Raw genomic sequence first — 71,908 nt, 5'->3', positions numbered from 1 at the left:
AAGCTGAGCTGTTAGTAATCAGTGTTTGGGAAGGAGAACACATAGATCTGACCAGCTTGGATTCTAGAGAGGGCGTAGATGAGACTCCCATTTCCTGAGAGCATCTTGCTCAGACCAAAGCCACGTTAAGTAATCTTTAAAAAGGATTTATTTATTTTGCCAGGCATGGTGGGCACACCTTTAATCCCAGCACCTGCGAGGCAGGTGGATCTCTATGAGTTCCAGTCTAGTGTGATCTACATATGAAGTTTCAGGACAGTCAGAGCTTTATAGTGTAAAGATAGAAGACTTGAGAGCCAGGTAGCCGTGGCACACACCTTTGATCCCAGAACTCAGGAGGCAGAGGCAGTCAGATAGCTGTGAGTTCGAGGTCGGCCTGGTCTACAGAGTTTCAGGACAGCCAGGGATACACAGAGAAACCCTGTCTCCAAAAATCCAAAAAAAAAAAAAAAAAAAAAAAACCCAACCCCCCCCCCAAAAAAAAAACCAAAACCAAAACCAAAAACAAAAAAAACCCACCACCACCACCAACAAAAAAAAAAAAAAAAAACAAAAAAAAACCCAAAAAACAAAAAACAAAAAACAAAAACCCATAAAAACAAACAAACAACCCCCCCCCAAACAAAAACCAGATAAATTATTTCCTTGTATTTATTTCTTTGATGTCACTGTTGGTAACTGAACTTAGGTTGTTTCCCCAAAGTTGAGCAAGCACTGTGACACTGAGCCACAAGTCAGGGAAGCTTGCTTTTTTTCTTTTTTTCTTTTTCTTTTCTTTTTTATTGGATATATTTCTTTATTTACATTTAAAATGTTATTCCCTTTCCCGGTTTCCTGTCCATAAGCCCCCTATCCCTCCCTATCCCCCATAAAGATGTTCCCCCTTACCCCCTAGTCCTCTGCACTGGGGGTTCAACCTTGGTAGGACCAAGGGCTCCCCTTCCACTGGTGCCCAACAATGCTATTCTCTGCTACACAGAGAAACCCTGTCTCCAAAAATCCAAAAAAACAAAACAAAACAAAAAAAACCCCAACCCCCCCCCAAAAAAAACAAAAACAAAAACAAAACAAAAAAAAAACCACCACCACCACCACCACCAAAAAAAAAAAAAAAAACCCATAAAAACAAACAAACAAACAAAAAAACCCCTCAAAAACAAAAACCAGATAAATTATTTCCTTGTATTTATTTCTTTGATGTTGGTAACTGAACTCAGGTTGTTTCCCCAAAGTTGAGCAAGCACTGTGACACTGAGCCACAAGTCAGGGAAGCTTGCTTTTTTTCTTTTTCTTTTCTTTTTTTATTGGATATATTTCTTTATTTACATTTAAAATGTTATTCCCTTTCCTGGTTTCCTGTCCATAAGCCCCCTATCCCCCCTATCCCCCATAAAGATGTTCCCCCTTACCCCCTAGTCCTCTGCACTGGGGGTTCAACCTTGGTAGGACCAAGGGCTTCCCCTTCCACTGGTGCCCAACAATGCTATTCTCTGCTACACATTTCTTAACTGTGTGTCACATTTTGTACTGAGTCTTCATCTTCTATGGCATCAATGACCTTTCCTCAGAATAGAGTTCCTCCCTGCTACAGGTTTGCAGTCATAATCAAGAAATTGAAGCTCCTCTTCTCCTTCTTTGTCTAGCTTGAGCAACAAACCGAGGGGTTCTGGGAATGGACTGAAGGCAATTCAGTTCCTCACAAGGAGATGTCACTAACTGTCACCCAAGCACCTGTTTATCCCAGGGACAATTTGTGAACAGAAGCCAGGTCACCTTCAAGGGGATGCTTTGAGCCCTCTGTGTAGGAGCTTAGGAAAAACTTTGGGTAGAGACCATGGAAACTTCAGTGATCTTGGGGAGCAGAGTGGGGCTCTGAATGGCCCAGCTAGTGGGAGGGTAGCTAGAAAAGGTGACAGTTAGGTAGATGGAAGACTGAGCAGGCTCTTGCCATTCAAGAACTGGTACCCAGCAATGAAAGGCAATGAGGATCCCTGGGCAGCAGGCTGAGTAGAGGCTCATTTCCTGAGATGGTCACCAACCAGTGGAGATCAAATTTCTTCTGGGATGGAGCCCTCAAAGGGCAGTGCTAAGATTCTGTTAGGTTCTCAGCTCCCAAGCAAACTACCACTGAATATATCTGCTCAATAAAGAAAGATGTCCTCAATAGGGCCAGGTTTTCATAGGATGGAGCTGCAGACTGAGTGGGGTCTGAGTCGGGTGGTAGCGTCTGCTGGATGTGAGGGTGGTTTAGTTAGGTTACTACTGCTGTGTGATGAAACGTGGCCAAAGCAATTTGGGCAAGAAAGGGTTTATTTGGCTTGGGTTTTCATATCATTGTTCATCATCAAAGAAAGTCAGGGCAGAAGCCCGGAGGCAGGAGCTGACACAGAGGCTATGGGAGTGCTGCTTACTTGTTTGCTCAACCTGTTTTTTTTTCCCCTTTCTTTTTTTAGAATCTAGGACCAACAGCCCAGGAGCCTAGGGATACAGAGATGACATCATCTCACAAAAGGCTAGGACCTCCCCTATTAATCTCTAATTGAAAATATAACCTGCAGGCTTGCCTGCAGCCTGATCTTACAGAGGCATTTTCTTAATCAAGGTTCCCTCTTCTTAGATGACTTTAACTTGGGCCAAGTTGAAATAAAACTATGCAGCCCAATTTACCCCCTGTCAACTTGACCCACGAGCATGTCACCATCAAGCCACAACCTCTCCGTCTTCATTCATCCTCAAGATCACACACTAAAAAACACAAAGTACTTTAAAAGTCCTGTAGTTTTTACCAATTCAAACACATTAACACTTCAGTTCCTATAGCACCTGTGAGTTAGAGGCAGGTGGAGCTCTATGAGTTCAAGGCCAGCCTGGTCTACAAAATCAGTTCCAGGACAGCCAGGGCTGTTACACAGAGAAATCCTGTTTTGGAAAAAAAAAAAAATTCAGTCCCTTTAAAATATCCAGTCTGTTTCTTAAAAAAAAAAAATTTTTTTTTTCTCTAAATATATCCTGAGCTGGAGAGATGGCTCAGTGGTTTAGAGCACTGACTGCTCTTCCAGAGGTCCTGAGTTCAATTCCCAGCAACCACATGGTGGCTCATAACCATCTGTACTGGGATCTGATGCCTTCTTCTGGTGTGTCTGAAGACGCTACAGTGTACTAATATACGTAAAATAAATAAATCTTAAAAAAGTTATCTCTATCTATCTATCTATCTATCTATCTATCTATCTATCTATCTATCTATTCCAACAGCAGTTTCCCTTCCCTTCTCTCCTTCCAGACCCTCTGTTCCCCTAACCCCCACTTTCTCCTCTTCCACTCCTCTTCCATTTCTCTTTAGAAAAGGGCAGCCCTCCCAACGATATCAAACAGCCATTGCATATCAAGTTGCAGGAAGACTAGGAACCTCCTCTTCTTTCAAGGCTTAGATGAGGCAACCCAGTAAGAGGAAATCGGCCCAAAGGCAGGCAGCAGAGTCAGAGATAACCCCTGTTCCCACTGTAAGGAGTCCCACATGAAGAGCAAGCTACATAACTGTAACATATGTGCAGAGGGACCAGGTCAGTCCTATGCAGGCTCCCTGGTTGGCGGTTCAATCTCTGTGAGCCTGTATAGGTTCAGGTTGGTTGATTTTTGTGGGTTTTCCTGTGGCGATTTGAACCATCTGGCTCTTGTAATCCTTCCTCTCTTCCACAGGATTCCCCAAATTCTACCTAGTGTTTCTGTTTCCATCAGTTGCTGGATGAAGTCTCTCTGATGACAGCTGTGCTAGGTACCAATCTAGGAGCATAGGAGAATACCATTAGAAATCATTTCGCTGATGTTTTCTTCCCCACAATTTGTATTGGTTCTATACTAGGTCTCTGGGCGATCCAGCCTCTGGGTCCTGGCCTTGCAGGCAATGTCAGGGTTTGGCTCCCTCTGGTGGCATGAATCTAAATATCCAGTCTATTTAAAAATTGCATTTTTTTTTTTTTTTTTTTGGTTCTTTTTTTCGGAGCTGGGGATCGAACCCAGGGCCTTGCTCTAGGCAAGCGCTCTACCACTGAGCTAAATCCCCAACCCTGCAAACTTCTTTTAAAAGCTCCAAATCTTTCACCTGCACGCTCCTGTGAAAATCAAAATTAAGTTACAACTTTCTTACAACAAGAGGAAAGAACCATGGCACAGTCATAATCAAACTCCCATTGATGTAAATAATGAACTGTCAGCCTGATTCCCAGCTCTGTAGCAGAACACTGCTGCGGTCTCCCTTTCCTCTCTGACCTCATCCCCAGTGGATCACAAAGGTCTTCTCTAACCTCCCAGCAAATCATCCCAGTATCCTGGCCTCCAACACTAGTAGGCATTCTCTATGCACACAGGAGCTGAGCAGGCCATGGTAACAGGTAAGCTAACTGATGACCTTCACCGATCCTTCTTCTACTCAAAATCCAACTCCCCAATCTCATTCTTAGCTCTGCAACAGATACTAGTCTCCACACTTACCAGGTCCACAGAAAAATTTCTACCAAATTTAGACATAGCTATCACAATCGTTTAAAATCCAAAGAGGAAACAGAAACCAAGGAAGAAAAGACCCAACCTGCAAAGATGAATTCAGAAACCAGCACCTAGACCCATAGTTCTCTCAATCCCAAATGCCTAGATGCCATTTAGCTTCACATCAAATAACAGCCAGGGCAATATGTTTACATCTGAGCCTAGATACGCTATCACAGCAGGCTGTGAATTTTCCAACATAGCTGAAGCCTAAGGAAAAGATGTTGAAACCACCTGTATGAAGGTGATAAGAGATCCCTGAAGAAATTAGCAGTTTGTTGATATTGTTCTTCTTATGGGGTTGAAATCCCCTTCAGCTTCTTCAGTCCTTCCCTAGCTCCCCAATGGAAGCATTGGGGTCTCTGGGCTCAGTCCAATGGTCGACTGTGAGTACATCTGTATTGGTCAGGTGCTGGTAGAACCTCTCAGGGAACAGCCATATATATCAGGCTCCTGTCAGCAAATGCTTCTTGGCATCAGCAATAGTGTGAGGGTTTGGTATCTGCAGGTGGGATGGATTTCTAGGTGGGGTGGTCTCTGAATGACCTTTCATTGAGTCTCTATTACATTTTTTTGCCTCTGTTTTTCCTTTGGACAGGAACATTTCTGGGTTAAAAAATTTGAGCTGCGGGGTTGGGGATTTAGCTCAGTGGTAGAGCGCTTGCCTAGCAAGCACAAGGCCCTGGGTTCGGTCCCCAGCTCTGGAAAAAAAAATTGAGCTGTGTGGGTGGTCCCATCCATCAACTGGGGGCGGTGCCTAGCTTCTGGAGGTGGTCTCTACAGGTTCTATCTCCCCCTTTGTTGGGTATTTTGGCTAAAGTTATTGCAACTGGGTCCTGGGATCCTCTTGCTTCCTTGTACTTTCTAGTGGCAACCCCCACCCTAGTTTCCCATTCCTCACTACTACAGGTTTCTGTTCAATTTTCTGATCCTCTGTACTTCTCTACCATCAACCAAAGAGAATACATGGAGGGAGCCATGACTCCAGATACATATGTAGCAGAGAATGACATTATCTGACATCAATGGGATGGGTGGGAGGCTTGATGTCCTAGTGTAGGGGGATGTTAGAGGAGTCAGTGAGTGGAGGAACACCCTCATAGAAGCAAAGGGGAGGCCGAGAGAGGGGGAATGAGATGGGGGGTTTGTAGAGGGGTAACCAGGAAGGGTTCGGCATCATTTGAGTATAAACAAATAAAATGATTAATAAAAAAACAAAAAGAAAAAAAATACCATTTTAAAGGTTAAAAAAAAGAAGAAATTAACAAGTCCTTGAAGAAACCCAGGAAACACCAACAAACAAAGGAAGGAAAGAAAACTGTTCAAGACCCGAAAAAGGAAATAAAATCAATAGGGAAAACCCAAATTGAGGAAATCCTAGAACTTAGGAATTCAAACAGGAACTACAGAGGCAACCTTCACTAACAGAACAGAAAAGAGGAAAGAGGGAATCTCAGGTGCTGAAGATAGGGATAGAAGCAACGAATACTTCAGTCAGAGGAGATGTTAAATCTACAAAATTCCTGACACAAAACATCTAGGAATCTGTAACACCATGAATAGACCAAACCTAAGACTAATAGGACTAGAGAAAGGAGAAGAATATGAGCTCAAAGGCTAAGAAAATATTTTCAACAAAATCATAGAAGAAAAATTTCCTAATCTAAGGATGAAGATACCCATAAAACTATAAGATGCATACTGAACACCCAAGAGATTAAACCAGAAATAAAGTCACTTGGCACATAATAATTAAAACACTAAACCTCCAGAATCAAAGAAAGAATATTAAAATCTGCAGGTGAAAATATCATGAAACCTAATTGAGTTTCATATGCCTTCTCATCAGTCAGAAGGGCCTGGGTAAATATGCTGCAGACTACAAGAGACCACAGATGCCACCCCAGACTACTTAGCAAAACCTTCAATCACAATAAGATAGTGTATGATAAAGCCAAATTTAAACAGTACCTGCCTATGAATCCTGTCCCACAGAAGGTATTAAAAGGAAAACTAGAACTCAAGGAAGTTAACTACACCCATAAAAACACAGGACATAAACAAGCTCAGAGCAACAAAATCAAAAGAAAGGAAACACACACAGACACACACACACACACACACACACACACACACACACACCCCACCACCACCACCACACCACCACCACCAAAGTAACAGCAATTAATAATCATTGGTCATAATATCTTTCAACATCAATGGACTCAATTCCCCAACAAAAAGGCACAGATTGCCAGAATGGATGGGAAAACAAAATCCACCCTTCTGCTGCATCCAAGAAACACACCTCAACATCTACAACAGTTGGGATTTGAGGATGAAAGGTTGGAAAAAGGTATTCCAGGCAAGTGGACCTAAGCACTAAGCTTGTGTAGTCAGTTTAATATCTAACAGAACAGATTTCAAGTCAAAACTAACTAGAAGAGATAGGGAAGGGTATTACATACTCACATTGGACCTTGGAATTCTTTATTTATTTTTAAGAAGCTATTATACACACACACACACACACACACACACACACACACACACACATATATACACACATACATATATATGTACATATTTAATTTATTTATTCACTTTACACCCCAATCGCAGACCCACCTTTCCTATCAGTACCACCCTCACATGCATCTCTCTCCATACCCCCTTCCCTTCTCCTCAGAGGAAGGGAAACCCCTCATGGGTACCAACCCACCCTGGCACATCAAGTCACAGCAGGACTAAGTGCATCCTCTGTCTCTGACTCTGTTGCTTGCCTTTGGAACCCCTTTCCCTAGCTGGGCTGCCTCGTCTGACATTGCAATTCTTAATATCTATGTGCCAAACACAAGGGCATCCAAGTTTGTAAAAGAAGCAGCACTACAGTTTACATCACATATTGTTCCTCACACAACTGATCGTAGAAGACTTTAATCCCCACTCTTACCAAAAGACAGATCATCAAAACGAAGAATAAACAGGAAATGCTATAGTTAACAGATGTTATAAACTAAATAGACCCACTAGATATCAGTGGAATATTTAATCTAAACACAAAAGAATGTACCTTCTTTTCAGTAGCTCGTAGAACCTTCTCCAAAATCGACCATTTACCTGGATATAAAGCAAGTCTCAAAATATACAAGAAAATGAAAAAACAAAAACAAAAACAAAAACAAAAACAAAACTCCATGCATCTTCTCAGACCACCATAGATTAGAGCTAGACATCAATGACACAAAGAACTGAAAATTTACAAACCCATGGAAACTGAATTGCTCTCCATTGAATGAACAAATGTGTAATGAGATGTATAGTAGAGCCTTTATGTCTGGCTCTAAATGAAATGTGTAGGAAAGCCTTTGTGTCTGTCTTTGAGTGAAATGTTTCAGTAAAGCCTTTGCTATATTTGGGTCAAACAGTAGAGGCTGAGAAATTGTTATGAGACTGTTTGAACCTTGAAGAAATTGTTATGGACTGTTTGAACCTGGAAGGTCTGCATTTGGTGCTACGTGAGTGCTTGTAGCTGCACCAATTTTGGTCTTAAGACTAGATTATGCCTACCCGTGCTCTCCATTGAATGAACAAATTTGTGTGGGTTGACTGCTTTCTCAGGCAGCAAGGGTAAGATAATTTGGTAGCTGGAACCTTTCCCAGCCCTAATTAGCCTTGTATGATGCTTAACTAAAGTAACCGGAGTGAGCTAGCCAGGTGTCAATCTTCTCTGAGAGGCTGTACCCTTCTGCTCCTTTGGAAAATGAAGACTTAGCTTCTTGGTGAGCTTCTCTGTCTACTGCAGCACATATGACCAACATCAAGCAATAAGAATGGGTCAAGACAGAGATAAAGAAAGAAATGAAAGACTTTCTATAGTTGAATGGAAATGCACACAAAGCATAACTAAACTTATGGGACACAGTGAAGGTGGTTTTCAGAGGTAAGTTCATAGTACTAAGTGCCCACAACAAAAGAGTGGAGAAATCTCATTTTAGTAACGTAACAGCACACCTGAAAGCTCTAGGGAAAAAAAAGAAGCAATCACACCCTAGAGGAGTAGACAAGAAATAATCAAACTCAGGGCTGAAAGCAATAAAAAAGGAAAAAAGAGACCCAACAAAACCAAGAGTAAATTCTTTGAGAAAACCAACAAGATAAACATACTCAAAATTAATGAAAAGGGAGAGAGAGAGAGAGAGAGAGAGAGAGAGAGAGAGAGAGAGAGAGAGAATCCAAATTAAAAAAAATCAGACATGGGTTGGGGATTTAGCTCAGTGGTAGAGCCCTTGCCTAGGAAGCGCAAGGCCCTGGGTTCGGTCCCCAGCTCCGAAAAAAAAGAACCACAAAAAAAAAAAAAAAATCAGACATGAAAAGTGGGGGTGCATAAAAACAGACATTGAGGAAATCTAGAGAATCATTATGAAAAACCTGTACTTGGGAATCCTACCGGTTTCTGCCTGTGCCCAGAGCTGAAAGCCAATCACCAGACTTGATCACACACCTGAGAGCAGAGGTGAGCTCAACTCTTCTGCTCTGGGTGATCCGCATGGACACACAAAACAAGGAGCAGTCTGGGACAGGACCCTTCTGGTTTCTGCCTGAGCCTGCAGCTGACCCAGTCCCTCAGCTCTCTCTACCCAAATCTTGTGGGGGAAGAGAGTTGGACTCTCAGAAGTGCAGACAATCCTGAGAGGTCAGGGGAGACCACCACTTCTGCTCATATTCCTGGCCCAGGAGGAACTCACCTAGAGACTTTTGGACACAAGAACCTAGGAGCAGTCAGGGACAGGATCCTTCTGGTCTCTGCCTGCTCCCAGAGCTGACCCTGTGACACAGCTTTCTGTATCCAGATCCCTCTGGGAGAAAGCCAGTCTCCAGGAGTGCTGACACTTAGGCGTACTATAGGGTCAAGCCACTCTCAGAGACAGCAAGATCAGCTAACACCAGATACACTCAGATGGCAAGAGGCAAGTGCAGGAATCTAAGGAACAGAAACTAAGACTACTTGGCATCATCAGAGCCCACTTCTCCTACCAAAGCAAGTACTGGATTCCCAACAAACCAGAAAAAGCAAGATTTGGATTTAAAAATCACATCTTATGGTGATGATAGAGGACTTTAAGAAGGATATAAATAACTTCCTTAAAGAAATATAGGACAACACAGGTAAACAAGTAGAAGCCCTTAAAGAGGAAAGATAAAAATGCCTTAAAGAATTATAGGAAAACACAACCAAACAGGTGAAGGAATTGAAAAAAAGATCCAGGGTCTAAAAATAGAAATAGAAACAATAAAGAAAGCACAAAGGGAGACAACCATGGAGATAGAAAACCTAGGAAAGAGATCAGGAGTCATATACACAAGTATCACCAACAGAATACGAGAGATAGATTAGAGAATCTCAGGGGCAGAAGATACCATAGAAAGCATTGACAGGACTATCAAAGAAAATGCAAAAGACAAAAAAAAAGCTCCCAATCCAAAATATCCAGGAAATCCAGGACACAATGAGGAGATCAAACCAAAGGATAATAGATATAGAAGAGAGTGAAGATTCCTAACATAATGGGCCAGTGAATATCTTCAAGAAAATTATAGAAGAAAACTTCCCTAACCTAAAGAAAGAGATGTCCATAAACATAAAAGAAATCTACAGAACTCCAAATAGATTGGACCAGAGAAAAACTCAGTCACATAAAAGTTAAAAACAAAACAAAGAAAGAATATTAAAAACAGAAATGGAAAAAGGTCAAGTTACATATAAAGGCAGACCTATCAGAATTACACCAGACTTCTCACCAAGACTATGAAAGCCAGAAGATCCTGGGCAGATGTCACACAGACCCTAACAGAACACAAATGCCAGCCCAGGCTCCTCTATCCAGCAAAATTCTCAATTAACATAGATGGAGAAACCAAGATATTCCATGACAAAACCAAATTTACACAATATCTTTCTACAAATCCAGTCCTACAAAGGATAATAGACAGAAAACTCCAACACAAAAGGAAACGATATCATAGAAAAAGGAAGAAAGTAGTCCTCTTGTAACAAACCCAAAAAAGAGCCACACAAACATAATTTCACCTCTAACAACAAAAATAATAGGAAACAACAATCACTCTTCCTTAGTATCTCTTAACATCAATGGACTCAATTCCCCAATAAAAAGACATAGACCAACAGACTGTACACATAAACAGGACCCAGCATTTTGCTGCATACATGAAATGTCCCTTAGTGACAGAGACAGACACTACATAAAAGTAAAGGGCTGGGAAAAATTTTTTCCAAGCAAATGGTCCCAAGAAACAAGCTGGAGTAGCCAGATAAGGACGGACACTTCATATCCATCAAAGAAAAAAATCATCCAAGGTGAACTCTCAATCCTAAATATCTATGCTCCAAATGCAAGGGCATTCTTTTTTTTTTTTTTTTTTTTTTTGGTTCTTTTTTTCGGAGCTGGGGACCGAACCCAGGGCCTTGCGCTTCCTAGGTAAGCGCTCTACCACTGAGCTAAATCCCCAGCCGCAAGGGCATTCTTAAAAGAAACCTTAATAAAGCTCAAAGCACACATTGCACCTCACAAGTAGTGGGAGACTTCAACACTCCACTCTCAGAAATAGACAGACCATGAAAACAGAAACTAAATAGGACATAAAAAAACTAACAAAAGTTATGAACCAATTGGATTTAACATATATCTGTAGAATATTTTATCCTAAAACAAAAGAATATACCTTCCTCATGGTACCTTCTCCAAAATTGTCCATATTATTCTATACAAAACAGGCCTCAATAGATACAAAAAAAAAAAAAAAAAAAAAGAAAAAAGAAAAAAAAAAAAGAGAAACGGTTCCATGCATCCTATCAGATCACCAAGGACTAAGGCTGGTTTTCAATAAAAACAAAAATGACAGAAAGCCCACATACATGTGGAAGTTGAACAACGCTCTACTCAATGATAACTTGGTCAAGGAAGAAATAAAGAAAGAAATTAAAGACTTTTTAGAATTTAATGAAAATGAAAGCACAGCATACCCAAACTTATGGGACACAATGAAAGTAGTGCTAAGAGGAAAACTCATAGCTCTGAGTGCCTGCAAAAAGAAACTGGAGAGAGCATACTTGACAGCACACCTGAAAGCTCTAGAAGAAAAAGAAGCAAATACACCCAGGAAGAGTAGAAGGCAGGAAATAATCAAACTCAGGGCTGAAATCATCCAAGTAGAAACAAAAAGAACTATATGAAAAAAATCAACAAAACCAGGAGCTGGTTCTTGGAGAAAATCAACAAGATAGATAAACCCTTAGCCAGAGTAACCAGAGGGCACAAAGATAGTTCCCAAATTAACAAAATCAGAAATGAAAGGGAGATATAATAACAGAATCCGAGGAAATTAAAAAAAAACCATCAGATCCTACTACAAAAGCTTATATTCAACAAAACTGGAAAATCTGGAGGAAATGGACAATTTTCTAGACAGATACCAGGTATCAAAGTTAAATCAGGATCAAATAATAAACCATCTAAACAACCCCATAACTACTCCTAAAGAAATAGAAGCAGTTATTAAAAATCTCCCAAGCGAAAAGATCTTTACCAATCCTACAACAGATAGAGGCCTTATATCCAAAATATACAAAGAACTCAAGAAGTTAGACCGCAGGGAAACAAATAACCCTATTAAAAAATGGGGTTCAGAGCTAAACAAAGAATTCACAGCTGAGGAATGCCGAATGGCTGAGAAACACCTAAAGAAATGTTCAACATCTTTAGTCATAAGGGAAATGCAAATCAAAACAACCCTGAGATTTCACCTCACACCAGTGAGAATGGCTAAGATCAAAAACTCAGGGGACAACAGATGCTGGCGAGGATGTGGAGAAAGAGGAACACTCCTCCATTGTTGGTGGGATTGCAAACTGGTACAACCATTCTGGAAATCAGTCTGGAGGATCCTCAGAAAATTGGACATTGAACTGCCTGAGGATCCAGCTATACCTCTCTTGGGCATATACCCAAAAGATGCCCCAACATATAAAAAAGACACGTGCTCCACTATGTTCATTGCAGCCTTATTTATAATAGCCAGAAGCTGGAAAGAACCCAGATGCCCTTCAACAGAGGAATGGATACAGAAAATGTGGTACATCTACACAATGGAATATTACTCAGCTATCAAAAACAACGAGTTTATGAAATTCGTAGGCAAATGGTTGGAACTGGAAAACATCATCCTGAGTGAGCTAACCCAATCACAGAAAGACATACATGGTATGCACTCATTGATAAGTGGCTATTAGCCCAAATGCTTGAATTACCCTAGATGCCTAGAACAAATGAAACTCAAGACGGATGATCAAAATGTGAATGCTTCACTCCTTCTTTAAAAGGGGAACAAGAATACCCTTGGCAGGGAAGAGAGAGGCAAAGATTAAAACAGAGACTGAAGGAACACCCATTCAGAGCCTGCCCCACATGTGGCCCATACATATACAGCCACCCAATTAGACAAGATGGATGAAGCAAAGAAGTGCAGACCGACAGGAGCCGGATGTAGATCGCTCCTGAGAGACACAGCCAGAATACAGCAAATACAGAGGCGAATGCCAGCAGCAAACCACTGAACTGAGAATAGGACCCCCGTTGAAGGAATCAGAGAAAGAACTGGAAGAGCTTGAAGGGGCTCGAGACCCCATATGTACAACAATGCCAAGCAACCAGAGCTTCCAGGGACTAAGCCACTACCTAAAGACTATACATGGACTGACCCTGGACTCTGACCTCATAGGTAGCAATGAATATCCTAGTAAGAGCACCAGTGGAAGGGGAAGCCCTGGGTCCTGCTAAGACTGAACCCCCAGTGAACTAGACTGGTGGGGGGAGGGCGGCAATGGGGGGAGGGTTGGGAGGGGAACACCCATAAGGAAGGGGAGGGGGAGGGGGATGTTTGCCCAGATACTGGGAAAGGGAATAACACTCGAAATGTATATAAGAAATACTCAAGTTAATAAAAAAAAAAAAAGTCTCCCAAGCAAAAAAAAAAAAAAAAAAAAAAAAAAAAAAAAAAAAAAAAGGACCACATGGGTTTAGTGGAGAATTCTATCAGACCTTCATAGAAGACCTAATACCAATACTGTCCAAACTATTCCACAAAGTAGAAACAGGAACATTACCCAATTCCTTCTATGAAGCCACCACAATTATTATACATAAACCACACAAAGACCCAATAAAGAAAGAGAATTTCAGACCAATTTCCCTTATAAATTTTGATGCAAAAATAATGAATAAAATTTTCTTGTAAATTGAATCCATGAACACATGAAAATGATCATCCATCATGACCAAGTAGGCTTCATCCCAGGGATGCAGGGATGGTTCAATATATGGAAATCCATCAATGTAATCCACTATATAAACAAACTCAAGGGGAAAAAAACACACACGATCATTTTATTAGATGCTGAGAAAGCATTTGACAAAATTCAACACCCCTTCATGTTAAACGTCCTGGAATATCAGGAATTCAAGGATCCATACCTACACATAGTAAAAGCCGTATACAGGAAACCAGTAGTCAACATCAAACTTAATGTAAAGAAGCTTGAAGCAATCCCACTAAAATCAGGTAGTAGAAAAGGCTGTTCACTCTAACTATTCAGTATAGTACTGGAAGTCCTAGCCAGAACAATCAGACAACAAAAGGAGGTGAAAGGGATACAAATTGGGAGGGAAGAAGTAAAAAATATCACTATTTGCAGATGATATAATAGTATACTTAAGTGACCTCCAAAGTTCCACTAGAGAAACACTAAGGCTGATAAACAACTTCAGCAAAGTGACTGGGTATAAAATTAACTCAAACACTTCAATTGCCTTCCTCTAGCCAAAGGATAAACAGGCTGAGAAAGAAATTAGGGAAATGACACCCTTCACAATAGTCACAGATAACATAAAATACTCTATGACTCTAACCAAGCAAGTGAAAGATCTGTATGACAAGAACTTCAAGTCTCTGAAGAAATTGAAGAAGGCCTCAGAAGATGGAAAGACCTTCCATGCTCATGGATTGGCAGGAGTAATACAGTAAAAATGGCCATTTTGCCAAAAGCAATTTACAGATTCAATGCAATCCCCATCAAAATTCCAACTCAACTCTTCATAGAGTTAGAAAGAGCAATTTGCAAATTCATTCGGAATGACAAAAAACCCAGGATAGTGAAAACTATCCTCAATAATAAAAGAACTAGATAGAACTAGAAAATATCATCCTGAGTGAGGTAACCTAATTACAGCAAAACACACATGGTATGCACTCCCTAATAAGTGGATATACTCCCAAAAGCTCGAATTCCCCAGATGCAATCCACAGACCACATGAAGCTCAAGAAGAAGAATGACCAAAATGGCCATTCAGAGCCTGCCCAACATGTGGCGCATGCATATATATATATATATATATATTTATATATATATACATGTGTGTGTATGTGTGTGTATATGTATATATATACATATATATATGTATGTATATATATATATATATATATATATATATATATATATATATACAGTCACCAGAACTAGATAACATTGATGAAGCTAAGAAGTGCATGCTGACAGGAACTGGGTATAGATCTCTCCTGAGAGACACAACCAGAGCATGTCAAATAAAGAGGCAAACCCTAGCAGCAAACCACTGAACTGAGAATGGGACCCCTGTGGGAGGAATTAGAGAAAGGATTGAAAGAGCTGAAGGGGCTAACAACCCCATAAGAACAACAATACCAACCAACCAGAGCTTCCAGGGACTACAGCACTGCCCAAAGACAATACATGGACTGACCCGTGGCTCCAACTGCATACGTAGCAGAGGATAGCCTTGTTGGGCACCAGTGGAAGGAGACGCCCTTGGTCCTTCTAAGGTTGGACCCCCAGTGCAGGGGAACTTTGAGGTGGGGTGTGGTAAGGGGGTTGGATGTGGGGGAAGGGGAAGGGGAGGGGGAGGGGATAGGACCTTATGGACAGGAAGCTGGGAAATAGAAAAATATTTGAAATGTAAATAAAGAAATATATCCAATAAAAAATAAAATAAAGAGGAAAAAAAAGGAACAAAGATTAATATAAACCTTTGTATGGAAAAACAAAACCCCAGGAGTGATAAAGAAATTATGTACAATAAAAATATTTGAAGGTATCAGCATTCCTGATCACAACCTCTACTACAGAGACATATCAATAAAAAAAATTAAAAGGAAAGAAAAAAACACGTTGCTCACCTAAAAACACACACTTACAACAATGGAATCAAATTGAAGACTCATAAGTAAATCCACACAACTGGACACTGAACACTGGATTTTTGATAAAGAAACCAAAACTATACAATGGAAAATAGAACTTTTAACAAATGGTACTAGTCTAACTGGATGTCTGAATGAAAAGGAGTCTGAATAGATCCATATCTATCACACTACACAAGAATGAAGTCCAAGTGGTTCAAAGACCTTAACCAAAAACTGCACACACTAAACTTAATGAACAGAAAGTGGGGAATGACCATGAACACTTTGAAACAGGAGACAAATTCCTGAAAAAAAAAAAAAAAACAAACCCAACCCAATAGCCCAGGCACTGAGATCAACAATTAATAAATAGGGCCTCATGAAACTGAACAAGTGGGCTGCAGAGATGGCTCAGTGGTTAAGAGCACTGACTGCTCTTCCAGAGGTCCTGAGTTCACTTTCCAGCAACCACATGGTGGCTCACAACCATCTGTAATGGGATCTGATGCCCTGTTCTGCTGTGTGAGCTACAGTGTACTCATACAAATAAAATAAACAAACTTTTAACAACAACAACAACAACAACAACAACAAAAATCTTGTTCTATAAAAAAAAAAAAAGAAACTGAACAAGTGGGGTTGGGGATTTAGCTCAGCGGTAGAGCGCTTGCCTAGCAAGCACAAGGCCCTGGGTTCGGTCCTCAGCTCCGAAAAAAAAAAAAAAAAAAAAAAAAAAAAAAAAAAAAAAAAAAAAGAAACCGAACAAGTATTTCCTGTAAAGCAAAGAACACCATCAAGAGAACAAAACAGCAGCCTACAGAATGAGAAAAGATTTTTCACCAACTCCACACCCAACAGAGGGCTAATATCAAAACTAGAAAAGAACCCAAGAAGCTAGACATAACAAACTAAATAACCCAGTTTTCAAAATGAGGTACAGAGCTAAACAGAGAACTCTCAACAGAGAAAACTCTAATGAGTGAGAATCACTTAAAGAAACGTTCAGCATCCTTTAGTCATCAGGGTAGTGTAAATTGAAATGACTCTGAGATTCCTCAGGTTACTAAGGTCAAAAACTCAAGCTGGAGAAAGAACACTCCTCCATTGCTGGTGGGAGTGCAAACATGTAAAACCACCATGGAAATCAGTTTGGCAGATTCACAGACAATTGAGAATAGACCTACCAGAAGATCCAGCTATACCACTCATGCACATACACCCAAAAGATTCTCCACCATACCCAAAGATTCTTCCTCAACTATGTTCATAGCAGTTTTATTCATAATAGCCAGAAACTGGAAGCAAGTGAGATGTCCCTGGACCAAAGAATGGATAAAGAAAATGTAGTACATTTACACAGTACAGAATTATTCAGGAATTAAAAACAAGAACGTGTTGTTTAGTCAAATGAATGGAACTAGAAAATATCACCCCGAGTGAGGTAACTCAGACCAAAAAGGAAAAAATAATATGTACTCACTAATAAGTAGATATTAGGCAAAAACTAAAGGATAACCATGCTACAATCCACAGCCCAAAGAAGTTAAGCAATAAGAAACGCTAAAGGGGAGATGATTGACCATCACTGAGGAGCAGAAAGAGAATAGACATCTTGGGTGGAGAGGGAGAATAGAGTGTATGGGGGAAAGTGGGGATTGAAACAGTAGGGATCAGGTAAAGGGGACAGACAGAGGGAGTACCAGGAAAGATGACTGAAATAGACTGTGCATATCTGGGAGAAGCTAGAAACCAAGGGCAATAGACACTTCCAGGAAGTTATCAGGGTGACCCTAGCTAGCATTCCTAGCAATAGGAGATATGGAAACAGAAACCTACATTCCCTGTAATCAGGAAAGACTTGCAATGGAAAGAGTGGGATAATAACCCAGCCACAAAAGTTTTCACCTACAAATTGCATTGCCTACAAGATTGCAGGATGAGTACAGGTTGAGGGAATGGTCAACGAATGACTGCTTCAGCTTGAGGTCCGTGACAAGAAGAGGGAGCCACACCGGCACTGTTGATCATATTCTGCGGTACTTGCAACCAGGAGCCTAGCATATCTGTCATCAGAGAGGTTTGCCTCACAGGTGATGGAAACAAACGCAGTAGCACACAAACATTGAGCAGACATCGGGAAATTCTGTGGAAAAGGGAGAGGAAGGATTGAAAAAGCCGGAGCGGTCAAGGATACCAAAAGGAAAGCTAAAGAGTCAACTAAACTGGATCCATTGGGGGCTCATAGAGATTGTACCACTAACAAGAAGGCATGCATGGAATTAACCTAGGAACCCTGAACATATCAAACAGTTGTGTATCTGTGGAACTCCTAAATGGGGAGCAGGGGCTGGCTATTGACTACATTGTCTGCTTTTGGAGCCCTTTCCCCTAAATGTGCTGGTTCATGTAATCTCAATGGAAGATGATGTACAGGAGGATATCTGTGAGGTCCTGCTCAGCCTGGTCTTCAAGAACACGTTTGGGGGGGTTGGGGATTTAGCTCAGTGGTAGAGCGCTTGCCTAGCAAGCACAAGGCCTTGGGTTCGGTTCTCAGCTCCAAAAGAAAAAAAAAAAAAAAGAACACCTTTGGGCAGCCAGCAATATATAGACTGACTTGGTCTCAAAAAAGCAAGGAAGGAAGCAAACAGGCAAGCAAACAAACCTTCAACATTCTTAGCCTTCAGAACAATGCAAACTAAATCTACTTTGAAATCCTGGTCCGAATGGACAAGATAATTAAATTCAACAAGAACTTATGCCCATGGGAAAAGAGGAATACATGCTCACTGTTGGTGGGTATATCCAAGCCACCCTCACCATCTTATCTAGAGAGGATCCTTACTGACCAATCACCCTGGATATCAGCAGGCTCTCCCATCTTGCCAAGATCCTTCCTGGTGGTTCTGGTAAATGACAGCTAGAGAATCATCTGTGGTTCACAAGATACCGGTTCAGTAGATGACACCTTTGCTTTACTGTGATACATGATGCTGGTCAGCTGGGGCTGAGAAATTATCAGTAATCAAGAAAAAAAAAAACCAGTGGGGGCTGAAGAGATGGTTCATGGTTACCAGTGCCAGCTGATTTTCCAGAAGACCTAGGTTTCAATTCCAAGCACCCACATGGCAGTTCAAAAAATGTCTATAACTCCTGTTGCAGGCATCTGATATCCTCATACAGACAAACAGACGTGCGAGCAAAACACCAATGCATATAACATGAAAAATAAAACATTATTGACCTGTTGGGGGGAGAAGTACAGCACAGAAGAAGACACTGCAGGGCCTCCAGGGCCAGACCTGTGGCCACAGGCTAGCATTGACACGGGCCCAAAGTCCTCAGACATGTTTCTCATAATCCAGTGCTCCAAGACCACCATCTTCACGGACTCCAAGGAGTCCAGCACTGTGTTCAAGCAGAAGCACATTGTCAAGGGCAGCCTCAAGCTGCAGGAGGAGCAGAGGCTGTGCAAGGAGAACCAACTCCTTCATGACAGGAAAACTCTGGGCGAATGTGGCATCACTGGTCAGAGAGCAGGGCCACAGGCCCCAGCCATAGTGTGTCTGGCCTTCCAAGCAGATGATGTCTTCGAAGCTCTGCACATTGAACCTTTCTCCAGCCTTCCACAGCTTCCAGATGTGACGAGGTCACAGGATTCTGGCGGCCAATGAGCAAGTTGTAATTTGGCTGTGTACAATAAAATAAAGAAATCATTTAAAAAAAAAAACCCCAAAATCCTAGCATAATTGAGGGTGAATGTTCTGGAAACAGACAGCAGCTGTGTTCAAGACTTGCCCAAGTTTGTACCTCATGCTGGCAGCTGAACTTGGTTATATGAGTGCAGTGAGCTTTAGTTTGTGCACCTGGCCATTTAAAGGATCACCAATTGGTAGTCTACTGACCCTTTAATAATTCTTGGGGCTGGGGATTTAGCTCAGTGGTAGAGCGCTTACCTAGGAAGCGCAAGGCCCTGGGTTCGGTCCCCAGCTCCGAAAAAAAAAAGAACCAAAAAAAAAAAATAATTCTTAGCTCTAGAAACTGAAGGAATGGCCATTCATAGCCTGCCCCTCCTGGCAATCCAGCCCTTATACGTACAGCCACCAAACCCAGACAATATTGCTGATACCAAGATGTGCATGCTGACAGGAACCTGAAATAGCTGTCTCATGAGAGGCTCTGCCAAAGCATGACAAATACAGAGGAGAATGCTAGCAGCAAACCATTGAACCAAGAACAGAGTCCTTGTAGGAGGACTTAGAGAAAGGATTGAAAGAGCTGAAGGGGCTTACAGCCCCATAAGAACAACAATACCAACCAACCAGAGCTCCCGGGAACTAAACCACTGCCCAAAGAGTACACATGGACAGACTCATGGCTCTAGCTGCATATGTAGCAGAGGATGGCCTTGTTGGGCACCAATGGGAGGAAATGTCCTTGGTCCTGCCAAGGCTGGCCGCCCCCCCAACCAGATCCGTGCAGGGGAATGTCAAGGGGAGTGAGAAGGGCATGATGGTTGGGGAGGGGGAACACTCTCATAGAAGCAGGGAGGGGGAGGGATTAGGGGGATGTTGGCCCAGAAACCCGGAAGGGGAATAACAATTGAAATGTAAATAAGAAATACTCAAGTTAATAAAGATGGAGAAAAAAAGAAATTCATTTGGAATAAAAAAAAATACAGCATAGTGACAACTATATGCAAAAATAAAAGAACTTCTGAGGAAATCACCACCACTGACCGCAAGATGTATCACAGAGCAATAGTGAGAAAACTGCATGGTTTGGTACAGAGAAAGGCAGGTAGATCAATGGAATAGAATTGAAGACCCAGAAATGAAACAAAACACCTATGGTCACTTGATCTTGGAGAAGGGATCTAAAACCATCCAGTGGGAAAAAGACAGCATTTTCAACAAATGGTTCTGATTCAACTGGTGGTCAGCATGTAGAAGAATGCAAATTGATCCATTCTTATCTCATTGTACAATGCTTAAATTGAAGAGTCTCAAAGCACTCCCCATAAAAGCAGACACACCGAAACTAATACAGGAAAATATGGGGAAGAAACTTGAACACACAGGCACAGGAGAAATTTTCCTGAACAGAATACCAATGCCTTATTATCCAAGACTAAGGATCAACAAATGAGACCTGATAAAGTTGCACAGATTCTGTAAGGAAAGAACGCTGTCAATAGGACAAAATGGCCACCAACAGATTGGGAAAAGTTCTTTAACAATCCTATATCCAATAGAGTGCTAATATCAAATATATTCAAAGAACCTAAGACGTTAGATGCCAGAGATCCAAATAATCCTTTAAAAAAAGGGAACAGAACTAAACAAAGAATTCTTAACTGAGAAATATAAATGGCCAAGAAGCACCTAAAGAATGTTCAATATCCTTAATCTTCAGGAAAATGCAAATCAAAACAACCCTGAGATACCACCTCACACCTTTCTGAATGGCTAAGATAAAAAACTCAGGTGACAACAGATGCTGTCAAGGATATGGGGAGAGAAGAGCACTCCTCCACTGTTGGTGGGATTGCAAACTGGTACAAGCACTCTGGAAATCTGTTTGCAGTTTCCTCAGAAAATTGGATATTGTGCTAGCTACCTGAGGAACCAGCTATACCACTCCTAAGCATATACCCAAATGATGCTCCAACCAATCAGGGATAAGATCCTTCCAGTTTCTGCTTGCACCCAGAGTTGAAAGCCAGTCGCCAGGAATGCTGACACACATAAGAGAAGAGGTGAGATTGAGATCACCACTTGCTCTGAGGTAACTGCCTGGAACTCTTTCTCTGTACACAGGAACTGAGGAGCAGTTTGAGACAAGATTCTTCCAGTTTCTGCCTGCCACCAGAGCAGGCACCATCTCTCTCTCTCTTTTTTTTTTTTCTTTTTTCTTTTTTTCGGAGCTGGGGACCGAACCCAGGGCCTTGTGCTTGCTAGGCAAGCGCTCTTCCGCTGAGCTAAATCCCTAACCCCAGGCACCATCTCTCTATACCAAGATGTGCCTGGTAGAAAGTCAGTCTCCATGAATGCTGACACACAGGTTAACAGGAGGGTCAAGCCACTGTCAGATACAGCAAACCAGCTAACACCAGAGAAAACCAAAAGTCAAGAAGCAAGCACAGGTACTTAAGCAACAGAAACCAAGACTACATGGCATCATCAGAGCCCACTTCTCCCATCAAAGCAAATACTAGATATCCTAACACACTGGAAAAGCAAGATTTGGATTTAAAGTCACATCTCAAGATGATGATAGATGACTTTACAAAGGCCATAAATAACTCCCTAAAAGAAATACAGGATAACACAGATAAACAAGTAGAAGCCCTTAAAGAGGAAACACAAAAAGATGTCTTAAAGAATTACAGGAAAACACAACCAAACAGGTGAAGGAATAGAAAAAAACAATCCAGGATCTAAAAATAAAAATAGAAACAATAAAGAAATCCCAAAGGGAGACAACACTGGAGATAGAAAACCTAAGAAAGAGATCAGGAGTCATAGACCCAAGAATCACCAACAGAATACAAGAGATACAAGAGAGTCACAGGGGCAGAAGATACCATAGAAAACAATGACACAGTAGTCAAAGAAAAAGTAACATGCAAAAAGCTCCTAACCCCAAACATCCAGGAAATCCAGGACACAATGAGGAGATCAAACCTAAGGATAATAAGTATAGAAGAGAGTGAAGACTCCCAACTTAAAGGGCCAGTAAATATTTTCGTCAAAATTCTAGAAGGAAACTTCCCTAACCTACAGAAAGACATGCCCATAAACATACAAGAAGCCTACAGAACTCCAAAATAGACTGGACCAGAAAAGAAACTCCTTCTGTCACATAATAATCAAAACACCAAATGCACAAAACAAAGAAAGAATATTAAAAGCAATAAGGGAAAAGGTCAAGTAACATGTAAAGGCAGACCTATCAGAATTACACCAGACTTCTCACCAGAGACTATGAAAGCCAGAAGTTCTTGGGCAGATGTCATACAGACCCTAAGTGAATACAAATGCTTGCTCAGGTTACTGTATCCAGCAAAACTCTCAATTAACATAGATGGAGAAACCAAGATATTCCATGACAAAACCAAATTTACACAATATCTTTCCACAAATCCAGCCCTACAAAAGATAATAGATGGAAAACTCCAAAACAAGAAGGGAAAATACACCCTAGAAACAGCAAGAAAAGGGGTTGGGGATTTAGCTCAGTGGTAGAGCGCTTGCCTAGGAAGCGCAAGGCTCTGGGTTCGGTCCCCAGCCCCGAAAAAAAAGAAAAAAAAAAAAAAGAAAAAAGAAACATCAAGAAAGTAATCTTCTTGCAAAAAAACCCAAACAAACAAAAAACAAAAACAAAAAAGAGAGATCCATGCAAACATAATTCTACCTCTAAGAACAAAAATATAGGAAACAACAATAATTGGTTCCTATTATCTCTCAGCATCAATGAACTCAACTTACCAAAATGAACTACTGTATGACTGATTACTTTGCGTGGCATAGTCTCTCTTCATATCACTGGCTACTCTGGAAGAGTCAAACTCACATAGATACTCTTGCCTCTGCCTTGCAAGGGCTTGGGATAAAGGCATGTGGCACAACACTTGGATGAAATTTTTAAATCGATTTGGGAATAAAGACGAGGCTTCCCTGGATATTAGTGTGCTTCAGTCATAATTCATGGCATTAAAGGTGAGTCCTTCCACACCCAGCTTAATTCATTTTTTACAAGTTCATTTAGATTTTTTATGCAGTTTTCTGTATGTGGGCCTTGTGTGTGTGGGTGCTCAAGTCTAGAAAAGGTTTTTAGAGCCATTGTATCTGGAGTTACAGCCATATATGGAGTTACAGCCATATACGGAGTTCCAGACCAATTAGCAACCAAATTCCAGGATTCAAGATCAACAAACAATCTTTTCTTTTGTTGTCTCCATGAGTGTTTACATGCACATGTGTAAGTACAACATAAACATGCCTGGGGCTCTAAATCCAGAAGGAGGACTAAGATGCCAAAGGACTAGAATTCCAAATGCATGGTTGTGAGCCACCGAGTGGGAGCTGGGAACTAAACCAGTGTTTCCTAGTAAAGAAACTCTTGCTCTGTCGGCTGGAGCTACCGCTCCATCCCCACAATAAGCAATTCTCAGTTAAATCCAGCTCTAGTCCAAGAATGCTTAGAGTTTTGATGTTTTGCAGTGGGATGTAGTAGAATAGATCACATTAACGTTTACTCAAGCTAGGTATTGTGGTACATGCCTTTAGCCCAACACTTGTAAGACCAAACCAGGCAGATGTCTTGTGAGTTTCAGACCAGCCTTGACTACAGAACAAGTTAAAGGACAACCAGGCCTGTTACAGAAAAAAGACTGTCTCAAAGGAAGAGATGAAATAAATTAGTTATGAAAATTTGATAGTAACATAATCATTTGGCATACACTTTTAAATAAACACAAAGAATGTTGGAAAAGAAGGGCAAAACCAGCCCTCTTGACTGCTCTCAGAGACTGGGTCACCAATCAAAGTGCAGACATGGGTTCAACTTGGGCTCCCGGAACATATGTAGCAGATATGCACCTCAGTCTTCATGTGGGTCCCCAAGTAACTGGAGAGGAAGCTATTGGCTATCTCTGGAGCCATTCCCCTATCTAGGATGCCATGTTTTGCCTCACTGGGAGAGGATGCACCTAATCATGCAGAGACTTGATGATGCATTGGGGTGAGGGTATACCCATGGAGGGAACTCTATAGAGAACAAGGGGAAGAGGGATAGCAGAGGGACTGTGAGGAGGGGCTGAGAGGGAGATAGTGATCAGAAAATAAAATGAATATATTCATAAATGTAAAATATTGCCTAGACAAAGATGAAGCAGAAACTGAGGCAATGGCCAATCAATTATCATCCTAAATTGAAAACCAGCCTATGGGCAAGAACCAATCCATGACACTATTAATGATACTCTGTTATGTTTGCACATAGGAGTCTAGCATAACCACTGAACTGAGAATGGGACCCCTGTTGAAGGAATCAGAGAAAGGACTGGAAGAGCTTGAAGGGGCTTGAGACCCCATATGAACAACAATGTCAACCAACCAGAGCTTCCAGGGACCAAGCCACTACCCAAAGACTATACATGGACTGACCCTGGGCTCCAACTGCATAGGTAGCAATGAATAGACTAGTAAGAGCACCAGTGGAAGGGGAAGCCCTTGGTCCTGCCAAGACTGAACCCACAGTGAACGTGATTGTTGGGGGGAGGGTGGTAATGGAGGGAGGATGGGGAGGGGAACACCCATTTGTGTTTCTTAAAGAAAATGCAGGGGTTGGGGATTTAGCTCAGTGGTAGAGCGCTTGCCTAGCAAGCGCAAGGCCCTGGGTTCGGTCCCCAGCTCCGGAAAAAAAAATGCAGCATATTTTGTGAGTGATCACATTGGAAATACTTTCTGTACAGAATATGCAGCCAATAGGTTCTGTTCATTCTCTCCCATTAGAAGGCACCTTTTAGTTCTTTGTTACTATCCTTTTTTTTTAACCATTTCACCCTCCCTTTCTCTGTTTCTTTTTCTTCCTTCCTTTCTTCCTCCTCTTTCTCTCTTTCTCTCTCCCTCTCTTTCTTTCTTTCTCTCTTTCTTTCTTTCTGTGAATCTGTCTTTCTGTCTGAATCCAACGTGGTCTATGCACATAGCCTTTACACTCCTGAATCACACTATATAAATCAAACTGGCCTTCAAATTTTAGAGATCCTTCACCTTTGTCTCTTGAGTACCTGGATTAAGGTATAGGAAACCACTACCAGCTTGGTTTACACTGTATACAGGCCAAAGGTTTCTGGTTGAGGAGGCTTGATCCTAGGAGAATCTGAAAGGGATGGTAGGCATTTTGCCTGACTCCATGGAAACCAGGCTCATCACTACCCTGCAGCCCTCCATAGGTTTGTGGCCATCAGTCACGTAAATGGCCATGACCCACGCCCCTTCACAGGTAGAGGATGTGGCCACAGGTCATGTAGACCCACACATCTTCATTATATTGATGTACCTAAAGACCTGAAGACTTAGCCAATGAATTTTTCTTCGCAGACACTCCTCCCTGCAGAAGGAATTTAATCTCAGGCCCACTCTGAGAAGTGGGGTTCAGTTTTACTCATCCACTTTCTGCCATGACAATAAATGCCTTAAGACCACAGATTGTCTCTTTACATCGGGATCTGCCATCAGGACCTGTAGAAAGTGCCTTTTCCTACAGAGCTGCCATTTATTCTCCCGAAGAAACCCTCCCTGTGCTCCCAGCCACCTCCACCATCAAACCAGGCACCTCCAGTCCAGCCAAAGATTACCCTCATGAAAGCTGCCAGAGCTGCCCCTATTTTCCCTTTGGCCCAAGGTTAGATCCAGCCCCTGGTATCTCTACTCCATTCTCAGTTCTTCTCCGGCATCCCAGCAGCGCGTGGATGCACATGAGCCTGACAACCTGATGGCCCTGGCCTCCTTGCTGGCCCCAGGAACCCCTGGACCAGCTTCAGGTATGTCCCACTCTCAGACTGTGCTTCTGAAACCTGGGAGAGGTGTCCCACAGCTTCCCTACTTTGGTCAATTTCCTGCCTCTTGCCTCCTTGAGCAGCCCAAGTCCTCTGACAGAGTGGATGTAAGACCACAACATTATTGTACATTAAGTGCCCATGAAGTCCGGGAGAGTGCGGGTGATCTATTCCTGCATTGGAGGTCCAGGAAGTTGGCAGACACAGAACTGGGAAATTGGGGACTGCACAGGGTGCTTCATAAAAAGCTCATTGGAACTGAGCTGTCATGCACTGAAGATTTTAATTTTCTTGATGGTGTAGAACATTGTAAGGACATTTGGAATTTGATTAGAATCACTTTATTCATTCAAAGATAAAATATAAATTGTGCGAAGGACATTAGAGTATCTCATGAAATGATAATGGAAGGTCATAGTGAAGACAGTTGTATTAACTCACCTTGAAACTCAACACTCAGAAGCATGAAATTAGGAGAAGCTGTGGCAGGACAATGGAGGCTATGTAAAGATTTCGCTCCGTGTATTTATAGGCTGTTATTAATGTTCTTAAGGGATGGATACTGGGCTTTGTATGTTTAGGTGGGCAATTATGTCTTATCAATTGCATCTAAGGTTATTGTGTTGTGTGTTCTTTTATGTGATGATTTGAGTGTAGCCAATTGTGCGGCGGCAGGAGACAGTGGGCTGCCGAGGAGTTGGGATGTGTTTCCGCCAAGATATTTAGCAGATCTCTTGCGGCACCACAGTGCCAGACCTAGCAAGGTAAAAGACAACTATACCTTTTTTTATTTTTTATATTTTACAACAACAGATGGCGAACCAATGTATGGGCAAGAATCCAGTAGTAATCCTAAGAGTTGAGAGAAAGTTTTTATTTTCTAAGTAAGAGGAGGCCAGCGCCATGTTAAGTCATGTGGTCTCTTAAGGGCGGTGAATTTAACAAAGAAACAGGGAAGTATCCTGGGCTGGCAGGCTGTCGGTCCCAGGCTGTGTGATAAGTAATGGCAGCTCAGAGAGTTAGAGATTAAAAGCTGCTTTTTAAAGAAAATCTTTTAGAAAGTCTTTCAGGATACTCATATTCTTTTTAATGTGGGCTCCACGGGAATTTTGGGTTGAAATCCTAGTTAGACAAGCTACTTCTTAATTACAGGTATTATTAAAAGGTGATTAAGTTTGTTTTTAGAAAGAAGAGTAAAGAGATTACCTGAATCAGGTGGGGATTTTCATCCATGGTTCAGAACTTAGATGGGGAAAAATTAGTCACTACCTCCAAGTAGAGAGTTGTGATGAAATGTCTGTAACACCAGGGAGAGTGAATGCAGACATATATTATAGAAGTTATTAAGGTTAATGAAAAATCTGTGGCTCTGTGTAGAAAGCTTAACAGATGGATATATTTTGGATTAAAGTCCTGAGTTTTAAGTTACTTATTGGTTTTAGAATTGATAGAAGGTGTTTAAGTTTGTTTTAAGGAGAGTAAAGAGATTACCTGAATCACGTGGAGAATTTCATCCATGGTTCAGAACTTAGATAGGGAAAAATTGGTCACTACCTCCAAGTAGAGAGTTGTGATAAATGTCTGTAAAACCAGGGAGAGTGAATGCAGACATGTATTATAGAAGTTATTAAGGTTAAAGAAAAATCTGTGGTTCCGGGTAGAAAGCTTAACAGATGGATATATTTTGGGCTAAAGTCCTGTGTTGATATGTTGCTTATTGATATTGGAATTGAAAGAAGGTATTTGGTTTGTTTTATGAATTACCCGCTAAAGGTCATATGGCTCGTTGATGCCGGCTAGCAAAGGTTTGTGGTTATTTTTTATATCTACCACAACAGGAAGTTCAGATTCTCTTAACATGGGCTACACAGAAATTTTGGGTTAATTTCCTGATATCATAGAGTACAAAAGCCTATCAGGCTCATTGTTTAGCTTACTTCCTTTTTAAAAAATTGTTTAATTTTCATAATGGGTGTGACGTTGAGTTTCATGGTTATATTATTACTCTGGGAGAGAATGCAAGATATAAGCTTTTCTGGTTACAGACAAAGGAACACAGTATTTTTGGAGAAAGATTTTGTCTTTGTGTTTTTAAAAAGTGTGATTAGGCTCTTGAAACCTTACAGAGTCATACCGATCAGATTTGATAGAGGTAGACTGCCCAAAAAAATTAATGCAGGAGAATCAAACAAAAAGAGAGTTTGATTCTAAACTTTGGTCTTGAGAGTTGTATTTTACAGAGTGTGCCTACTTGGATTCCTGGTCTCAAGGACTTTCAGCTGGGTCCAGTCAGGACACATTGGCTACAGCATTTGCTTCATTCTTCCTACCCCCTACCCCGAAGGATATTTCAATGCCCATATTCAGCTTGAAGAAGTTATAGAGTAGTCGTCACCCCAATTCCCCGGACTTTGGGGGGCTGAAAGTAGTTATTCTAAAGTTGTTTTTATGTGGAATTTAGAAATGGTTGTAATTTAACAGGGAAGAATGAGCTAGATTGAGTTATACAGTCATAATCTCATTTGTTAACTAAGCTAAAATCATATCTTTGCTTTGATATAGAATTTATTTGTTAAAAGTTTAAAAGTACAAGGTTTAGAGCCAGTCCTTCTATTGATGTCATTACAAACTTCTGAATTGATTACACATGTGAGTTAAGGGCCAAATAGCAGACATATTGCTGACTTTGTGAGATTACTTTCAAGATATTATTAAGATATAAAGAAAACAGTAGGGATTGTCTTATATAGGTAGATAGTTTTCAAAAATGTCAGAAATCCCCAAAATTTGAGATTAAAGTTATTTATCTTTTGTTGAGACATGTCTGCTCCTAACAGTTCCCCTTTGGAGGATTTAACGAAGAATTTGAACATCTCTACCTCCAAATGAGGCAATACTTTGTGGCTAGGCAGCCACTAGACAAAACTGCCTGTTTCATCTGCAGACTAATACTGTCCAGAAAAGGACTAATTATGCAGAATAGTTGACTGATAAACTCTGCCAAGACAGGTGATCAGCCCTTCAAAATCTGCATTTCAAGAGTCTGTCAGTTGATTTTGGGCTAGAAGGATGAAGACTTGCACTCACATGTTGCTAACAGGGGACTGTGCTAGTGGAGATTTGTCTCTACAACCTCTCAGTTCTAGAAGCCATGTTAGGCTTCCTATGTGTATAGATATTTGGTCATTCTCAGATTTCTGATGGGGTTGAAGACTGATTATAGTCTCATAGCCTATCAGGCTGTTTACCTCTGAATATACATATTTTATTAGATAGCTCTCAGATAGTGTACAAGCTAGCCAAGATATAATATAGATTTTAAGCCTTTCTTAAGCTGGAATGGATAACTAAATGTTCTGTTTAACTGATATAGTATCGGACTGGGTGTTAGATATATTTTATGCTTTTAATTACAAAATAATAATAGCTGTGCTCGGCTTATATTTGAGAGAAAAGTTTTTTTTTTAAATTAGACAAAAAGGGTGAAATGTGGGATGATATCACTGGTGAGGCAGGTACAAGATAGAAGGAGGCCTGTCATTGGATGAGAAGGAAGGATGGGCGGGAGAAAAGTTTGAAGGAAGAGGAGGAGACTGGAACAAAGAGAGGAAGAGAGGAGGAGGAGAGGCTGAGAAGCTGTGGCAGGACAATGGAGGCTGACGTAAAGATCTTGCTCTGTGTATTTACAGGTTGTTATCAATGTTCTTAAGGGATGGATGGTACTGGGCTTTATATGTTTAGGGGCAATTATATCTTATCAATTGAATCTAAGGTTAAAAAAAAAAGAAGCGTGAAGTTAGCCAATATGTTATGGGCATCCTGGACAACTTGAGATCTCCTATACCTAAATACTGTTGATAGTCTGAACTGCAGCCTCAAGCCATGCTGGTGTCACCAGAGCACTGAGGCCATATAGAGGTGAATGGCCTATGCTTCTCCCTTAGCCCATGTCAGTGTCTATGATTCTGGAGACCTCTGAGAACCCCATCAGAAGCAGATACTGCTCCTAGGCTCTGTGTTCTTGGTGTGCTTTTGCAGGAAACACTGTGAAAATTCATAATTCATTCTTTCACTATGTGAAGAGCAAGAAGAATTCTATTGGTGTGATATTGATGACTGAAGATGCAGGGTAACACTGAGGGATATGCAAGGCTTTTGTCATAACAGCATTCACATGCCAACTCCCCCCACCTCCCAAGAAAGTAGCATACTATTACCGTCATGAAGAAATTTAAGACAATTGTTACATGAGATAGAATGCTGAAGTGTACCACTCCCCAGTTGGTGGCTCATGGCAGGGGTCCAGGAGGGGAAGAGATATATTCTATATATGGAGCAGTCCAGGAAGAGTTTTCTCCAGTGAGAATATAGATAACACAACATTAATCTGGTTTATTTTTATTTTTTTTTACTCTTTGGGGGGCAGGGTGATTAAAAGGTGGGTGGACATGGAATGACAGTGCTTGTGATCAGGTGGTATCTGCTTTTAAAAATGTGAGAGAATCTATACAAATGATTTGTTATGGCTGTATATATGGTATATACTGAAAATATATAATACTACATTAACTGAGAAACTTGCAAAAAAATCTCCCTTGAAAATTTTCCACATCAGGTGTTCAAACAATCAGTCTCGAAATTTCATCCATGAATTTTGGTAGATGGTGACAGGAGTGTCCTAAACCTCGGGATCAGCAGTTCTTAAATGATATCCCAGGGGTGAGTAGTACTTAGTTAAGTCAGGCTGGGACATTTGGTCTAAGGCAGCATCCAACTCAATGAAATGTTCAAGGAAGAGCTGGTCTTGGATGGCAGTCTGGTCTTGAACATCTTCTGTGAGTGTGTGTTGAGCATTGGATTCCCGGCTATCATAGCTGTGCTGGTCTGTGGAGTTTGGGCTAAGACTGGATGTGGGCTGCATCTGGTTGTGCAGATCTTGTAACAAACTGAAAACTGATCTACAATACTACCTCCTGTTGCTAGACCTTTGACAGCCTGTATATACATCAGGATTGCACATAAGAGACTCTCATTTGTCTGAGCAATGGAAAAGATTTATTTAGGGTCTGAGATCATACTAAGGGTGAGAGGAAGAGAAAAGCTAACATGAGATGTTCCATTCCATTGGAAAATATGGATTCTGAGTCTGGGGAACTACTTGATGGGCTGCTGCTCCACGGAGAATGAGAACTGAGAACATACTGTCTGTTGAACAGGATATCCTCAAAGACAGAGATTAGTAGAAAGACAGTGCCTTGAAGACTGGGAAGCTTAGCAGAGGAATCCTGACCTGGCATTGTCATTTATACCATAGCCTTCTTCCTCTGCTTCCTGGGCTTCCTAGACCTCGTATTCCTTAGGTAGATCTCACAGGCCTGGTCAATGCTGGAGAAGATGGCCATTTGGTCAATGGAATTACTCGAGGGGCTGAGTTCAGGAAGAGGGCTCACAACTGATGGAGTCTGACACATGGAGAAGGTGGATTCTGCATTATGGGTAATATTTGAAAGTTCAAGTAGATGGGGAGAGTTTAAGCCTGAGGGTCTCTCACACATAGAATCATCACTAGCTGACACGTCAAGAGGGGAAAGAACATTTGGAAGGCCAGACCTATCACAAGATAAGAGTCCTGGTTTCCTGGGCACTTTGGTACATTTCTGATTCTGATGCTCCTTGATAACATGGCTCTTGCTAAAACACCCCTCTTCCAAGGGCTGATCAATGAGGAAGAATTTGGATTCCTGGTGAGGAGAGTTCTTTGATGGTCTAAACTGAGGAGGACAGCTGACATCCATGTGGCTCTGGCACACAGAATCTGTACTCGTAGCAGAAAGTGGAACTTCACCAGCTTTGGGGTAGGTAGGCCTAGAGTGACGTCCACTTCCAATCTTCCCAGGAGGTTGTTGACACTTTTTCTTCTGTCTTTCTCTGGCTCGTCTATTCTTAAAATAGATCTAGAGACAAAGGAAAGGAGAGCTGATAAGAGGTCAGTTGTCTCCTTCCGGTCTGAGCAGACTTTGGGCAGTGGCTCTGCACCCAGTTCCACATCACTCAGAGAAAGCTGAACTCTCAGGTGCTCTGAAACATCCAGAATCACAGGATCATATATTACAGAGGAAGCTGGAGTCCCAGGAGATCAGACACAATCAGGAGCTCTGACACAGACAAGTTCACAGGTGAGGTTACAACATCTTTCCCAACACCCAGTATAACTGGGATCCTCACAGGAACCAGGGAAACACAAACCCCTGATCAGACAGAGGCATAGGTTCTTTCAAGCCACTGTTCCTGGAGCAGTGCCAAGACCCTGGCCACCCACCCACTACTGCAACATACTGAGAAAGCTTGACTACCAGGGACTCTGACACAACAGAATTTCAGGAACTTGGTCACACAGGATTCCAGGATCCCAGAGGCAGATTGACTTCACAGGAGCTCTGACACACCCAAGATATCAGGATCACAGGATAACTGGATCACAGAATCACAGAAACAAAGAGGCAGTTGTACTCTGAGGGGTTCTGACACAAGCAGGATTAGACAAAGGAGAGACTGCAATCAGAGACAGCAAGAGCAGGTAGCAATAGAGATAACCAGATGGCCAGAGGTAGTCAGGAGAACAGAAGCAACAGAAACCAAGGCTACTTGGTATCATTAGAACCCAGTTCTCCCAGTACAGTAAGTCCTGGATGATTGGTTATGCTGGGAAAACAAGATTCGGACTTAAAAATCACATGTCATGAGGATGATAGATGATTTTCGGAAGTACATAAATGAATCCCTTAAAGAACTACAGGAGAACACAGGTTAAATAAGTAGAAGCAGTTACAAAAGAAACAAAAAAAATCCCTTTAAAATGATAAGAAAACACAACAACGCAGGTGAAGGAATTGAACAAAACAATCCAGGATCTAAAAGTGGAAATATAAACAATAAAGAAATGACAATGGGAGACAACCCTAGAGATAGAAAACCTAGGAAAGAGATCAGGAATCATATACACAAGCATCACCAACAAAATAGAAAAGATAGAAGAGAGAATCTCAGGTGCAGAAGATACCATTAAAAATACTAACAACAGTCACCAAAAATGCAAAATGCAAAAGATCCTAACCAAAAACATCCAGGAAATCCAGAACACAATGAGAAGACCAAACTTGAGAAAAAGGTAAAGACAAGAGCAAAGTTTCCCAACTTAAAGGGCCAGTCTTCAACAAAATTATAGAGGAAAACTTTCCTAACCTAAAGAAAGAGATGCCCATGAACAACAAGATACCTTTGGACTCCAAATACTGGACCAGAAAAGTAACTCTTTCTGGCACATGATAATCAAAACACCAAATGCACAAAACAAGGAAAGAATATTCAACACAGTAAGGGAAATAGGGTAAGTAACATACATATGCAGACCTATCAGAATTACAACAGACTTCTCAACAGAGACAGTGAAAGCCAGAATATCCTGGGCAGAGGTCAGACAGACCCAAGAGAACACAAATGCCAGCCAAGGCTACTATATCCAGCAAAACTCTCAATTCCATATGTGGAGAAACAAAGATATTCCACAAGAGAACCAAATTCATACAATATATTTCCACAAATCTAGACCTACAAAGGATAATAAATGGAAAACTCATCATCCTGAGTGAGGTAACCCAATCACAGACAAACACACATGGTATGCACTCACTGATAAGTGGATATTAGCCCAAATGCTCAAATTACACAAGATGCAATGCATGGACCAAAGAAACTCAAGAAAGATGACCAAAAAGCAGATGCTTCACTACTTTTTTAAAGGAGAACAAAAATATCCATAGGAGGTGATAGGGAGGCAAAGTTTAGAGCAGAGACTGAAGGAATGGCCATTAGGGCCTGCCCTACATGTGAGATATGTATGTGTGTGTGTATACACACACACACACACACACACACACACACACACACACACACACACACAAAATACACAGCCACCAAAACTAGGTAAGATGGATGAAGCTAAGAGCAGGTTAGCATGTAGAAGAATGCAAATTGATCCCATTCTTATCACACTGTACAAAGCTTAAGTCCAAGTGGATCAAGGACCTCTACAGAAAACAAGATACACTCAAACTAATAAAATAAAATGTGGGGAAGAGTCTCGAACATATGGACACGGGGTAAAATTTCCTCAACAGAACACCAATGGCTTATGCTCTAAGATCAAGAATCAACAAATGGGACTTCATTAAATTGCAAAACCTCTGTAAGGCAAAGGACACTATTATTAGGACAAAACAGCAACCAATAGATTGGGAAAAAATCTTTACCAATCCTACATCTGATAGAGGGCTCATATCCAAAATATAAAAAGAACTCAAGCAGTTAGACTCCAGAGAGCCAAATAACCCCAATAAAAATGGGTTACAGAGTTAAACGGATCATTCTCAGCTGAAGGAATATTGAATGGCCAAAAAGCACCTAAAGAAATTTTCAACATCCTTAGTCGTCAGGGAAATGCACATCAAAACAACCCTGAGATTCCACCTCACACAAGTGAGAATGGCTAAGCTAAAGCTAAGGCTAGCAAGGATCTGGAGAAAGAGGAACACTTCTCTATTGTTGGTGGGATTGCAACTTGATCCAACCACTCTGGAATTCAGTCTGGCATTTCCTCAGAAAACTGGACATAGTGCTACCTATTGACCCAGCTAAACCACTTCAGGGCATATACCCAAAAGACGTTCCAACATAAAATAGAAACACATGCTTCTCTATTGTTTATAATAGCCAGAAGCTGGAAAGAACCAGATATCCTTTAACAGAGGAATGGATACAAAAATGTGGTACATTTACCCAAGGGAGTACTACACAGCTATTAAAACTAATGACTTCATGAAATTCTTAGGCAAATGGATGGAACTAGAGAGATATGCCCAGTCACAAAAGAACACACATGGTATGCACTCACTGATAACTGGATATTATCCCAAAAGCTTGTTATCCAACATACAATCCACAGACCACGTGAAGGTCAAGGAGGACAACCACAGTGTGGATTCTTCTGACTTTCTTAAAAAGGTGGAACAAAAATATTCATAGGAGGAGATGTGGAGACAAAGTTTGGAGCAGAGACTGAAGGAATGGCCATTCAGGGACTGCCCCACCAGTGAATCCAGCCCATGTTTTTTTATTTTTATTTTTATTTTTATTTTTATTTTTTTATTCTTTTTTTTATTAACTTGAGTAATTCTTATTTACATTTTGAATGTTATTCCCTTTCCCAGTTTCCCGGCCAACATCCCCCAAACCCTCCCCCTCCCCTTCTTTATGGGTGTTCCCCTCCCCATCCTTCCCCCATTGCCGCCCTCCCCCCAACAATCTAGTTCACTGGGGGTTCAGTCTTAGCAGGACCCAGGGCTTCCCCTTCCACTGGTGCTTATACTAGGATATTCATTGCTACCTATGAGGTCAGAGTCCAGGGTCAGTCCATGCATAGTCTTTAGGTAGTGGCTTAGTCCCTGGAAGCTCTGGTTGGTTGGCATTGTTGTTCATATGGGGTCTCAAGCCCCTTCAAGCTCTTCCAGTCCTTTCTCTGATTCCTTCAATGGGGATCCTGTTCTCAGTTCAGTGGTTTGCTGCTGGCATTCCCCTCTGTATTTGCTGTATTCTGGCTGTGTCTCTCAGGAGAGATCTACATCCAGGCCCCTGTCGGCCTGCACTTCTTTGCTTCATCCATCTTGTCTAATTGGGTGGCTGTATATGTATCAGTCACATGTGGGGCAGGCTCTGAATGCCAGCCCAATTTTTTATACAGCCACCAAACCTGGAGAATATTGATGAATCCAAGAAGTGCATGCTGAAAGGAGCCTGATATAGCTGTCGCCTGAGAGGTTCAACCAGAGTGTAACAAATACAGAGGAGAATGCAAGCAGCAAACCATTGAACTAAGAAAAGAGTCCCTGTAGGAGGACATAGAGAAAGGATTGAAGGAGCTGGAGGGGCTTGCAACCCCAAAAGAACAACAATACAAACCAACCAGAACTCCCAGGGACTAAACCACTACCCAAAGAGTACACATGAACAGAACCATGGCTCCAGCTGCATATGTAGCAGAGGATGGCCTTGTTGGGCACTAACGGGAGAAGCCTGTGGTCCTGCCAAAGCTGGATCCCCTAGTGTAGGGAAATGTCAGGGTACAAAGACAGGAAGGTTGTGTGCTTTGGGAGGGGGAACACCCTTAGAAAAGGAGGAGGGAGGATCAGATTGGGGACCTATGGAAACCAGGAACGGAAATAACATTTGAAATGTAAATAAAAATAGCAATAAAAATAAATTACATATTGCTAAGAAAAAAAGAAAGACAATATGATCTTGAGTGAGGTAACCAAATCTTCTCTCTCTCTCTCTCTCTCTCTCTCTCTCTCTCTCTCTCTCTTCCTCTCTCTCTCTCTCTCTCTCTCTCTCTCTTTCTCTCTCTCTCTCTCTCTCTCTCTCTCTCTCTCTCTCTCTCACACACACACACACACACACAAACCCACGTGGTATGCACTCACTGATAAGTGGATATTAACCCAAAAGCTCAGAACACCCAAGAAACAATTTAGAGACCACCTGAAGGCCAAGAAGAAGAAAGACCAAACTGTGGATGTTTCAGTCCGAAGAAGGAGAAACTATAAAATATGCACTGGAGGAAATTCTAGACAAAGTGTGGAACAAGACAGAAGGAATGGCCATTCAGAGACTATCACACCTGAGGATCAACCCCACACACAGTCACCAAACCCAGACACTGTTGGAGATGCCAAGAAATGCATGCTGACTGGAGCCTGAGATAACCATCTCCTGAGTGGCTCTGCAAGAAACTTACTGAAGCGGATGGGCATGATTTCAGCCAACCGGTGAACTGAGCCCTGGGACCCTAATGGAGGAGTTAGAGAAAGGACTGAAGGAACTAAATGGTTTGCCACCCCATAGAAAGGACAACAATATCAACCACCAGACACCTCAGTGCTCCCAGGGACTAAACCACCAACTAAAGAGTATACATGAAGAAACCAATGGCTACAGCCACATACATAGTAGAGGATGGCCTTGTCAGTCATCAATAGGAGAAGAGACCCTTGGTCCTGTGAAGGCTCAGTGCCCCAGTGTAGGGGAATGCCAGCAGGGAGGGAGGAGGGAGTGGCAAAGGCGGTGGGAGAAAAACCACAGAAGCAGGGTGCCAGATGGGAGAAGGGGTTTCAAGAACAGGAACCACAAAAGGGGAAAACATTTGAAAACTAAATAAAGAAAATATCCAATAGAAGAAAAGCAAGAGGTTGTTTGTACCCTCTGGGTCTCTAGTATGGAGATGCTGGGTGAAAACCCTGGGCTTTGGTTTGTACCCACCATCCATCAGAGAACTCTAAGGAACCTGAGCACGAAAGCATAAAGGCAGGAAGAGCTGGACTTGAAAACCACAGAAAAAGGAAATATCTATATGGAGTCATAAATTTTGAGGCTGGCAATGACCACTAAGATTCAGTGACAGTGTGGTACCAGTACGGCTCCCCCATGCACCAGAATTGTGCACTGAGGTTAAGGAAGATTTGAATCCAGTTTTTACCACCTTTCTCCAACCTGGAACTGGGGCAAAGAACTCAAAGCTATTGACAGGCACAAAAATGCAACAGTCAGGAAGTGTACAAGTGACCCATGTTGAGTGGCTATCTGAATTGTAGAGAGGGAAACACAAGAGAGGCCATACCTTGATCTGTTTCTCATTTAGCCCAAGACTTTGAGCCAGTGACCTGCATTGTTCCCGGCTCACGAAATTGTTCGCATTATAATGGTCTTGCAGGGATAGCTTTTGCTTTTCGGAGAGCACATTTCGTGTCTTGCTCTCCATTCCTGGATCATCAGGAGAATCTGGTGACACTGAAGGTACCTGAGAAGCCATGAGACCTTGTTGACTTGCTAGATCCGCGGCACCTGGAGAATTGGAGGATTTGTTACTTGAAAGAACAGAGTCTCCTGCCATCATTTGTAGATTGGATGGTCATTAGAACCCTTGGAAAACTAGAGATCTCTAGATTTCCTGGAAATTTTATCCTTGTGCCAGACTTGGTTGAACAAGAGAACCTGAGACTAGTCAGGAGGGTGGGGGAGAAAGGGAGGGAGAGACAGAGACAGAGACAGAGACAGAGAGATCTCAGAACTCTAGAGGTTTATCTTCTTCACTCAGGCATCCCGTCAAAGGCCTCTTCCTTAGTCAACTACACAAAACATAGTAGCTGGGCCAGCAACATGGTGTCTCAGCAGCCGAATTCCTCTGACTTCTGTGAGCCCTGCATGCCTATGGTTCCCAGTGCTGATATCTATGGGGGAAAACTTCAACTGCTCCTGCCTTTTTTTCAGGACCATCTATCCAACTCTCTGGGAATTTGGGGGACATCAACCTCCAAACACATAAGCCAGCTGCAGAATGCTTCCAAAAGCTCTTCATCTGCTAGCTCCCTCTGTCCTCCATGAGTGTAGCCACCCACAACATATCCATCATATACAAATTATACTCAGGACACCCACTCACCTGGCAAACAGTAGGTTGTTTTACCTTGATGGGTCTCCTCTCTGTGTTTGACTAGTTCTTCAGGAACCGGGCCTTAAATATCTTCTCCAGGCAGGATACTCAAAGCTCCACCCACTCTTTGGCTCCTCCCTCACTGCCGAACCTGCAATTCCTAAGATGAACCCTCCCTTTAAACACTCCTCCCAGACACTCCTTGTCTAATTGATTGAATCACAATTGTTTAGTTTTTTCCATTGATTTTTTGAGTCAGGGTCTGTCATTGCAGGAAGCTCTTTTCTTCCCAAGCCTATAAGTCATCCTGTTCTACCCAGAAAAACAATTCCTGGCTGTTTAGGGGGGAAACTCATGTAAAATATGTCATCAGTCTCACATGATGTTTACCTTTATTCAATGGACTCAGGAGACAAACCAGGTGCATCATTCTAGTGCATCATTCTAAGTTCAAGGCTAGCCTCAACTACAAAACACTTTACAGGACAGATGGAGCTCCACAGAAAAACCATCTTCCAGATTATAAATGTACATTTATATATATGAATATGTATAGAATCATATTGTTCCCCCAACACAAGCTCTTACACACATCTGTAATCTTAATATTCAAGATCTTTCTCTTACATAAACAATTTCAAAAGTAAGTTGAAAATGATATAAATACCACAAACCACACTTTCAAACCAACAAGTGCCCACCTGACTGTATGGCCTACATGAGTTTTTTATTGTTCTACCTTCTGTACAACAACTTCTAAGTGAACTCAGTAAAACTCATACTTTACCTATGCACTTTATATGTGTGATCTCTATAAGACTTTTTAAAGAAACTGGTGTTGGATTTTGTCAAAGTCTTTTTCAGCATTTAATGAGAAAATCATGTGATTTTTTACATTCAGCTTGTTGACATGGTGGATTGCATTTGGTGAATTTTCATATGTTCAAGCAGCTCCCTGCTTCCCTTGGATGAAGATTGCTTGATCATGGTAGATGATTTCTTTAACATGTTCTTTGATTCGGTGTTTGAGTATTTTGCGGAGTATTTTTGCATCTATGTCCATGAGGGAAATTGTTCTGAAACTTTCTTTCTTGAAACTTTCTAGGGGAAATCAGGGTGACTGTTATCTCATAGAATGAGTTTGACAATGTTCATTTTGTGTTTTGTGCAATAGTTTGAAGAGTATCGATACCAGCTCTTCTTTGAAAATCTGATAGAATTCTGTGCTTAAACCACCTAGACCACAGATTTTTTTACATTAGGAGGCTGTTAATGGCTGCTTCTGTTTTTTTTTTTTTTGTGGGGGGTTATAAGACTATTTAGATAGTTTACATTGTCTTGAGTTACCTTTGTCAAGTGGAATCTGTCCAGAAAATCATCCATTTCATTTAGATTTTTCAATTTTGTGGTAGAGGCTTTTGAAGTAAGATCTAATGTTTCTTTGAATTTCCTCTGGGTCCATTTTTATGGCTCCCATTTCATTACTTTTTTAAAAAGACTTATTCATTTGTTTCTCTTATGTAAGTGCATTGTATACCGTCATTGTCTTCAGACACACCAGGAGAGAGGGTCACATCCCATTATAGGTGGTTGTGAGCCAGCATATGTGTGCTGGGAATTGAAATCAGGACGTCAGAAAGAGCAGTCAATGCTCTTAACCACTGAGCCATCTTTCCAGTGCACCGGTTTCATTTCTGATCCTGTTAATTTGAACGCTGTCTCTCTGCCTTTTAGTTACATTGGCTAGGGGGTTGTGTATCTTGCTGACTTTTCTCAAAGAACCAGCTCTTGATGATTCTTTGTATTGATCTCTTTGGTTCTAATTGAACAAATTCAGCCATGAGTTTGATTATTTTCTGCTGTCTACTCCTCCCTGGCATGTTTGCTTCTTTTTACTCCAGGGCCCTCAAATGAACACATTATTTGCTAATATTAGAACTGTGTAATTTCTTCTTCTTTTTTTTTCTTTTTTTCTTTTTCTTTCTTTTTTTTTTTTTCGGAGCTGGGGACTGAACCCAGGGCCTTGCGCTTGCTAGGCAAGCGCTCTACCACTGAGCTAAATCCCCAACCCAGAACTGTGTAATTTCTTAATGAGGGCACTTCGTGCTGGCACTGTTTTTATACTGTCCCGTAAGTTTGGGTATGCTTTACACTCATTTTCATCGAACTCTATAAAGTCTTTAATTTATTTCTATATTCCCTGACCCAAGGATCATTGAGTAGAGACTTGTTAAATTTTTATGACTATGCAGGCTTACGGTTGTTTCTGTTGTTGTTGAAGTCCAGCTTTAATCCATGGAAGTCTGATAGGATACAAGGAGTTATTTCAATTTTCTTCTATTCATCAAGGCTTGCTTTGTGACAGAGTACACATGGTAAATTTTGGAGACAGTTCCTTGAAGGATTGAGAAGAAGGTGTAGGGGGTTGGGGATTTAGCTCAGTGGTAGAGCGCTTGCCTAGCAAGCACAAGGCCCTGGGTTCGGTCCCCAGCTCCGGGAAAAAAAAAAAAAAGAGAGAAGAAGGTGTATTCTTTTGTGTTTGGGTAAAGTGTTTTATACATGTATCAGGTCTATTTGATTCATAACCTCTGTTAGTTTCATCATTTCTGTTTAGCTTCTGTCTGGATGACATTTTCTTTGGTGAATATGGGGTATTGAAGTCTCACACTATTATTGTGTGGTGTGCAGTGTGAGAGGTCTGAGTTGAAACTCTTCCAGGACCTCGTGAATGGGACTCTTGGAGGCAGTGATCGATGTAAAATCCAGAAGAGTTTAATCTGACATGTCAGGGTCCTCCCACTTTAAGGAGAGGCAACAGGAACAGACTCTGACAGGGAGCTCTATACCTTACCAATAATTGGGGTAGAATTCAAACAATTGGGGCAGAATTTGCACAATGGTAACTAGGCAGAGTACTATGGGTATTGGTGGAACAAAACAACTTTCAGATTGGACTCAGTATAGTGTTTTAAACTTTCCCAAGGGGGGTCACTTGGAAGCCACAGGTAGCTTTGTGTGACAGTTTGGCTTGCAGCTGTTCCAGGAACTAAACCAGGTTTTTTCTTCCTGGAAGGTGGGGGTCTTTGTGCTAGGAGGTTTGAGGTGTGAATTTTCACACTGGTAGGGTAACAGAAAAGAACTGGCCACTGTGAGAACCATCTGCAGTCCTGTTCAGAACACGATCGAGGGTGTTACACTAGGCTTCTGTTACAAGATGAGGTCTGTGGATGCTCACTTCCCGATCAACATTGTTATTCAGGAGAACAGGTTTTTGGTTGAAACCTGTAATTTTGTTCGGTGAAAAATACATGGGCAAGGTTTAGATGAGGACAGGTGTTCCTTGTTCTGTTTTTCAAGCTCAGAAGGATGAATTAATTGTTGAAGAAAAGAACAATGAGCTTGTTTCAAATTTAGTGGCTGTGATTCAGTCAGCTGCAACAGTTAAAAACAAGGATATCAGGAAGTTTTTAAGATGGCATCTGTGTGTCTGAGAAAGGAACCCTGCACCAGGCTGATGAAGGAGACCTCAGTTTCCTAGAGGAACCTGAACCTGGTCATAAGCACAATTTGGGCTCTTTGGGGAGCCTCAAACTCAGCAGGAAACCCCTGGGCTGCTGCAGATTGCCCTAACCTCTCTCTGTTTGTCCTTTACTCACAGGACCTGCACTTACCTATCTCTCCAAAGTTGAAGCTTAGTTTTCCTCCTATTCTTTGAACCCTTCCACTCTGCAGACCTGCAAATCCATTATGCTTATTCACACTTTTGTGCCACTCAGTTTTCAGCCTTACCCTATCTGGACCTATTCTTGTGGATTTATTTACCCCTGTTTATTGTCTTTTGTTTCTGTTTTGAAACAAGTCTTTCTATTATTCTAGCCTGCTCTGAAGATGACCTTGGCTCAGAATTCTGAGTCCTGATTAAAGGTATGAGTCCCCACAATGTTCAAGATTTAATCATTGTTCCAGAGCAATTATAGGGTGACAGGTTTGTGTAGAAAGTGAAAAGTAAGGGAAAATTAGCCTTTCCCTCATGAGGCTCCAGCCCAGAAGATATTGAGGCTACACCTGTCAGTCATTATCTCAGGAAATGAATTTCTACTCATTCTGCTTCCAGGGTTCCTGACCATTCCTTCCTCTTAGTAAGCAACCATTCTTAGAGGGCAATAGCCTGTTCAGTCTTCAACTGCCTTGTTTGCTCCCTTATTCAACCACATTCCTCTCCCTGGGCCGTCCAAAATTTCTATGTGGCCTCTCAAACGCTCTCTATATGCTATGGTATCTACCTAGATTCCCAAAGTCTCCTGCACCGAGCTCAAGCTTTTGCTGGTTGGTGCCTGGAATTCTGCCCCTAGTTAGCCTTGTCACTAAGCTAAATGGTATTAAGAAAAAATTGCTGTCTCGAACTGGGCGGCCTCATCTGTGAACAACGCAGCAATGGCCAAGATTAAGGCTCAGGATCTGCGCCGCAGGAAGAAGGAGGAGCTGTTGAAACTACTGGGTTATCTGAAGGTGGAACTGTCCCAGCTTCGCGTGGCCAAAGTGACAGGCGGCAGCGCGTCCCAGCTCTCCAAGATACGAGTCGTATGCAAATCCATCGCCGGTGTCCTCACTGTCATTAATCAGACTCAAAAGGAAAACCTCAGGAAATTCTACAAGGGAAAGAAGTACAAGACCCTGGACCTGTGACCCTAGAAGACGAGAGCCATGCGCCGCTGGCTCACCAAGCATGAAGAGAAGCTGAAGACCAAGGAGCAGCAGCGGAAGTAGCAGCTGTACCCACTGCACAAGTACGCAGCCAAGGCCTGAGACGACAACAATGACAATAAAGTCCAAAACTGGAAAAAAAGAAAAGAAAAAAAATTGCTGATAATGGTGATGTGGTTTTGTGAGAGTATAAACTAGTTTTTGTATGTTTGTTTATTTGTTTCATTAAGATCTGCTATCTACATTATGAGGTATTGGATATTTTATGTGTTTACATTTCAAATGTTATCCCCTTTCCTCCATTTTCCATACCCTTCTGTCTCCCCCTGCTTCTATGTAGATGTTCCCACTCCCAGCCATCCACTCCCACCTCAACACTCTGGCATTCCCCTACACTGGGGAAACAAGCTTTTACAGGACCAAGGGCTTCTCCTATTGATGCCAGACAATGCCACCCTCTGCTATATATGCAACTGGAGCCATGGATCCCTCCATGTGTACTCATCAGTTGACCGTTTAGTACCTGGGAGCTTAAGAGGGATCTGGTTAGTTGATATTGTTGCTCTGCCTATGGGGTTGCAAACCCCTTCAGCTCCTTTAGGTGTCAAACATTGGAACATGGGTATCTGAATATCTGTTGTCTGTACATGGGATATGATCCTCTAGCTGGGCTTCGAACTTCTCTGGCCTCAATGTCTGGAGACTTTGAAGTGCCAGGGTGAGGGGATATCCAGAGGGGCCCAGCTGCTCTGCAAGGAAGGAGACAAGGGATTGGGGAAGAACTGTGGGAGGGGGTGACCTGAAGCAGGCAGTAGACACGATATAAAGTGAATAAGTTAAAAATTATCTTAAATAAAGAAGAAGAAGAAAATGCTGATTCTTTTTTGTGTATAAATGAACTGTTTTAATCACTACTCAGTTTGCTTCCCAGTGGTCCAGCCACTCTGACCTGCAGGAATACAGAACCTCCAACTGGTCTCTTACTTGTCCTCAAAAACTGTTAGCAAAGACCTCAGATTACTGAGTCAAATCCTGGGAAACTTTCTTCACATGGACATGAGATTAAAATGTATCACAAAATCAAATGCAATTTCCACAAAATAGGGCCTTGTGGATCATTGTCAGAGTATTGATCTTGAAGAAATAAAGTTTTATAGATATGAGAAACAAAGTTGTAAAAGCAAGATGTAAAATACATCTGGTGGTCAGGATGCCTATGACAAACTTGTGACCTTCCTGAGAGATACATCTGACATCATGATGCCCAGTGATATGATAAAGTTTTGGTGATCAAGATTCTGACTAAGCCAATTAAGACAAAAGAAAACAACAACAACAACAACAACAACAACAACAACAACAACAACAACAACAACTGTTCTTGGAAAGACCCCCCACTACCGCTCTCTGTGGTAAATTCCAAGAATAACCACAAGATGTCATCCTGACCCTGCCTGACCACCCAGTTCACCCCTCCTCTAAGGGACTTGAAAATTTAGCCCTTTCCCAGTGATTCACCAAGGCCAGGTGTAGGGCTGGATGAGAAAGTGTCTAACTAAGCCAAGAACAGCCCCTTGAGCAGGCCAGCCAATACCTGACCAGATCCTTTGTCCTGGTGAACCACCAGTGAGAATGGGCCAGCTAACCCTGTTGGTGAAGTCTGCCATGTGTAACGAATGAAAGTTGTGTGCTTTTTGGATGTGCAACCCCACGTACGAGGATTAAAAACCTTACACCCTCATGCTATTGCAGCGGTCACTTTGTCAATCTGTGCTCTGTGGGTTGCACTCCTGAGGTAAGGCCACTATGGGGTCTTATAACAATCTATATTTGTGTGAGATATGGAAACAAAACACAATATTTAGTGGGAAAAAAGAAATAGGTTGAAAATTGTTATGAATTGTTTTATTTTTTTATTTTTATTTTTTTCATCTTTATTAAATTGGGTATATCTTTTTCTTTTTTTTAAATTACATTTCTTTTTATTTCTCTGTTTCTATTAACTTGGGTATTTCTTATTTACATTTCAATTGTTATTAACTTTCCCAGTTTCCAGGCCAACATCCCTCTAACCCTTCCTACTCCCCTTGTATGTGGGTGTTCGCCTCCCCATCCTCCCCCCATTACCGCCCTCCCCTCAACAATCACATTCACTGGGGGTTCAGTCTTAGCAGGACCCAGGGCTTCCCCTTCCACTGGTGCTCTTACTAGGATATTCATTGCTACCTATGAGGTCAGAGTCCAGACTCAGTCCATGTATAGTCTTTAGGTAGTGGCTTAGTCCCTGGAAGCTCTGGTTGGTTGGCATTGTTGTTCATATGGGGTCTCGAGCCCCTTCAAGCTCTTCCAGTCCTTTCTCTGATTCCTTCAACGGGGGTCCCATTCTCAGTTCAGTGGTTTAATGATGGCATTCGCCTATGTATTTGCCATTTTCTGGCTGTGTCTCTCATAAGAGATCTACATCCGGTTCCTGTCAGCCTGCACTTCTTTGCTTCATCCATCGTATCTAGTTTGGTGGCTGTATATGTATGGGTCACATGTGGGGCAGGCTCTGAATGGGTGTTCCTTCTGTCTCTGTTTTAATCTTTGCCTCTCTATTCCCTGCCAAGGGTATTCTTATTCCCCTTTTAAAGAAGGAGTGAAGCATTTGCATTTTGGTCATCTTTCTTGAGTTTCATGTGTTCTGTGCATCTAGGGTAATTCGAGCATTTGGGCTAATATCTACATATTAATGAGTTCATACTATGTGTGTTTTTCTGTGATTGGGTGACATTTTCCAGTTCCATCCATTTGCCTATGAATTCCATAAAGTCATTGTTTTTGATAGCAGAGTAGTATTCCATTGTGTAGATGTACCACATTTTCGAATTGTTTTCTTTTATGTATGAATTTGGTTCTTATCTTACCAGGGTCTACGTGTGAGTATTAGAAAGGAACATTTCTAAACTGGTTTTGCCTTCCCATTGTATGGGTCATGTACATAAACCTCAATCAGGGTTGATGACAAGGTGTTTGGTTGTGCTATCACCCCTGCCTCAGACTTTTTTAAAGATTTATTTATTTTATTTAAATGAGTACACTATAACTGTCTTCAGACACACCAGAAGAAGGCATCAGATCCCATGACAGATGGTTGTGAGCCACCATGTGGTTGTTGGGATTTGAACTCAGGATGTCTCAAAGAGCAGTCAGTGCTCTTAACCACTAATCCATCTCTCCAGTCTTTCAGATTTTTTATTTTCTAGCTGATCTCACACTCACTGTGAGACTGAAATTGAATGAATTTCTCATCCCACTGCGTAATAAATGTTGTGATTAGAGTCCAACATCACTTGAGTGAGCCTTTCCTGTTCCCTTTAGTACTTGATGGTGGCATTCTGCCCTTAATGCATATTTACTTGGTTTACTTTTGGAAAGTATGTTTCCTCAGCTCACATTTTATCCTACTTGCATTTAGTGCCACCATACTGGTGTCTCTGTCTCTTGCTCTGTCTGTATCTAAATCTGTTTGTCTCTATTTGTCTCTCTCTTTGTTTCTTTCCTTCTCTGTCTCTAAATCTGTCTGTTTCTGTTTTTCTCTGCCTTTTTTTCTGTGCCTGTCTCTCTCTGCCTATCTTTTCTTACTTTTTTCAGGGAAGTTTCTCTGGGTAACACGGACTGTTCTGGAACTTCCTTTATAGACCAAAGCTGGTCTCAAACTCAGGCAGATCTGCTTCTGCCTCCCTAGTGCTGGGAACAAAGGCCTGAGCCAACACTTTCCAGGCTTTACTCAGCTTCCTTAGCCTCTACCAAGACATTGGTACTGCAATTGCCCTTGGTATGCACCAAAGAGACAAGAAAGCATTACACTATGGTAGACTTGACAAATGCATTTTCTATTGAAAAGTGTCTCATCAATACTTTTGTTTCAGGTAGGACCTGGTGTGTCTTAAACTGTCCTTGAACTTGCTGTATAGTTATCTATGATCCTAATGAGCTGTCATTGCCAACATGTCCCACCACACAGTAGACTTGGTAGTGAAGATGGTGCCCACTATTCCCACTGAACTCCAACACAACATTTTGTTTTGGATGACTTGCTGAAGAAACCCCATTGAAGGGATCAGGACACATAAACACCCACCCAAGTTTTTGACTCAGAAATTGTCCTCATAGAAATGCAGGGACAAAGACTTGGCAGAGGTTAAGGGAATGGACAACCAATAAGCATTCCATAGGTAAGCACCGATTCCTAACACTGCCAATGATACTCTGTTATGCTCGCAGACAGAAGCCTAGCATACCTGTTCTCTGAGAGGCACCACTTAGCAGTCGATACAGAGGCAGGGACCCAGACCCAAACACTGGACACAGCTCTGGTATTCTTCTGCAAGAGTTGGGGGGAAAGATCGATGGCCTCATAGGGGACAGGAACTTCACAGGAAGACCTACAGAGTCAACTAACCTGAACACTTGCAGACTTCCAGAGTCTGAGCCACAAACCCAGAGCTATCGTGGGCTAGACCTAGACCCCTGCACATATGTAGCAGATGGGGACCTTGGTCTTTATGCAGGTCTCCAAACAAATACAGGGGAAACTGTCCCTCAATCTATTTTCTGTCTGTGGATCCCATTCCACTAGCTGGGCTGCCTTACCTGGCCTCAGGGGGAGAGGATGTGCCTAGTCCAGCAGAATTTTGATGTGCCAGGGGGAGGTGATACCAGATAGGCTTCCCCATTCCCAGAGGAAAATGGAAGGGAGGGATGATTTAAATAATTATTAATCTGTAAAACTGGGGAGAGCTCACTACTTAGGAGCAACAGCAGACCTTGCAGAGGATCTGAGTTCATTTCTTTTTTTTTTTTTTTTTTTTTTTTTTTTTTTTTTTTTATTAACTTGAGTATTTCTTATATACATTTCGAGTGTTATTCCCTTTCCCGGTTTCCGGGCAAACATCCCCCTCCCCCCTCCCCTTCCTTATGGGTGTTCCCCTCCCAACCCTCCCCCCATTGCCGCCCTCCCCCCATAGACTAGTTCACTGTGGGTTCAGTCTTAGCAGGACCCAGGGCTTCCCCTTCCACTGGTGCTCTTACTAGGATATTCATTGCTACCTATGGGGTCAGAGTCCAGGGTCAGTCCATGTATAGTCTTTAGGTAGTGGCTTAGTCCCTGGAAGCTCTGGTTGCTTGGCATTGTTGTACTTTTGGGGTCTCGAGCCCCTTCAAGCTCTTCCAGTTCTTTCTCTGATTCCTTCAATAGGGGACCTATTCTCAGTTCAGTGGTTTGCTGCTGGCATTCGCCTCTATATTTGCTGTATTCTGGCTGTGTCTCTCAGGAGCGATCTACATCCGGCTCCTGTCGGTCTGCACTTCTTTGCTTCATCCATCTTGTCTAATTGGGTGGCTGTATATGTATGGGCCACATGTGGGGCAGGCTCTGAATGGGTGTTCCTTCAGTCTCTGTTTTAATCTTTGCCTCTCCCTTCCCTGCCAAGGGTATTCTTTTTCCTCATTTAAAGAAGGAGTGAAGCATTCACATTTTGATCATCCGTCTTGAGTTTCGTTTGTTCTAGGGATCTAGGGTAATTCAAGCATTTGGGCTAATAGCCACTTATCAATGAGTGCATACCATGTATGTCTTTCTGTGATTGGGTTAGCTCACTCAGGATGATATTTTCCAGTTCCAACCATTTGCCTACGAATTTCATAAACTCGTTGTTTTTGATAGCTGAGTAATATTCCATTGTGTAGATGTACCACATTTTCTGTATCCATTCCTCTGTTGAAGGGCATCTGGGTTCTTTCCAGCTTCTGGCTATTATAAATAAGGCTGCGATGAACATAGTGGAGCACGTGTCTCTTTTATATGTTGAGGCATCTTTTGGGTATATGCCCAAGAGAGGTATAGCTGGATCCTCAGGCAGTTCAATGTCCAATTTTCTGAGGAACCTCCAGACTGATTTCCAGAATGGTTTTACCAGTCTGCAATCCCACCAACAATGGAGGAGTGTTCCTCTTTCTCCACATCCTCGCCAGCATCTGCTGTCACCTGAGTTTTTGATCTTAGCCAATCGCACTGGTGTGAGGTGAAATCTCAGGGTTGTTTTGATTTGCATTTCCCTTATGACTAAAGATGTTGAACATTTCTTTAGGTGTTTCTCAGCCATTCGGCATTCCTCAGCTGTGAATTCTTTGTTTAGCTCTGAACCCCATTTTTTAATAGGGTTATTTGTTTCCCTGCGGTCTAACTTCTTGAGTTCTTTGTATATTTTGGAAATAAGGCCTCTATCTGTTGTAGGATTGGTAAAGATCTTTTCCCAATCTGTTGGTTGCCGTTTTGTCCTAACCTCAGTGTCCTTTGCCTTACAGAAGCTTTGCAGTTTTATGAGATCCCATTTGTCGATTCTTGATCTTAGAGCATAAGCCATTGGTGTTTTGTTCAGGAAATTTTTTCCAGTGCCCATGTGTTCCAGATGCTTCCCTAGTTTTTCTTCTATTAGTTTGAGTGTGTCTGGTTTGATGTGGAGGTCCTTGATCCACTTGGACTTAAGCTTTGTACAGGGTGATAAGGATGGATCGATCTGCATTCTTCTACATGTTGCCCTCCAGTTGAACCAGCACCATTTGCTGAAAATACTATCTTTTTTCCATTGGATGGTTTTGGCTCCTTTGTCAAAAATCAAGTGACCATAGGTGTGTGGGTTCATTTCTGGGTCTTCAATTCTATTCCATTGGTCTATCTGTCTGTCTCTGTACCAATACCATGCAGTTTTTATCACTATTGCTCTGTAATACTGCTTGAGTTCAGGGAGAGTGATTCCCCCTGAAGTCCTTTTATTGTTGAGGATAGCTTTAGCTATCCTGGGTTTTTTGTTATTCCAGATGAATTTGCAAATTGTTCTGTCTAACTCTTTGAAGAATTGGATTGGTATTTTGATGGGGATTGCATTGAATCTGTAGATTGCTTTTGGTAAAATGGCCATTTTTACCATATTAATCCTGCCAATCCATGAGCATGGGAGATCTTTCCATCTTCTGAGGTCTTCTTCAATTTCTTTCCTCAGTGTCTTGAAATTCTTATTGTACAGATCTTTTACTTGCTTGGTTAAAGTCACACCGAGGTACTTTATATTATTTGGGTCTATTATGAAGGGTGTCGTTTCCCTAATTTCTTTCTCGGCTTGTTTCTCTTTTGTATAGAGGAAGGCAACTGATTTATTTGAGTTAATTTTATACCCAGCCACTTTGCTGAAGTTGTTTATCAGCTTTAGTAGTTCTCTGGTGGAACTTTTGGGATCACTTAAATATACTATCATGTCATCTGCAAATAGTGATATTTTGACCTCTTCTTTTCCGATCTGTATCCCTTTGATCTCCTTTTGTTGTCTGATTGCTCTGGCTAGAACTTCAAGAACTATATTGAATAAGTAGGGAGAGAGTGGGCAGCCTTGTCTAGTCCCTGATTTTAGTGGGATTGCTTCAAGTTTCTCTCCATTTAGTTTAATGTTAGCAACTGGTTTGCTGTATATGGCTTTTACTATGTTTAGGTATGGGCCTTGAATTCCTATTCTTTCCAGGACTTTTATCATGAAGGGGTGTTGAATTTTGTCAAATGCTTTCTCAGCATCTAATGAAATGATCATGTGGTTCTGTTCTTTCAGTTTGTTTATATAATGGATCACGTTGATGGTTTTCCGTATATTAAACCATCCCTGCATGCCTGGGATGAAGCCTACTTGATCATGGTGGATGATTGTTTTGATGTGCTCTTGAATTCGGTTTGCCAGAATTTTATTGAGTATTTTTGCGTCGATATTCATAAGGGAAATTGGTCTGAAGTTCTCTTTCTTTGTTGTGTCTTTGTGTGGTTTAGGTATAAGAGTAATTGTGGCTTCGTAGAAGGAATTCGGTAGGGCTCCATCTGTTTCAATTTTGTGGAATAGTTTGGATAATATTGGTATGAGGTCTTCTATGAAGGTTTGATAGAATTCTGCACTAAACCCGTCTGGACCTGGGCTCTTTTTGGTTGGGAGACCTTTAATGACTGCTTCTATTTCCTTAGGAGTTATGGGGTTGTTTAACTGGTTTATCTGTTCCTGATTTAACTTCGATACCTGGTATCTGTCTAGGAAATTGTCCATTTCCTGAAGATTTTCAAATTTTGTTGAATATAGGTTTTTATAGTAAGATCTGATGATTTTTTGAATTTCCTCCGAATCTGTAGTTATGTCTCCCTTTTCATTTCTGATTTTGTTAATTTGGACACACTCTCTGTGTCCTCTCGTTAGTCTGGCTAAGGGTTTATCTATCTTGTTGATTTTCTCAAAGAACCAACTTTTGGTTCTGTTGATTCTTTCTATGGTCCTTTTTGTTTCTACTTGGTTGATTTCAGCTCTGAGTTTGATTATTTCCTGCCTTCTACTCCTCCTGGGTGTATTTGCTTCTTTTTGTTCTAGAGCTTTTAGGTGTGCTGTCAAGCTGCTGACATATGCTCTTTCCTGTTTCTTTCTGCAGGCACTCAGCGCTATGAGTTTTCCTCTTAGCACAGCTTTCATTGTGTCCCATAAGTTTGAGTATGTTGTATCTTCATTTTCATTAAATTCTAAAAAGTTTTTAATTTCTTTCTTTATTTCTTCCTTGACCAGGTTATCATTGAGTAGAGCATTGTTCAATTTCCACGTATATGTGGGCATTCTTCCCTTATTGTTATTGAAGACCAGTTTTAGGCCGTGGTGGTCCGATAGCACGCATGGGATTATTTCTATCTTTCTGTACCTGTTGAGGCCCGTTTTTTGACCAATTATATGGTCAATTTTGGAGAAAGTACCATGAGGAGCTGAGAAGAAGGTATATCCTTTTGCTTTAGGATAGAATGTTCTATAAATATCCGTTAAGTCCATTTGGCTCATGACTTCTCTTAGTCTGTCTACATCACTGTTTAATTTCTGTTTCCCTGATCTGTCCATTGATGAGAGTGGGGTGTTGAAATCTCCCACTATTATTGTGTGAGGTGCAATGTGTGTTTTGAGCTTTAGTAAGGTTTCTTTTACATATGTAGGTGCCCTTGTATTTGGGGCATAGATATTTAGGATTGAGAGTTCATCTTGGTGGATTTTTCCTTTGATGAATATGAAGTGTCCTTCCTTATCTTTTTTGATGACTTTTAATTGAAAATTGATTTTATTTGATATTAGAATGGCTACTCCAGCTTGCTTCTTCTGACCATTTGCTTGGAAAGTTGTTTTCCAGCCTTTCACTCTGAGGTAGTGTCTGTCTTTGTCTCTGAGGTGTGTTTCCTGTAGGCAGCAGAATGCAGGGTCCTCGTTGCGTATCCAGTTTGTTAATCTATGTCTTTTTATTGGGGAGTTGAGGCCATTGATATTGAGAGATATTAAGGAATAGTGATTATTGCTTCCCGTTATATTCATATTTGATGTGAGGTTATGTTTGTGTGCTTTCATTCTCTTTGTTTTGTTGCCAAGACGATTAGTTTCTTGCTTCTTCTAGGGTATAGCTTGCCTCCTTATGTTGGGCTTTACCATTTATTATCCTTTGTAGTGCTGGATTTGTAGAAAGATATTGTGTAAATTTGGTTTTGTCATGGAATATCTTGGTTTCTCCATCAATGTTAATTGAGAGTTTTGCTGGATACAGTAATCTGGGCTGGCATTTGTGTTCTCTTAGGGTCTGTATAACATCAGTCCAGGATCTTCTGGCCTTCATAGTTTCTGGCGAGAAGTCTGGTGTGATTCTGATAGGTCTCCCTTTATATGTTACTTGACCTTTTTCCCTTACTGCTTTTAATATTCTTTCTTTATTTTGTGCGTTTGGTGTTTTGACAATTATGTGACGGGAGGTGTTTCTTTTCTGGTCCAATCTATTTGGAGTTCTGTAGGCTTCCTGTATGTCTATGGGTATCTCTTTTTTTAGGTTAGGGAAGTTTTCTTCTATGATTTTGTTGAAGATATTTACTGGTCCTTTGAGCTGGGAGTCTTCACTCTCTTCTATACCTATTATCCTTAGGTTTGATCTTCTCATTGAGTCCTGGATTTCCTGTATGTTTTGGACCAGTAGCTTTTTCCGCTTTACATTATCTTTGACAGTTGAGTCAATGATTTCTATGGAATCTTCTGCTCCTGAGATTCTCTCTTCCATCTCTTGTATTCTGTTGGTGAAGCTTGTATCTACAGCTCCTTGTCTCTTCTTTTGGTTTTCTATATCCAGGGTTGTTTCCATGTGTTCTTTCTTGATTGCTTCTATTTCCATTTTTAATTCCTTCAACTGTTTGATTGTGTTTTCCTGGAATTCTTTCAGGGATTTTTGCGATTCCTCTCTGTAGGCTTTTACTTGTTTATTAATGTTTTCCTGTGCTTCCCTAAGTGTGTTCAGGTCTTTCCTGAAGTCCTCCAGCATCATGATCAAATATGATTTTGAAACTAGATCTTGCTTTTCTGGTGTGTTTGGATATTCCATGTTTGTTTTGGTGGGAGAATTGGGCTCCGATGATGGCATGTAGTCTTGGTTTCTGTTGCTTGGGTTCCTGCGCTTGCCTCTCGCCATCAGATTATCTCTAGTGTTACTTTGTTCTGCTATTTCTGGCAGTGGCTAGACTGTCTTATAAGCCTGTGTGTCAGGAGTGCTGTATACCTGTTTTCCTCTCTTTCAGTCAGTTATGGGGACAGAGTGTTCTGCTTTCGGGCGTGTAGTTTTTCCTCTCTACAGGTCTTCAGCTGTTCCTGTGGGCCTGTGTCTTGAGTTCACCAGGCAGCTTTCTTGCAGCAGAAAATTTGGTCTTACCTGTGGTCCCGAGGCTCAGGTTTGCTCGTGGGGTGCTGTTCAGGGGCTCTCTGCAGCGGCAGCAACCAGGAAGACCTGTGCCGCCCCTTCCGGGAGCTTCAGTGCACCAGGGTTCCAGATGGTCTTTGGCTTTTTCCTCTGGCGTCCGAGATGTGTGTGCAGGGAGCAGTCTCTTCTGGTTTCCCAGGCCTGTCTGCCTCTCTGAAGGTTTAGCTCTCCCTCCCACGGGATTTGGGTGCAGAGAACTGTTTATCCGGTCTGTTTCCTTCAGGGTCCGGCGGTGTCTCCGGCAGGGGTCCTGCCGCTCCTGGGCCCTCCCCCACGGGAGCCCAGAGGCCTTATACAGTTTCCTCTTGGGCCAGGGATGTGGGCAGGGGTGAGCAGTGTTGGTGGTCTCTTCCGCTCTGCAGCCTCAGGAGTGCCCACCTGACCAGGCGGTTGGGTCTCTCTCTCACCGGGTCTGGGAGCAGAGAGCTGCTGCGGGCCGGGATCCTCGGGTGTGGGACTTCCGGTAAACACAGAACGTGCCCGGTTCTAGAGAAATTCTGCTTCCGTGTGTCCCAAGCTCACCAGGCAGCTTTCTTGCAGCAGAAAATTTGGTCTTACCTGTGGTCCCGAGGCTCAAGTTCGCTCGTGGGGTGCTGCCCAGGGGCTCTCTGCAGCGGCAGCAACCAGGAAGACCTGTGCCGCCCCTTCCGGGAGCTTCAGTGCACCAGGGTTCCAGATGGTCTTTGGCTTTTTCCTCTGGCGTCCGAGATGTGTGTGCAGGGAGCAGTCTCTTCTGGTTTCCCAGGCCTGTCTGCCTCTCTGAAGGTTTAGCTCTCCCTCCCACGGGATTTGGGTGCAGAGAACTGTTTATCCGGTCTGTTTCCTTCAGGGTCCGGCGGTGTCTGTGGCAGGGGTCCTGCCGCTCCTGGGCCCTCCCCCACAGGAGCCCAGAGGCCTTATACAGTTTCCTCTTGGGCCAGGGATGTGGGCAGGGGTGAGCAGTGTTGGTGGTCTCTTCCGCTCTGCAGCCTCAGGAGTGCCCACCTGACCAGGCGGTTGGGTCTCTCTCTCACCGGGTCTGGGAGCAGAGAGCTGCTGCGGGCCGGGATCCGCGGGTGTGGGACTTCCGGTAAACACAGAACGTGCCCGGTTCTAGAGAAATTCTGCTTCCGTGTGTCCCAAGCTCACCAGGCAGCTTTCTTGCAGCAGAAAATTTGGTCTTACCTGTGGTCCCGAGGCTCAAGTTCGCTCGTGGGGTGCTGCCCAGGGGCTCCTGAGTTCATTTCCAAACACATTCATAAGACCTCCACGGTTTATAGTTTTACTGCAGGAGATCCTACACTCCTTTCTGCCTCCAAGGCCAAAAATGTTGTATACATGCATTTCAAGCATTCACGAGTATAAATATTAGGGGGGAAAGACTGGCAAAAACATTTTTTAATTTTTCAGTAAAATTTTTATTTAAAGAACTTAAAATCCAACAATTAGTAATTAGTATTTAAATTCTTAAAAATAATTCCACTATAGAAAACACAGTGACATAAAACTACTACACGTAGGCCAGCTTAAAATTTCCCAAAATAAATTGATTAAGGGTGTATACGAATATACCCATTCCTTGCTATAAAGGCCTACATAAGTCAAGGGGGGAGAGGTGTTTCATGGGGAAGGAGTGCATCCCCAAGAGTACCAATCCTCTGACTTGTCAAAGTCTTCAAGTATCCTTTGCCAGAGCTCCTCAGCAGATGGACCTGAATCTTGAGTACTCTGTGGACATTGGGTGGCACATACCATGGCTAATGGAGCTTCTGCTACTGCTAGGCCAGTCTGAACTTCACCTGCTGCTGATTGAGCAGAGTCCTTGCCTCTATCAGGGGCATGGCCATCAAGCAGGTCTTCTTGCTGACTACACATGGCACCACCACAGGCTTGAACAGGATGCAGAGAAAATTCCTGGCTCTGGTTGACTTTTGGAATGGAATCCAGAACAAATGTGGACTCAACATTGGCAGAGTCAACAACTGGTAATGAATCAGGAAAATGGGTTGACTTAGAAACAGCTTCAGAGCTTCCATTTGTCTCTGGCAGTGCTGCTGGAATATTCTGGCGATTCTTGCGCTTGTCCTTAGCCCGGTTGTTCTTGAACCAGACCTGAAAAACAAAGGAGACATCAGAGAAAAGCCTCTTTGTCTGTTGCCAACTGGTCTCTACATGAAGCTTCTGAATGGAAGGAGTTTCTGTAGCAATACTGCATGAGTCAGCAACAGAAAAGCCTGAGTCTCTAGATCCCTAAGAGATTGTAGTAAGATAGGATGTGTATGACCTGACAACAAAAGCTCGGGGAAGATTCAGTGAGTGTATCATGTGTTGTACTATAGGGTCTTAGGTGTAGGTCTCTGATATCCTGCAGGAGAATAATATTCATGGTGATACCAGGGTTGAAGCAGAGCCTGGATGTGTGTATATTCACATACCACAACTCTCCAAGCTGTCCTAAGCATTTAAGAATACAAAGCTCAGGTGAATGATGTGGAAGTGAATTTTGTGGTTGTCAGAGACAGGGAAAAGAGAGAGGCAGACCTGGATGTCATTGTGTGTCACACCAACCCGTGAGGCCAGTGCCATGCGATCCTTCTGGGTTGGATATCTGCAACTATTAAAATGATCTTGCAGCATGCGCTTTTGTTTCTCAGTGTACGTAATTCGGACTTTCCGCTCCTTCCTTGAAGCCACGCGACTGGTTTGTTGGTCACCATGTTCACCTGACTGCACCACAGATCCTAGAGTACTTTGTAAACCAGATTTCACCGAGAATCTTGGTTTCCAACGACTTGGATGCACTAAGAGGCTTCTCAGTGTTGGTGACTCTTGGTCCATTACATGACCTGGTTGCATTTGGATACTTGATTTTTCTGATGGTCTTTGGGACTCTTGAGGACATAGGTCCCTTTCTGGGACTGAAAGACATGATTGCATTGGACTTCCTCGGGTCACTGGGAGACTATGAAACACTTGGCAAGGAAAATCCCTTGCAGGCCCTTGAGGCATCTGGAAACTGGATTCTCTGGGTGCATTGGAACACATTTGGAATTTTGAATGCAAGAAGGGACCTTTTGGCATATGTGGGCTCTGAACCTCTTGGAGAATGTTCCTATGAAAGAACCTGGAAAGAAAGAAACACATCAGAAAACATCCAGAGACCTCCCATCATGCCTACCCAGCATTTGCTTTGGAATTCTTATATAGCAGCGATCAGTCGGGAGCCTCACTTCTTCTGACCACCTGCCTCTGTCTCCCATGCCTATAAGTAGCCTCAACATCTCAGTAAACTTGCAGATAGCTCCTGTGTTACTATGACTCTGTCAGTCCAGGCAAGCTGGCAATAGAATGTCCTCCCACAAACTTTAGAGGGAATGAAGTGGGAGAAGGTGGGTGAGTGGATGAGGGGAGCATGTGTTGGGGAGCACCCTCTCAGAGCCAAGAGTGAGGAGGAAGGAGCGAAGAACTCTTCGAACAGGGACATAGACCCAGTTGGGGTAGAGGGCAACATTTGGAGTGCAAATAAATAATTTAATTTCTAAAAAGTCTCAGACCTTACAGTCTCCAACTGCACCCAGAACTGGGGCTATCCCACAGATCTCAGACCAAAACCAGCAGGCAGAGAGCTGGTCTCCCAGGAGCCCTCTCACTCCTAAAATCACAGGATCAGGGGCCCACAAGGGGAACAAGCTCCAGTCAGGGAAAGCAAAAAAAACTAACAGAGATAACCCAATGACAAGAGGCAAGCATTAGAACCTAAACAACAGAAACCAAGACTACTTTGCATCATCAGAACCTTGTTCTCCAACCACAGGAAATACTGAATATCCCAAAAAAAGGGAAAAGCAAGATTTGGATTTAAAATGGCATCTCATGAAGATGATAAAGGACTTTAAGAAGGACATAGGTAACTTCCTGAAAGAAATAAAGGACAACACAAGGAAACAAGTAGAACCCCTCAAGGAGGAAACACAAAAACACCTTAAAGGACTATGGGAAAACACAGTCAAACAGGTGAAGGAATTGAAGAAAACCATTCAGGATCTAAAAATGGAAATCGAAACAATAAATCAGCAAGGGAGACAACCCTGGAGGTAGAAAACCTAAAGAAAACTAGATCAGGAATCATGTATCGAGCATCACCGACAGAATACAAGAGATAGAAGAGAGACTCACAGGGGCAGAAGATAACACAGAAAACAATGACACAATAGTGAAAGAAAATCCAAAAAGCAGGAGGCTCCTAATCCATAGCATCGAGGAAATCCAGGACAAAATGAGAAGACCAAACCTAAGAATAATAGGTGTAGAAGATATGAAAATTCTCAACTTAAAGGGCCAGTAAATATCTTCAACAAAAGTATAGAAGAAAACTTCCCTAACAGAAAAAAGAGATGCCCACAAACATACAAGGAGCCTACAGAACATCAAACATATTGAACAAGAAAAGAAATTCCTCCCATCACCTAATAGTTGAAACACCAAATACACAAAACAAAGACAGAATACTAAAAGCAGTAAGGAAAACAATTCAAGTAACATATAAAGGCAGACCCATCAGAATTACACAAGACTTCTCACCAGAGAGTATGAAAGCTAGAAGATGCTGGACACATGTTATATAGACCCTAAGAGAACACAAATGCCAGCCTAGGCTACTATCCAGCAAAACAGACATGGATAAACCAAGATAATTCATAACAAAACCAAATTTACCCAGTGTCTTTCCACAAATGCAGTCCTACAAAGGATAATAGAATTAAACTCCAACATAAGGAGGAAAGTTACACATTAGGAAAAGAAAGTAGTATTCATGCAACAAAGCTAAAAAAGAGAGCCACACAAACATAATTCCGCCTCTAACAACAAAAATAACAGCGAACAACAATCACTATTCCTTAATCTCTCTTTACATCAGTGGCCTCAATTCCCCAATAAAAGAGACATAGACTATGAGACTGCACACATAAAAGGGACCCAGCATATTGCTGCATACAGGAAATGCTCCTCAGTGACAAAGATAGACACTATCTAAAAGTAAAGGGTTTGGAAAAAATTTTCCAAGCAAATGGTCGAAAGAGACAAGTTAGAGTAGCCATTCTAATACCAAATATAATTGACTTTAAACCAAAAGACATCAGAAATGAGAAGGAAGGAAGGTTCATCTTCATCAAAGGAAAAATATACCAAAATGAACTCTCAATCCTGAACATCTATGCTCCAAATATAAGATCAGCCACATTTATAAAGAAACTTTACTAAAACTAAAAACATACACTGCACCACACAGAATAATAGTATGAGATTTTAACACACCACTCTCATCAAAAGTAAGATCCTGGAAACAGAAACTAAACAGAGACATAGTGAAACTAACATGAGTAATCAATCAAACGGAGTTAAGGGACAACGTTAGAACATTTCATCTTAAAACCAAAGAATATACCTCCTTCTCAGCACTCCTGGTACCTTCTTCAAAAGTGACCATAATTGGTCACAAAAAAGGCCTCAATAGATACAAGGAGATTGAAATAATCCCATGCATCCTATCAGATCAGCATGGACTCAGGCCAGTGTGAAATAACAACACAAACAACACAGAGCCCATACAAACATGGCTCAATAATGCTCTACTCAATGACAGTGTGGCTGAGGAAGAAATAAAGAAAGAAATTAAAGACTTTTTCGATTTTAATGATGATGAAGACACAATATACCAAATATGTGTGAGACACATTGGAGCAGTGCTAAGAGGAAGATTCATGGTTCTCAGAGCCTGCAAAAGGAAATTGGAGAGAATACACTAACAATGTGACAGAACACTCCAAAGCTCTTGTAGAAAACAAAGCAAATTCACACAGGAGGAGTAAAAGGACAGAAACAATCAAACTCAAAGCAGAAACCAACGAAGTAGAAACAAAAAGAAGTATACAGAGTATCAACAATACCAGGAGCTACTTCTTTGAGAAAATTAACAGGATTATAAAAACTTTAGCCAGAAGACCCAAAGGGCAGAGAATCAGTACCCAAACTAACAAAGTCAGAAATGGAAAGGGAGATATAACAACAGAAACTAAGAAAATTAAAAAAAAATTATCAGTCCTACTACGAAAGCCTGTATTCAACAAAACTAGAAAAGCTGGATGAAATCGACAATTTTCTAGACACATACCAGGTACCAAAGTTAAATCAGGATCAGATAAACCATCTAAATAGTCTCATGACCCCTAAAGAAATAGAAGCAGTCATTAGAAGTCTCCAACCAAAAAACAAAGCCCAGGACCAGATTGGTTTAAGCAGAGAATTCTGCCAGATCTTCAAGAAAGACGTATACCAGTATTCTTCAAACTATGCCACATATGTGATCCCAAAATTACTCTTATACCTAAACCACACAATGACCCAACAAAGAAAGAACTTCAGATCAATTGTCCTCATGAGTATCAATGCAAAAATACTCAATAAGATTCTCAAAAGCTCAATCCAATAATACATCAAAACAGTCATTCACCATGATCAAGTAGGCTTCATCACAGGGATGCAAGGATGGGTCAATATGTGGAAATCCACCAATGTAATCCACTGTATAAACAAACTCAAGGGGGAAAAAAACACATGATGATCATTTCATAGATGCTGAGGAAGCATTTGACAAAACTCAACATCCCTTCATGATAAAAGGATTGGAAAGATCAGGAATTCAAGTAGCCAACATCAAACTAAATGGAGAGCAACTTGAAGCAATCACACTAAAATCAGAGAGTAGACAAGACTGCACACACTTTTCCTACCTATTCAATGTAGTATTTAAAGTCCTTGCCAGAACAATTAGAAAACAAAAAGATCAAAAGGATACAAATTGTAAAGAGAGAAGTCAAAACATCACAATGTGCACATGGTATGATAGTATGTTTAAGTGGCCCTCAAAAAATCCCCCAGAGAACTCCTAATCCTGATCAACAACTTCAGCAGTGTGACTGGATTTAAAATGAATTCAAACAATCAGTAGTCCTCCACTACTCAAATGATAAACAGGCTGAGAAAGGAAGTAGGGAAATGACATCCTTCATAATAGCCACATAATATCAAATACTTTGTTGAGATTCTAACCAAGCAAGTGAAAGATCTGTATAACAAGAACTTCAAGAAACCTAAGAAGATCTGAGAAGATGGAAAGATATCTCATGCTCATGGGTTGGCAGGTTTAATATGGTAAAAATGGCCATCTTGACAAAAGCAAGCAACAGATTCCTTGCAATCCCAACTAAAATTCCAACTCAGTTCTCCATAGAATTAGAAAAAGCCATTTGCAAATTCATTTGGAAGCACAAAGACCAGGATAGCTAAAAATATTCTCAACAATAAAATCACTTCTGGGGGACTCATCATCTGTCACCTTAAGCTTTATTACCAGGGAATGGTGACTTAAAAATTCATGGTACAGCTGGAGAGATGGCTCAGTGGCTAAGAGCACTGACTGCTCTTCCAGAAGTCCTGAGATCAATTCCAAGCAACCACATAGTGGTTCACAGCCATCTGTAATGAGGCCTGATGCCCCCTTGTGGTGTGTCTGAAGACAGAGACAGTGTAAGAAATCTTTTTAAAAAAAGCATGTAAATATACAAAATATCCAAGAACAATAAAATTTAAAATTAAAAATTCACAGATCCTCTTTCTTTCTGCTGGGCTCTCTGTCTCCAACCAAGCCGTGAAGAGCCAAGGAACAGGAATCATACAAGTGACTCCATCCCACCCTCATCTTCACAAGAGAACTGGTGGTCTAATTAGCCTAGAAAGCACGTGGCTCTTACATCTAGCCCAGACCACCCAGTTATTGAAACTTTACTCCAAGGACTTGGCCAAATCGAATCTCCACCCACCACCCTCCCAGAGGCCCCTCACTTCCAGCAGACATTACCACCCAGTGGCCACACTCAGTCTGCAGCCACACCCTATGGAAATCTTCCCATTGGAAAGACATCTTTTTCTCTCTTTTGATATTTTTGAAACAGGGTTGCTCTGTCTGAACTCACTGCCTATCCAATAACTTAACTTGTAGACAACTTACAGAGATCCACATGCCTCTGCCAATCCTCACACTGCTTAGATTAAAGGTGTGTACCACCATGCCCCGCCCATCCTTCCAGGTCTCCTGACCTCTTGCAGCACCATCTATAAGAAATTTGTCCTTGAACAATCTGTGCCTATATTAAGAAAGGGGTCTCTTCGTGTGGTGTTTCCCAGGGACTTCTCATTCCTGCCCACTGATGTCACCTCATAATCCATCCCATCGTTCTTTCATTTTTCAAACTGAAACAGGGTCCTTAAACATGTACCTGACTTCCTGGATCTCACTATACAGTCAGGCCTCATTATCACAGAGACCCACTTATGCCTCTGGATTCCGGGGCTAAAAGGTGTGGTCCACACACCCAATATTGTTACACTTTCTAAACGGAGGAGGGCCTGCTCAGTCATAAACTGTCGTGGATGTCACACATTTCAGCCAGAATACCCCCACAACCACGCCCTAGATAGTCCATCCCAAGCCTCACTCTGGTCCCACAGTCACTTCAGAGCCCATTGTGAGTTTTTTCTAGTCATACCGACACAGTTTTAAGGAGAAATAAATCAGAGAAACTCCAAGATCCCCATCTCTTACAGGAAGGCCTCTCAACAATTGATCCAGGCTTTCTGCTCAATACATGGTTCAGGCATGAGCCTAGAATGGAGAACAGAGCACCTCCTTATATCTCCTGAATGCTCATTTACAGACTGACCCAGTTCCTGCACTGAACGGGTCTTCAGTGTTCACATGTATGGGATAAATTTCAACAGCTCCTAAATTCACACAATATGCATATGTTAGACTTTATGAATCCAACACCCATACAAGCTACAGAATGTTATCAGGATTCCTCCCTAAGTAGCTCCAAATCTTCCCCTCGATGCCCACTTCACACAGCAACTTTAACCATTTCATACAGTCCAGCAGCTCACCTGAGATCCAGAGGGTTGCTGTAGTTCGCCCAATCCTCTGTCTGTCTGATTTCTACTCACAGAACCTGCACTTAAATAGCTCTCCTAAGTTGAAATCAATGCCCCTCCCACATTTTGGTTCCTCCCACTCCTAGACATTCAAATCAACTATCCTCACCCACCCTTTTGTGCCACACTACTTACAGATTGAGCTTTTAGAGTATTAGTTTTTCATTTTTAATTGCATTTTATTTTTAATAAGGTCTGTCTGTTTATTATATGTATATGAGCACATTTCAGACACACCAGAAGAGGGCATCAGATCCCATCACAGATAGTTTTGAGCCACCATGTGGCTGCTGGGAGTTGAACTCAGGACCTCCAGAAGAGGAGTCAGTGCTCTTAATCTCTGAGCAATCTCTCCAGCTCTTAATTTTAGTTTTTACTTATTCACTTTATATCCTTCTCACTACCACTCTGTCTGCTACTCTGCACCCCTGCACCATCCTTTCTGAGGCCCCAAACCCCAAAGCCCCTCCCTCATTCCCTTCTCCACTGAGTGGGGGGAGGTGCATGTAGGTATTCCCTCACCCTGGCACTTCAAGTGTCTGTGAGGCTAAGCACTTCCTCTCCCACTGAGACAAGACAAGACAGCCCAGCTAGAAGATAACCCACATACAGCCAACAGTGTTATGGATAGCCCCTGCTTCAATTATTCCAGACCCATATGAAGACCAGCCTGCACATCTGCTACATATGTGTGGGAGGCCTGTGTTCACCTTATGTATGTTCTTTGGATGGTGGTTCAGTCATTGAGAGCCCCAAGGGTCCTGGGAAGCTCTCTTCACATTTACTGAGGATTAAAATTAAGCACAAAATTGAGCACATTTTAACAACAGAGGATCCCGAGAGCCTATTGCCAGAGAATTTGTCTATGATTGTGTGAGATCCTGTGAACTACCTCAATATTTTCTGGAAAAAAAAAAAACAAAGAAAATATACAAAGTAGACTGAAAAATACTGTATCTTCATGCCCTTTAGTTAGTTTGGCAAATAGTTTGCCTACCTGCTTGATTTACTCCAAATTACCAGGTTTTGTTGATTCTTTATATTTTTCTCTTTGTTTCTAATTGCTTGATTTCAACCCTAAGTTTGATTATCTTTTTTAAGGAAGTAATCAGGAGGAGGGCCTGCTCTTCCTTACAGCTTCCTGGCTACAAAACCACCATTCAGACAGAATACTGCCTACTAGTCCTCATGCCTATCTTTAAACAGAAATAAATGTGGGAGGCCCCATAGTCCCTGCCTCATATATAAAAGCCTCCCCATCAACCACCGGTTATTCCTTTGGGTAAAAGCTCCCATCCTATCCACCTACAAAGAAACTTCATGAGAAATTCACCCTATTCACGACTAAGTGCAAATGCTTCCCTCCTTCTTAAAAGGGGGAATAAAAATAATCTTAGGATGGGATATGGAGACAAAGTTTGTAGCAGAGACTGAAGGAACCGCCATTCAGCCCCTGCCGGACATGTGGTACATATATATATATATATATGTGTGTGTGTGTGTGTGTGTGTGTGTGTGTGTGTATATACAGCCACCAAAAGTAGATAACATTGATGAAACTAAGAAGTGAATGCTGACAGGAACCGGATATAGATATCTCCTGAGAGACACAACCAAAGCATGTCAAATACAGTGGTGGATGCTAGCAGCTAACCATTGACCTGAGGACGGGATCCCCATTGGAGGAATTAGAGAAAAGATCGAAAGAGCTGAAAGGGGTTTGCAACCCCATAACAACAACAGCGCCAACCAACCAGAGCTTCCAGGGACTAAACCACTACTAAACCGGAGTCATTTTGATTTACATTACCCTGATGACTAAGGACGATGAACATTTCTTTAAGTGATTCTCACTCATTCAAGATTTCTCTTTCCAGAGTTCTCTGTTTATCTCTGTAACTCATTGTGAAATTGGGGTATTTGGTTTGTTAATATCCAGATTCTTGGGTTCTTTACCTAGTTTTGATACCAGCACTCTGATGAATGTGGAGTTGATGTAAAATCTTTTCTCCTTTTGTAGGGTGCTGTTTTGTTTTCTTGATGGTGTTCCTTGATTTACAGGAAATACTTGTTCATTTATTTGTTTTATAGCTCAAGATTTTTATGTAGTTAAACTTTTATTGATTTTATTTGTATGAGTACACTGTAGCTGTCTTCAGACACACCAGAAGAGGGACTGAGATCCCATTACAGATGGTTGTGAGCCAGCATGTGGTTGCTGGGAATTGAACTCGAGACCTCTACAAGAGCAGTCAGTGCTCTTAACTCCCAAGTTATCTCTCCAGCCCCCAGTTGTATGTTTTATGCAAGAGATTCTGTCTTCCATCTTTTGCATTTTGTTAGTGATGCTTTTATCTGTAGTTTCTATTCTCTTCCCTAGGTATTCTGTCTCCATTACTCCCTCAGTTTGTGTTTAGTTATTACTTCTGTTGTTACTTGGTAGTTTTTCCTTTCCAAGTCTGGACTTGGGTATCCTAGGCAAGTTTGGAGTTACTATATAGTCAAGGCTCAGTTTAACTCTTCCTCCTTATTTTCCAAACTCTAAGATAAAATAGGTTTCTGAAACAACTTGACATGGACAGGAATATATGTCCCTAACTTCTACAATGCTTCAAAGATATGGTAATGAATTTTAGTGGCTACCAAACTGGGTAATATGTAGAGGCATAATTTCTCAGGTCTTCAGCCCCAAGAGGGTAGGGTCAATGTTCTTTTACATTCCATTTTTCACACAATCCTGTCACTCAATAAATGTTCTGCAAAAAATGATTAACCCTTTCATGATCCTGATTAATCACACCTTTAATGGTAGCACTCTAGGAAGATGAGGCAAAAACCAGCTTTGCTCTACATGGAGAGTTCCTTAGTCCAAATGAGGCAAAAGAAAACAAAACAATTGTGATTCAATCAAGAAGACCAAGACTCTCTGGAATGGAACAGAAATCTGAATAGTACCAAAATGTGTACATCTAATGGATTTGAGGGTCTGCAGGAAGGAGTCAGAGTAGGGGGAGTTTTTGAGTTTCCTCTCTAGAGAAGACTTGCAAGCCCTGATGTAGAGGAATGTTGATCTATCCACATGGCTGCTCTGATCATATGCAAAGAGATTCTAGGTTTGTGTGATCTGGTTGGAACATGTTAATGTTCCAAACATGTTTATCAGTCTGGCAGGAACCTTTTTGTAGTTCAACTTTTTCCTTCTTCCCTTGGAGTGTTCTGGTGCTGCTGCTTACCAGGCAGGCAGGAAGAATTGCAGCTGTGCATGGTGTGCTTCTCTCCTTGGGATATCTGGGAGCTAATGTCTACCAGATGGGAAAGAATGAATCAAAGTTCAGAATGTGAGGGTCAGCAGGATTGTTTGACATTCCTCAGGTTGAAGACTGGGGGTGGGATTCCCAGATCAGGTGGAGAAGATGAAACCTTGATAAGATAAGGAAGTCCTCCATTTTGTGCTGAACTTAGTAAAGCTGTCTGGACACGGTAAGACTACAACCTTACCAAGGTGCAAGGTACAACAGTTTTGCACACACCTTTAATTACAAACAATGATATTTAATAAGAGCCAGATAAAGTGATGAATTAGAGAAAATTTGACAGAATTAGTCAGAGAAAGGATCCCAAACTCTAAGGTCTACCAAGTTAAAAACTTTTCCTGGCATTCCAACTTCTTCCAGTGTCACGATTTCTCCCAATGATTCAAGGAGGCAGATGATAGACCCCATTTTATGTATCAAAGAAAAATCCTAGTTCTCAACGAACAGATTGATAAGTGCAAGTACCCAACAAAGGAACAAACATGGCACTGGCTCAAAGACTTGGATTAATGGACCACAAGATCAAGACCTGGCCCTTTGTCTCTCTCCTAGTCAGCTAGACTTTCCCTCATGACCCAAGGGCACACTTCCCCGACTGCCCCACCTTCTTAGCCCAGTTCCAGGTTGTAGGAGGGCTATGAAGGTGTATTCAGGTTTGGATTTCCATACCCTGCAGCCTTTCATGCAGAAATCTGATACACTAGGAAATTCGTACTGGTTCCACTCAATGTCATGGAGGTATAGACATCAGAGCACTCCTCAAAATTTCTGACTCTTAAGAGACATTTCTGTACGTTTCTTTCTTTATAGGTGTATTTATTATATATAAGTACACTGTAGCTGTCTTCAGACACACCAGAAGAGGGCATTAGATCTCATTACAGATGATTGTGAGCTACCATGTGATGGCTGGGATTTGAACTCAGGATGTCTAGAAGAGTAGCAAATGCTCTTAACCACTGAACCATCTCTCCAGGCCAATCTGTGGGTTTCAGGTGCAGGTCATTCTCCCTCCATTGTTCTGGGTGCAGGAAACTTAGAGTTCTGTGATGAGTTCTGGGTAGAGACAAATCCCAGGCTTTTCAGGCAGCATATTCATATTTGGCACACAAGTCTTAAGCCAGGCCTCTCCTAATGTCTGCTTTTTGTCTTTCTAGATCTGGTTCCAGAAGAGATGTGCTTGCAGGCAGAAGAAGAATACTAAAGTACTACCTAGGAAGGCTGTATGTGCAACTTAAGGTAGGCCTACAGATATTGGCAGGAGCCAATATCCTTTTAATGATAAAAAGCTCACTCTTGGACAATGGGAAACATGCATTTAAATGTTCTCAGACAACTGTGACCAGTTTGGAAAATACACTAGCTCTTGATAGGAGAATGAGTTATTCTTCCCAGGTCAGGAAGGTCCTTTGAAGGCCCGTGCTCCTTTATGCCCTCCCCAATGTAAGGCCAAATCTTGAGAATCCCAGCTTAAGCATACTCGTATATATATCATATCCTTGGATGGGAGCATTGTTTTCCTAACCTGCAGAGCAGAGGAGGCTTGTAATCTGGATCAGACTGATAAAATAAAGACTATCTTTGGTCTTGCATTTGACTCACATTTGCTGGCAGTCTCCTGGGGTTCCCACGAACTGGGCATAAGTCCTAATCTTTCCAACCTAACGCCTGGCCCAATTCCACTGCAGCTATGTTCTTTCCCTCTGGCCTACTTGAGTCACTCTGGCCTATATGGTGAGATTCAGGAGGTTCATGGGCATGTAGACAGGGCTTGGATGAATTGGAAAAGAAAAAATAGAACAAAAGCATTGAAGGGTCTCTAATAAGGGTAAGGAATGAGCAGGAGCCATGGGCTGCAACTCTATGGAGGTCATTTTTCTGAGACGGTTACTAACCAAAGAAGAACCATCTTTCTGGCTGTAGTACAAACATGGTAGTACCAAGTGCTCTGTTAGTTTTTCAGCTCCCAAGCAAAATGGTACTATTTATCTCTGTTCAATAAAGAGATAATGTGGCCATGATTCCATGTGGTTTGGGCAGCAGACCTTGTGGAGCTTCTTGGTGGGATGGTTTCCTAAATGCGAAAGGATAAATGTGGGGAGGCTGGAAAGCTTCCTGAAGGAGAAGAAATTTCAGGTCAGCCATTGGCGTAGACTTTTAGCTCAAAGGACAATATGAGAAAAATGGGAGAGTTTGCTGATGAATAGGATGAAGTTTTTTCTCTTATTGGATTTTTTAATTTACATTTCAAATGTTATTCCCTTTCCTGATTTCCTGGACATAAGCCCCCTATACCATCCCCCTCCACTTCTTCTATAAGGGTGTTCCCCATCCACCCCTCCTTCCCTCTCCCACCTGACATTCCCTACACTGGGGGGTCCAATCTTAGAACTACAAAGGGGTTTTCCTGCTATTGGTGCCCAGCAATGCCATCCTCTGCTTCGTATGCATGTGGAGCCATGGGTCAGCCCATTTGAGCTTAGTCCCTAGAAGCTCTGGTTGGTTGGCGCTGTTGTTGTCTCAATCCTTTCTCTAATTCCTCCAGTGGGGATCCTGCTCTCAGATCAATGGTTAGCTGCTAGCATTCACCACTGTATTTGACATGCTTTGGTTGTGTCTCTTAGGAGATATCTATATCTGGTTCCTGTCAGCATTCACTTCTTAGCTTCATCAAACTTATTTAGTTTTGGTGGCTGTATATATATGGGCCACATGTCGGGCAGGGTCTGAATGGCGGTTCCTTCAGTCTCTGCTGTCCCCTCCTAAGAATATTTTTATTCCCCCTTTTAAGAAGGAGGTAAGAATCTGCACTTTGGTCATGAATAGGGTGAATTTCACATGAAGTTTCTTTGTAGATTGAGTGGACAGGATGGGAGCTTCTACCCAAAAAAATAATGGGTGGTTGATGTGGAGGTTTGTATATAAGAGGCGGGGACTATGGGGACTGCCACATTTATTTCTGTTTAACGATATGTATGCAGGACAAGTAGGCAGTATTCTGTCTGAATGGTGTTGTAGCCAGGAAACTGTTAGGAAGAGCAGGCCCTCCTCCTGATTACTTCCTTAAAAAAGATAATCAAACTTAGGGTTGAAATCAAGCAATTAGAAACAAAGAGAAAAATATAAAGAATCAACAAAACCTGGTAATTTTGAGTAAATCAAGCAGGTAGGCAAACTATTTGTCTAACCAAAAGGCACGAAGACACAGTATTTTTTAGTCTACTTTGTATATTTTCTTTGTTTTTTTTTTTTTTTCCAGAAAATATTGAGGTAGTTCACAGGATCTCACACAATCATAGACAAATTCTCTGGCAATAGGCTCTCGGGATCCTCTGTTGTTAAAATGTGCTCAATTTTGTGCTTAATTTTAATCCTCAGTAAATGTGAAGAGAGCTTCCCAGGACCCTTGGGGCTCTCAATGACTGAACCACCATCCAAAGAACATACATAAGGTGAACACAGGCCTCCCACACATATGTAGCAGATGTGCAGGCTGGTCTTCATATGGGTCTGGAATAATTGAAGCAGGGGCTATCCATAACACTGTTGGCTGTATGTGGGTTATCTTCTAGCTGGGCTGTCTTGTCTTGTCTCAGTGGGAGAGGAAGTGCTTAGCCTCACAGACACTTGAAGTGCCAGGGTGAGGGAATACCTACATGCACCTCCCCCCACTCAGTGGAGAAGGGAATGAGGGAGGGGCTTTGGGGTTTGGGGCCTCAGAAAGGATGGTGCAGGGGTGCAGAGTAGCAGACAGAGTGGTAGTGAGAAGGATATAAAGTGAATAAGTAAAAACTAAAATTAAGAGCTGGAGAGATTGCTCAGAGATTAAGAGCACTGACTCCTCTTCTGGAGGTCCTGAGTTCAACTCCCAGCAGCCACATGGTGGCTCAAAACTATCTGTGATGGGATCTGATGCCCTCTTCTGGTGTGTCTGAAATGTGCTCATATACATATAATAAACAGACAGACCTTATTAAAAATAAAATGCAATTAAAAATGAAAAACTAATACTCTAAAAGCTCAATCTGTAAGTAGTGTGGCACAAAAGGGTGGGTGAGGATAGTTGATTTGAATGTCTAGGAGTGGGAGGAACCAAAATGTGGGAGGGGCATTGATTTCAACTTAGGAGAGCTATTTAAGTGCAGGTTCTGTGAGTAGAAATCAGACAGACAGAGGATTGGGCGAACTACAGCAACCCTCTGGATCTCAGGTGAGCTGCTGGACTGTATGAAATGGTTAAAGTTGCTGTGTGAAGTGGGCATCGAGGGGAAGATTTGGAGCTACTTAGGGAGGAATCCTGATAACATTCTGTAGCTTGTATGGGTGTTGGATTCATAAAGTCTAACATATGCATATTGTGTGAATTTAGGAGCTGTTGAAATTTATCCCATACATGTGAACACTGAAGACCCGTTCAGTGCAGGAACTGGGTCAGTCTGTAAATGAGCATTCAGGAGATATAAGGAGGTGCTCTGTTCTCCATTCTAGGCTCATGCCTGAACCATGTATTGAGCAGAAAGCCTGGATCAATTGTTGAGAGGCCTTCCTGTAAGAGATGGGGATCTTGGAGTTTCTCTGATTTATTTCTCCTTAAAACTGTGTCGGTATGACTAGAAAAAACTCACAATGGGCTCTGAAGTGACTGTGGGACCAGAGTGAGGCTTGGGATGGACTATCTAGGGCGTGGTTGTGGGGGTATTCTGGCTGAAATGTGTGACATCCACGACAGTTTATGACTGAGCAGGCCCTCCTCCGTTTAGAAAGTGTAACAATATTGGGTGTGTGGACCACACCTTTTAGCCCCGGAATCCAGAGGCATAAGTGGGTCTCTGTGATAATGAGGCCTGACTGTATAGTGAGATCCAGGAAGTCAGGTACATGTTTAAGGACCCTGTTTCAGTTTGAAAAATGAAAGAACGATGGGATGGATTATGAGGTGACATCAGTGGGCAGGAATGAGAAGTCCCTGGGAAACACCACACGAAGAGACCCCTTTCTTAATATAGGCACAGATTGTTCAAGGACAAATTTCTTATAGATGGTGCTGCAAGAGGTCAGGAGACCTGGAAGGATGGGCGGGGCATGGTGGTACACAC

At 41.9% G+C, this 71,908-nt stretch overlaps 2 protein-coding genes and 2 pseudogenes across 2 annotated transcripts; 2 read left to right on the top strand and 2 right to left on the bottom strand.

Moving 5' to 3' along the window:
* The first annotated feature begins 19,059 nt into the window (after positions 1-19,059).
* On the top strand, positions 19,060-19,512 carry Elobl4 (elongin B like 4; annotated as a pseudogene).
* Positions 19,513-31,705: 12,193 nt separating this feature from the next.
* LOC148007256 (oocyte-specific homeobox protein 4-like) lies at positions 31,706-38,403 on the bottom strand. Its single transcript, XM_087603219.1, has 2 exons — positions 38,131-38,403; positions 31,706-32,356 (listed from the first exon to the last, which is right to left on the bottom strand). The coding sequence occupies exons 1-2, from the start codon at positions 38,401-38,403 to the stop codon at positions 31,706-31,708; spliced, it is 924 nt and encodes a 307-aa protein (XP_087459345.1).
* Positions 38,404-43,377: 4,974 nt separating this feature from the next.
* On the top strand, positions 43,378-43,749 carry Rpl35-ps12 (ribosomal protein L35, pseudogene 12; annotated as a pseudogene).
* A 12,321-nt stretch (positions 43,750-56,070) lies between these two features.
* On the bottom strand, positions 56,071-63,034 carry Obox1 (oocyte specific homeobox 1). Its single transcript, XM_087603214.1, has 3 exons — positions 63,006-63,034; positions 56,992-57,574; positions 56,071-56,562 (listed from the first exon to the last, which is right to left on the bottom strand). The coding sequence occupies exons 1-3, from the start codon at positions 63,032-63,034 to the stop codon at positions 56,071-56,073; spliced, it is 1,104 nt and encodes a 367-aa protein (XP_087459340.1).
* Between the last annotated feature and the right edge of the window lie 8,874 nt (positions 63,035-71,908).

This window comes from Rattus norvegicus, chromosome 1 (assembly GCF_021556685.1).
Source record: "Rattus norvegicus strain SHRSP/BbbUtx chromosome 1, alternate assembly SHRSP_T2T, whole genome shotgun sequence".
Lineage (NCBI taxonomy): Eukaryota > Metazoa > Chordata > Mammalia > Rodentia > Muridae > Rattus > Rattus norvegicus.
This window is presented reverse-complemented; position numbering and strand designations above follow the sequence as displayed.

What these genes read in the sequence shown, in the direction of transcription:
- Obox1 (XM_087603214.1), bottom strand. Translation starts at nt 63,034, where the DNA reads ATGGGCTCTGAAGTGACTGTGGGACCAGA. An exon ending in GAAGTGACTGTGGGACCAGA is followed by an intron (nt 57,575 to 63,005) that starts GTGAGGCTTGGG and finishes CTTTCTTTCCAG; the next exon opens with GTTCTTTCATAGGAACATTC. An exon ending in TGACACACAATGACATCCAG is followed by an intron (nt 56,563 to 56,991) that starts GTCTGCCTCTCT and finishes TTTGTTTTTCAG; the next exon opens with GTCTGGTTCAAGAACAACCG.
- LOC148007256 (XM_087603219.1), bottom strand. Translation starts at nt 38,403, where the DNA reads ATGGCAGGAGACTCTGTTCTTTCAAGTAACAAATCCTCCAATTCTCCA. An exon ending in TAAATGAGAAACAGATCAAG is followed by an intron (nt 32,357 to 38,130) that starts GTATGGCCTCTC and finishes CTTTGTCTCTAG; the next exon opens with ATCTATTTTAAGAATAGACG.